Here is a 72089-nt window from a genome sequence, read left to right on the forward strand (position 1 = left end):
TGTCTCAATAAATGCCAGAGAAGCCAAAGACACATGCTTGACTCAAGAGATCACTACACTGCTCACACTTGTTGTTTTGAGAAAGAGAACAACCAGGGCTTCTTTAACATTGTCATACTGCTGGTTTAGACGTTATGGTGCACCTGCAACTGTAGCACATTTATGGATGTGGTGAGACCACCTTCAACATAAAACATACAACGTAGACTATGTGTGGAAAGACAGTGAACAGTTGGTAGGGAAAAACACACACAATACACAGATTTACTAAATGCAATTTCCAGGTGTTCATCTTCATCACGTCATGCATAAGTTTAAGTAGGAAGTAATCCACCGGCTGTACACTCATTTTTAATGCATCACCTCCCTCAGTCAGTACCACCAGCACCACCAATCACTTAGTCATGACAGGGCTATGGGATAAAAGAACAAGAGAATTGCATCGGCCTTTCCAGGCAAACCTCCAGCAACAGCACTCTCACAATGAATAAACAAGTAGCTCAGTCATCAAGTCAACCTGTCAATTAAAGGCTGTTCCTACAGAGCTCTGCCTGATGCTTTTGACTCCTAAGCGAGAGGCTATACATTTTGTTCGATGTAGTCAGAAGCGTAGTGTAGCATTTGACATGAGCATGACAGTTAACAATTGAGTATATGTTGCACAGTTCCCAACCAGGATCTCACAAAATCAATGCAAGTTTGTAAAAGCAAAGCATTTCATCAATTTCAAAGACAGTTTGATTAGGCTTTGATTTGATTTTAAGTTTGATTAGGCTTTAAAGATATGATAAACAGCTTGCATGTGACTTCAGACAAACAGTCCTTCACTGTTGTGCGATTGTTATACGAATATGTGACATTGTTATGAACAATATTATGACGAACAAGGTATCTAATGTTTGAATGACATCTATCACATAGTTTCATCATAGCGATTGTTGTTGGATTGCACAATTGTGAAGTGCCACTGTTTAGATGGAGGTTGATGCAAAGCCCTCTTGTGTCTGAGATCTGAAACGAGAGACGGTCCGATCAGGTAGGTCTGCGAGCTCTCGTAGTGAGCCGAGACGTAGATCTCCTCGATAAGATTCTTATTGTAGAAATACTTCACCAGCAGTCTGTCCATGTTGCTGCGCGGGTCATGTTTATCGTAGTATCTCCTGACCTCATATGGCAGGTCCTGGGCATGCTTGTAGTGGTGGGAGTTGAGGTTTCCCAGGCTGTAGTAGGCGTATTCGTCGTGCTTGTCCAGTTTGGGAAGCAGAGGACCACTCTTGCCGTTGTTGCGGAAGTAGTGGAAGCCATATTCCCCATCCTTGGGGTTGCAGAGGGACACCATGTTGTTGTCGACACAATTTTGCACATACCAGAGCAGGAGTACGTAGCCATGCCTGGGTGGTGGACTGCCAAAGCCTGTGTCGTTCAGCTCCTTTACTGTGTTCAGGGTCCTCAGTGAGGAGGCTGCTCCAGTGAGTGACAGCAGTACGCCGACAAGGAGAACCAACTGATTCACTGCCATCCTTTTTCAGGAGTAGAGGAATTATACATAGGGTTAGTTAAAACACGGCATCGTCTCATTTTGTGGTGTCCAAGTGACTAGACTAGGTTAGAAGATCTGTTTGGGTAGAGACAACTCAGTCTCTTCTGTCTAGAATCTACTACACCAAGGTGTCAGGACAACCTGAACAATACACTGCTTGAATTATGAGTATTTGTGATTTGTGATATTTCTGAGGGACAGAGATCATTGAAGAAAACTAAGAAAACTATGATAAGCATCATGGCCACTGTTTGAAGGCATATTTGATTTTACATGTCATGCCATTTACATACAATGGCTTAGATTCTATTGGCTATACAGTTATGTACCAAAATGAACCTCAACTAAACAAACACTTGTGTTAGTACATGTCTAAAGCATTACTTTTCATTCAGTCTGTAAAAACTGAAGTGAATAATGTATTTACAGTGTATACAGGGAACAATTATACAAAAGTCGACCAAATTCTGTCTCTCTTACCTCTCTCTTTCAGTGGAGGTCTTTCTCAGTCTTTTCTTACGGACTCTCTGAACTGATATGTAAATCTTGGCTCTGGTTTACTTTTATAGAGCCACCTCCTGTTCCACTTCACTTTTCTCCACTGTCTCACAGGATGCAAAGTTGGACTTCTCTGCATCCTCTGCATGTAACTGGTTGCTGTCATGGGTGACACCCTGCAATCTCTAACTGACAAATAACCCCCCCCTGAAACCTCTTGGTTTGTCAACACAGTCTATTTCAGCAAACAAAATGCTAATCAAAATGATGAAGATGCGCCAGAATATTATGTCCTCTTAAATGTGTCATGGGGGAGTAGGAAGAAGCATGCAATGAGAGGGGCAGGTGCAGAGCTGAGGAAGAGCCCGAATTTGCATTTTTGATCAGCTAGAAGAGATATGAACACCAGAGGACTTGATTTATGTTATATAATATTTTGAAACATGTTGGTAATACTGCACTGCCCTGGGGGAGTACAGCAAGGCTCAGATGGCAGGGTATCAGGAGGAAGCTATGTATGTGCTTAGTTGAAGAATGTACAATAACACCCCATACATGTGATATCTTTTAGTCCAGGTCTTATACTTTCATGCCATGAATAAAATATGAATGGTTCCTTTGTGTTCAGTCACTTTCATATAGACATGTGAGGGAAAGTCCACATCTGGAGAGACACATACTGTAAGTGTGTGTGTGCGTGTGTGCGTGTGTGTGTGTGTGGGGGGTGGGTGAGTGTGTGTGCGTGAGAGAGAGAGAGCTTTTTTGCTTTTCCCCCTATACAAGAATACTGAACTGTATGCTTGCACTTCTTACTGTTAGCTCACTCCCAAATCCCAATGTCATATCAAAGCCTCTCTACTATGTTATAAATAGATTATACTTTTAAATGATCCCAGTGGTGCAAACAAACGAGGCTCTTGCACGGAGGTGGAAGGGGGAGAGAAAGGCATTAGCATTTAATTTGCAAAGATTTAACACCAAATTAGGTTTCGTCTGGCTGCATATACCACCCCACCCCCTCCCATCCTCCTATCCTTCAGTAAACTCTGCTTACATAGATAGGTAATCACCAAAGCAACAAGCTGTGTGCACCCTGCTTTTGTGCCTTTGATTTGACTGCTTTGAACAGCTAGCACCAGGCAGCAGGATTGCATAGTGAAAGCCCACTCACGGTGCTCCCCTCCAGCCTTGTCTACGCCAGTATCACGGCCAGTATCACAGTGGGCGTGACCTTGAGGGAGACCTCAAGTTGCCAGGTGAGAGTCTCACTTCTGTTTTCTATTCATTGGAATAGGACCACAGAAAGTACACACAGCTGGCAGCGGTTGAACATTTGCTATGTGTATATATTCTACCTCATGGAAGGGGGGTTAGTTATGGCGAACATAAGAGCATATTGCATTGCATAGCATAGTGTATTCCAATGCTAATCTTTTAATTGTGCCCAAAGTGGTCCACAAGCAAAGCGGAGAAGCTGCTTTTATCCATTATGCACCGAAGCTATGGAACACCCTGCCCCTGTACTGTACATCAAACAGGGCAAATTCTGTAAACATCTTTTAAAAAGAACTGAACACATATGAGAGCTTTCGCTCACTTTTATCTTGCAGCCTATTTCTTCACATTATTTTACATTCTATTGCTGCTATTTACAGGGTCTTCCTATTTTCACTGCATTAATTGTATTGCATGTGTTTGTTGTATCTATCTCCTTACCATCTTGTGAATTCTAAATCTCTGATATTATTGTTTTGTTAGTTTGTTTGTATCATTACATTTTTTCTCTTGGCCCTTTTTCCCCCTCAGAACAACCATAGCTTGAAAGGAGAGTAGAGACTGTTGAAAGCTTTCAAATATACCTCAATATACCAGTAATACAATACACCTCTTTACAATTCTGGACTGTAACTCTGAAAAAAGGCCCTTGCGGTCAATACCCACACACAGGATGAGCAGCTAGGACTCGCTGAGGTGAAATGATAATGGGGTGAAAGACACAGCAAGCAAACATGGATTTTGGTGGAGAGTGCAGATTTATTTACAGTGAAAATGTAGTGTAGCCTAGAAATCTAGACAGGGCTAGTCTAGCAACTCTCCGTTGGCTTGTGAGCTCCAGAAATCGAAACTTAATCAGGGCATTGAAATCGTGTATAGAGTCGTTTGGTGGGCTTAACATAATGATTGATGGCAGAGTTGCAACGGTTTGGCTTGAATTCTCTGCTACTTGAAAACAAATATCCTATTGCGTCTGCGAACGGTGAGTGCCCAGACCCTACATTTTAATGTGGGTCTGGCTCGCCAGGCTAAATGTAGTGAGCCAACAAACAGAAAACAAAAACACTTTAGACAAAACAAAACAAAAAACAACCAACAGGTTATTCAATAATAAAAAATGCTCAATACTCAGCTTGGAGCCTCACAGCAAGCTGCCGCATCAAAATGCTCCAAGACTTCTCTTCTAGACTCTCCAGACTCAAGACCATGGGCTAAACCAATTTAGAGGGGTGACTAATGGTTTGTACAATATCCCTACACTGATAAAATCTTCCCTTGTATACAAAGACACATACATACACAAGACATAAGGAGGTCTCCTTTTTCACAAACTCTATCTGCCAATATACTTCAGGAACCCCTGATGAAGTGATATGTCTAAGAGTATCAATATTGCACACCATAACAGAATACTAATAACTTGGATATATTTCCACATACATGCAATATGTACTAGAACGCCATTTATCCCGCTTGCCTGCTTTCATATCTATGTTTCCTCGTGGCTTATAGACCTAAGCGGCTTGCAGCGGACTAAGCCACAGTGACGTATGGAAATGAGAGCACACAGCAGTATGCTATTAATGTGTCTGTGAGGGCCTAACTTTCACTCTCATTTCCTCTCTTTCTCTCTCTCTTCTCTTCTCTCACTCTCTGCCCCACAACACACACACACACACACACACACTCTCTCTCTCTCTCTCTCTCTCTCACACACACACACACACACACAGACATACACACACAAACAAACACACAGTATATCCTTCAATATGATTTTATATGAATAGTTTGGTTCCAAAACACTATATCCACCATTTTAATGAACTCATAAATATTTTTTTACATTTTTTTTCCAAGTAATTTCAGTAGACCTGTAATTACGTATTGTTATTTGATTTATCTTTACTCAATCAAAACAACACAACTGCAATTTAATTGATATTACCTGAAATACACAATTAAATAGCCTGGCTTTTAAATGTTTTTAAAAACGGAGATATAGCGTTTTGGAACAAAACTCTTCATATGTTTGTTATATATTTTGAAGTAATAGTAATCGGTGTGGTGGGTAAGGGACATTCAATTGTACAGATGGACTTACTTTTTTGTACTGTATGTGCACATTTATTTTCATGTGTGAACAACTTAACATGGGAAATTGTGAGAATTTAACCAGAACATGATTGTGCAAAATGTGCCAACATAGCTAAATCCAACTGTAAACATTTAGATATTAAAACAAGATATTAAACAAATCACAAAAATACACGTTCAAAATCCAAATAAGACTCTTAACCAGACTAGCCTGCTAACACTGACAGACTCACAACAGTTCTCTCATCCTGTGTCTCCTGCTGTGGAACTTTCTGTCCTCTTAAGAATTCTGCACTAATTGCAGTTAGCTCCTCCCTTTGACTCAAATGAGGTGTTACTACTAATTGTCGATCTGAGTTACGGTGTACATATGAGGACATCCTCAAATGTCAGAGTCAGGTGTCAGATATCAGATGAAAAGGCATCAGGTCTCAGGAAAACCTCTGTCATGTTTATGGAATTACACGTCAGGTAAGGGGGTAACACTTTTCTTGACGGGTGAGTTCATAACACATTCATAGCAGCTGTCATAAACTACACATAAAGCATTCATGACTGTTTCATGAGACATGACGTGTTATGAACTCACCTGTCAAGTAAAGTGTTACCAAAAAGGGGGTAACACTTATCGACAGTATCGACATACGAGTGACATGACACTGTCATGAAAATATGACACTGTCATGACACATGAACTCTAACCCTAATCCTAACCCTAGCTCTAACCCTAACCCTAACTTGTTATGACAAAAAACAAATTTCACTTAATAACAGAAGCGTTATGTCATAAACGTTTATGACTTGTTTATGACACATTCATGACAGTGTCATGTCACTCTTATGTTGATACTGACAAGTAAAGTGTAACCAAAAAGGGTCAAAAGGAAAATCTGTGTCAGATAAAACTGCATCAGGCATCCGGCCTCAGATGAAAAGCAGTCAGAGTCAGGTATCAGACATCAGATGGAAAGGCATTCAGATCTCAAGAAAACCTTTGTCAGAAAAAGCGAAAAGGCCTCAGATGAAAAGCTGTCAGATAGCCTACAGCAGAGCAGGTAGTTAGCTGAATAAGATGAAGTAACTTTTTTAATGCAGAGCTGTTCCTTCCAAACTAGGGATTATAGCAAACATAACACAAAATTATATTCACTTACTATGTAGTTAGGGAATATAAACAGTTTACACAACAACAAAGTCTTTCTGATATGGTTATGGTATTAATAATTGAAAATGTACGGTAACTAGCTGTGGAAGCTTGCATACCCCGGTTGGCAGTGGCTATCCAGATATACTAGCTAAAGTAGCCTATACTGTATATACTAAATGCTAGCTAGCTAACATAACACCAAACCTTTTCTCAGTTTTTCGTCTGAGGTTGTTTCGTTTGAGATTGTTTCGTATGACGCCACTTTTTCTGACAGGTTTTTCTGAGACCTGATGCCTTTCCATCTGATGTCTAATACCTGACTCTACCCTGACAGCTTTTCATCTGAGGCCGTTTTGCCTGATGCAGTTTTAAGTGACACAGATTTTCCTGACCCTCAAGGTTGAGCTATCAAGTGTGATATTGATAAATAAAATATCAGTGTCCAGTTATATCTCTTAACAAGATGAAGTGTCTGTCACTTTGTTCCTATGAAAAACAGACTACCTAGCATGACCAGCTAGCTGCTAGAGCAATAGCAGACTTTTGGTGGTATGAATTAGCCTAAAGGTAGCTTACTACTAAAATGTTCAAGCTAAGTCTGTGTGAGTCTGTACACATTTCTATAACTAACTAACAATGTGTGTTTTAATCCAAGTTGATGGCAATAGAAACGTACATATGCGATGCTACAATTAGCTGCAAGTCTCCCGCCTCACATTAAAGTGATGGTGTTGGGGGCAATTTATTTCTGACAGACAGAAATATCACACCTTCATTGATAGCAGTGGAGGTGATGAAAGTGAATTTGAATTGAAAATATTGGGGATACAACAGATAAGCAATGAAAAATAAAGCGTTAGTCCAGGAGCATCACAGAATCACATTTATCCTGTGGTATCGCAAAATGTTAGCCCAGGACCATCACAGAGTGACATTCATCCTGGACTGTTGTTTATTGTTAGTCCTGGACAATCACAGCCGTAGTTATTCTATGCTGTCATTAAGTGTTGATCCAAGACTACCAGCATTATGTTTAGCCTGGGCCCACATAGAGTGACAATCATCCTTACTTTGTCCACACCTTATTTTAATCATTCGAATTTATGTTTCAGAAAACTGGGAAACCTTTCAGGATGTCTGGTAAGTGTGAAAGACTGCGTGATAAAAAGTGTCATCATTAGTGTATTTCAAATTATGTCAAATTAAAGATATCCTTTTCCTTTTTATTAGATAACCTTGTTGGAACAGTTGGACCTCACACTATCTACGTCTCTAGTCTGAAGAATCTTTTCGAGGACGCATATTCAGATGAGGTTCCAACTAATTTTCAGCCATGTGTCTCATATGATTGTCACATATGATTTTAAGTTTTAAAACCAGATAAATTGCTACTTTTACTATTTAAAAAAATATGTAAATACAACATTAAAAGCTGGAGGGGGGGGGCATGGTAGAATTTGCCTATTAACTAGAGATGCACCGATATGGAATTTTAGGGCCGATAACGATAACTGATATTTATTGGTTTGTTGTGGCCGATACCAATACGATAACCGATAATATTACTCTTGAAAAAAAATAGTGAAAAGTGATTTGGGGAAAGCATTTAATAATAAACATAATTGTATTGCAGTAATTTTACCTACCACCAAATGATGGACAGAACTCATAATAGTCCTCAATAGTACAGCAGTCAACATAACAGTAGCCTAGCCCTACAGTATGTGTGGCTCCTTTAAGTGAACCTGATGTCAGTGAATTGCGAGTGGCTAGAGAGTATGAATCGTTTTCATTTAGGACTAAACACTCATAAACGGCTCAGCTGGGAATAAGCTACAGTATAGCGACCAAATCAGAGTTTGTGAGGGAAACTTAGGTTTAGTTTCAACTGCGGGTAACTGAATAAAGCTGCAACTCCTCAGACTGTATCTTATGTCCGTCTACTCTGTTGCGCACAACCTGCTGCAGCAGAAATGAAAGGGGTTAGCCCCGAAGGTTTTAATAACTTATTATGATGACCTGTCTGGAACTGAAGCAGGAATGGTTAGCATATTTCTAGGTAATAATACAAAACCCAAACTAAAGTAATGCAAATATAATACTAAAACACAACTTAGAACTAGGCCTACTTATGTACTCTTCCCACTAACGAGTTTGTTTATTTGTTTCCCTGAACAGCGCTGTAAAGTGCAAACACATCAGCACAAGACGACTCTAGATAGGGCTGAGCTCCGCTCTGGTAAGGTTAAATGGCGGATCATTCACGAGAGGATTTTGAGATGCACAGATTCCCAAATGAACGCATATCCACAGATTTTGTTAGAGTGGTGAAATACATTCACACCGCTGACATTATATTGAGGAAAAAGTATAGCCAACCAAGCTCAAGTAGCTCAGTGTAGCCAGATGGACCTTACGTAGGCCTAAATTAGGACTTTAAAAAATATCGGCAAAAAAAAATCGGCCAGAATTCTGTTATCGGACAGATAATAATATTTTCATTTTTTCACTTATCGGCCAATAATATATCGCCCGCCGATATATCGTGCATCCCTACTATTAACCTACTAGTGCTGTTCAGCAAACAATGTACAGCAAATTTTGGGTTCAAAGAGTAATTTTAAAGAAAATCATGCAGGAATTTGAATTGATCTAACTATGTTTCTTCAACAGGTGATCGATTCTTTCCTTTTTCTGCTCTGCAAGGTATTATTATTAATACTGAGCATTTAATTATCAGTACTCATGAGGCAGATATAGGATGTGATAATATACTTTGACTAAGTTTTTAAATGTAATCTCACTATTTTTGTGTTTTTGTTTGACACAGGACTCTCCAGGTACCATTCATGTATCAAGCCACATAATGACCAAAATCTCGGAGGGTTCTTCTAGAGCCAGAAACACCTACTTTTTGAAGGTGTGTGTGTGTATTTTCTTAATGTGCAGTAGGTCAGCAGACTTGGGCTTACTATACCTATATAAATTTGAAAGTAAGTGTGGTCATTTAAATTTTGAAGTTTTTAAACTCTTTTCTTTCTCTCCTGTTAGATGAACATCTTCCAGAAGTATGTCGTGGGAGCCATGCTGGAGAACAGCAACCATTGGACTCTTTTCGTAAGTGCTCTGCTGCTTGCTCTTTTTCACATGCTTTCCGTGCATAAAAACAGTTGAAATTTGGAATCTGTAAAACTCACAATGTTCTCTGCTCTAGTATGCAGGCATAGAACGGAGAATTGTAGTTTATATGAACTCCCTTGGAGAGTCCAAAGCCAAGGAACAGGATATCCTGAACAACTGGAGGTGATATCCGCAAACAGTGGCAACCTATTTTTTACCTGATTAACACTATACTGGGGTCCATTTCCCTAATGCATAGTTCCTAACTATGATGCACCTTCTGTGGTAGCCGAGTTACAGTTATAACTCCTTGAATCTATACAAAATAACTACCTCATTATCTTTTCTCCATTCTGACCAGCTCATTTGCTGCAGCGAGGGGCTGTGATGGGCCCTGGGAGATTGTTAATGTCCAGCATCCAATGCAGACAGATGGACACTCTTGTGGTGTCCATGTCATTCTGGTAATTTTTGTTGATATTGCATTGCATTGTTGCACTAAATCAGTGATTATTTTTGTCAACATAGCACTCACTATATTTTTTCAGTGCCCTCATCACATTCTCATACTGTACATATTCAAACCTGGAAGCTACTTATAAGTACAGTTCAATCTTCCGGAACATTTAGCATGTCTGCTGGAGCAGGTTTTGGTCACAAGCTTATTTCTCTAATCTTTAGGCCACTTTGTTCTTCATTCCCCAGTATGCACAAGCGCTCTTACATGGTGGGGCAGTTGAGCAGGGCATTGTGAAGGACTTTAGATGGGAGATGTCCGAAATACGAGCACAGCTGTGCCATGATCTTTTCAGGTCATTAGGTAAAGTATTTCAGTTATCTAACATTATACATAGTATACATAGTAAATGGGATAGATTTGTTTATGCTTTTACTTAACGTCCCACAGTGGCAAAAATCGAGTTTGTAACTGTATTCCACATGTTCATTTTTCTGTTCTATGTAGCTCTGTCGAATATTTGGGCACTGACACCTGATATTCTTAATGTGCATAAAACGATGATTCAAATGACACTAAATAAGTTTGCTATAGGCTATTTACTTCCACCTTTGACTTCCACCTTCGCTTTTAGGACTATAAAGGCCTAAAAATAACCTTTTTTTGTAATGCCCACTATGCTTTACCACCAACACATTCTGATGATGTGAGTACACACAGAATGAGGAAGAAACCCTGAATACAAATCATGTTAATTTATGGTATACAGGAAATTGGTTAACCATCAGCATGGTTTCTATGTATTAACTTTAAATTAATTTAATCTGTAGACAGGACACAAAAGTGCAGCGACTGCTGGCGGTTAATGCGATCTGAAACAAAGGTGAAGTATACCATGTAACCATTTATGGGAATAATCTTTATTGGGGCAGTTTAAAAGTGATGTTTGGGTGTAACTATCATGTGTTTGACCTATTCTCAGTCCTCACTTTGCTTCGAGTACCCATGTACACCAGGGGTATTCAATTATTTAAGCGCTCCTCAAGCAATGGCCCGGAGCATCATAATATTTGAATGATTGAATGGTTGAATAACATGCCTGTATAGGCTATCTGTCTATCTATCTATCTATCTATCTTTCTATTTATCTATCTATATCAAAATCCTTTTAGGGAAGTCCCTCCACTCGGCGGCCATATTGCAATGCTTTTTGGGGACTTATCGGGCATCTATTCCGGCAGAAATGCGCATGGCTTCACAACACCAACTTTGCTCCAGCTGCGAGATCACAACACATGATTGGCACAATGTCTTCACAACACACCACATGATTGGCTCAATGTATTCACATGTCCACGTTTTGCCGCGGAAGGGGTGGGATACTGTATGTGTAGACAGACTAACCCAATGCATTTCTATAGAGGATTTTCTGAGTGCTCTCTGTTTATATATCCGGCTATTGGGAGTAAAACAGAGTAGCCTGAGCTATTTTAAGATCTTAACGTGAACTTGAAATAAGATTTGAGCTGAGACAAGGAGGGATATTCCACAGCTGGTTCCTTGAACCCATCCATCAACAACTTTAATTGTTTTTTTGATGTTGAGCAGAAATCCTACTTTGTAACATCAGTGGTGCTTCAGATTGGCGCTTTTAATGATCACTAGGCTACTGTCTAAGAATACAAACATGTCCAAAAGACATTATTAAAAGCTCTTTCCTCACTGTCTACCTTTCTCCTCTTTGAGTAATCCATGATTTTAAAATAACTTATTTATTGCTCTTCCTCTCTCCTCTCTTTCGTTTTCCCTGTCAGACTCACTGATCTACAGTATAAAGAACAGTTCACCATAGAACTTTCACTCACTGACTCGACTTTATCAGAATGTACAGATTTAATTGGCTGAGTAGCAGCAAGCGAGATGATGATTTCTCAAGCTACTGAAGTTTATCTGTTATACTATAGCCTACGAAACATTTAGCGCAGCTATGAAAAATCTATAGTGAAAATCTCAATATGGTCCGGGTCCGGATAGGATCACGTCAGGGTCCGGACCCGGACCGCGGCACGCCAATTGAAGACCTCTGATGTACACCATGTAGGAATGACAATTAACACACCTTGATCCTAAATTTAAAAACCTTAATCCTTAAAGTGTAACTTTATTAGTATTTGACAACTTTCTTTCCATTTAAGGTCAAGTGTGATGGCTGTGCTGCCTACAGGCATGCACGCTGTGCAAAAAAAGTGTGTCCTATCTGCGTCTATTGTATAGGTGAGTACATTTTCTGACATGTCTACAACATGAGCACAGATGCTGACAACTAATTGTGTTCAACAATTTATCACTCTTATTTTACTTAGTATAAAACTTTTTTAACATTAACAGATGATTGATAATTGCATGTGAACTGATTGTGAACTTAGTTGTACTGAACATCATGAATTCATGATTCTAAAATGCTACAGAGCACTTACATTCATCTTTATACTTCAGAGATCAGAAAGAATTTAGCAGACAAGGGACAGATTTTTGGGAGTATATGGGGAGAAGACATGGAAGAAGAAGGAAGGAAAGGAAGGAGGAAGGAAGATATGTTAGAAGATGAAGGGGGAGAAGATCAGGGAAAGGGAAACCTTGAGGAAAGTCACAGCAAGGACAAAGATCAGGGAAGGGTCCAGGAAAAGGAGGAAGAAGAACAGGGACAGGTCCAGGAAAAGGAGGAAGACCAGAGACTGGCCCAGGAAAAGGAGGAGCAAGGCGTTATTGCAGTCCCTGGTCGCCTAGCGGTCACAGGGGCCAAACATTTTTTTTACAAAATGACTCCGGAGGAAATTCAGAGAAGAATTAAGGGTGAAAACATGTCAGTCAATGTCTTCAGGAGTCTTATTGGGGTAGGTTTTCATGAAATGTCTGTAGTGCCAATTTATAATCACATTAAGTATAAGTAAGTATAAGTATATATACTCTTTTGATCCCGTGAGGGAAATTTGGTCTCTGCATTTATCCCAATCCGTGAATTAGTGAAACACTCTCCGCACACAGTGAAGCACACACTAATCCCGGTGCAGTGAGCTGCCTGCAACAACAGTGGCTCGTGGAACAGTGAGGGGTTAGGTGCCTTGCTCAAGGGCACTTCAGCCGTGCCTACTGATCAGGGTTCGAACAGGCAACCCTCCGGTTCCAAGTCCGAAGCGCTAACCAGTAGGCCACGGCTGCCTCAACCCATTATACAGTTGCCACTGAAATTATTCAACCCCCTCTTGATAGTGTTTAACTATTTTTTTTCAAGAAACCTTGAAAATTTAGTACCTGACCCAATTTAGACAGCACTATATAAAACAAGATGTGGTTTAACTAAATTCAACCCAAAATGGCTCCAACAAGCTTCTTCAAATTACCACTGTGCTGCCAAATCACAGTATTATAGTCTGAAGTATCACCTCAATGCACCTGTCTGTACTGTATATCATCACATTGCACTTTTCTGCTTATTTGCACCTCTGGTTAGACGCAAACTGCATTTTGTTGTCTTTGTACTTGTACTCTTCACAATCAATGGCAATGAAGTTGAATCTAACCTAAACTAATCTTTGACAGTGAATGGAAACTTCAGTCATTTGCATTTATCATGCTAAAAATCAGATTCTAGGCACTACGCTAATGCCAAACCTGATTTACATTTACAAGGCGGGATGTGATAAAAGCATTGATAATGGTTTCCAGATTGTTGTGATATAAAAAAAAAAGGTTTGAGCTTAGCTAAAGTTCTTAGATGATAAAAGCGGCCCTTCACCAAACTGCTCACTAGTTTACTAAAATTCAAAGAACTATCAACTAGGACACCAATATTTTTAACTACATTTTGCAGATATGCAGAAAGGAGGCCTAGTGTGCTGATTGAGCTGTTAATGATGCTGGGGTAGCCAAATTAACATCACTTCTCTTCAGTCATTGAGTTGTAGAAAAGTCTATAATGTTAGTTTGGCTTTTCATTGATTCACTCGTCTGCCAAAATTGTTTTTAAAATATGTCTAAATATGTAAAATATGTAATAGCCAAAAATGGATGCATGTGATTTAGTTTATTTTTTAATCGATTCACAGCCCTAGTTTTAAACCATATGCCATACCATAGGTCTTATAATAATTTGTTGTTTTGCTGTGATTGATGTTTTTTTTTCACAGACAGACTCTGATGAAGATGATTGAAAACAGCAAAATATATGATTGCGACTCTACTTTTAGCTTAGACACATTCATTCGGACCAGCTGCACTGGGGCATGTTCTTTCCGTGCTGTGCGGGAAATTGGATCAGTTGAATTTTTAGTTCCAAATTGTAAAAAAAAAAAAAAAAAAAGAATACTAAACAGAATGTTGTCTTTATTTACTCTTTATTTACTTTGCAGACTTTTTAGTTTGTAAATAAAAACATATTCAACATTCTGAGTTTCTTTGTTTTTTTAATAATTTCATACATTTACATGTATGGGCAAATTGAACACACAACCGGTATAAGTAATTATAATGGGGTGTGATGAAATAGTGTGTGTTGGGGGGGGGGGGGGGGGGGGGGGGGGGGATGGTATAATGGTTAGGCTAGCCTACAGAAAATCTAATTAACCAAATTGTGTGATATAATGAGTTTTTAAATGTATGCCTACAATGGTTTATTAAAGAAACATATAGTTATTTATATGGTCAGTCATAATGTTTATTTTAATGAATAGTAAGGGAATTTAAACCATAGTCAATGCAGACAAAATTCCATATCTGCTGTGAGTCATGTCAGCTGGTGTTGCCACGTCGTGGACGGTCAGGCGCAATCTATTACTTAATAATGTGTGTTCTACATAGTGTCACTTTTTTCCATAGACTGAAAGGGAACAAGCCCCCCCCCCCGTATTCTCCATAAAGATTAGTCAATTATGTACCTACTTCTTCCTTCTGACATTCTCTAAATGACTTACGCCTACTGGTTGTGTGGGGTGTAATGGTGTGTGTGTTGGGGGGTGTAAAGATGACACAGAACACACAGGATAATTTGTGTTCTAGACACATGCTTTATTAGTACTCTCGCTCATGTTATACTGAATCAAACAATTTTTAATCTCATACAGAATCAGAACCAACTTCACCGTGATCACAGAGTTCATAGCTTAACCAACTCTTGTTTTATTATAATACCCCTGAGGTCAGATCAGGCCCGGATCTGGGCAACATCCGCTACAACTAACAGCGGAGACAGTCTTTCATCACATGTCATCATCAATATGCACACATGATTATACTGTAAGAGCAGGGTTTAGAATTGCCCTGACCCCCATTACTGCTTAGAGAATCTGAGGCGTTTATGTTTAAATGTTGAGCTTCTCAATCGCTTTTTGAGAGGGTAATCAGGGGTTTCCACTGTCTTCGCTAGTGTTTCAGCTTTGCAAGACAAAGTGCCTGAAACCATAGTACCTTTTCGACTTGGAAATAATGGTCTGATTTTATGGGTTCTGTCAACAATATTAATGGGATATGGGACATTGATGTGACCTTGACTCTCTGCCTGTACAACATGGCTATGTAGTCTGTCTATCATATCTTCAATGGGATTGGGAATGTTTGTCCAACAGCTAACAATCTGCGTGACATTAATTAATTTTTCAACACTTGTCAACTCAGTAGTACTGCTCCCCATGGTTGGCACAGACACTGCTGCACTGTCTGAATTGCTTTGCACCAATTTATCTGTGTGTAGATTATCCATAGTACTAGTGCTACATATGGTTGGCCCAGGGACATCTGCATTGTCTGAATGACTTTGCACTGATTTCTCTGTGATTAAATTTCCAATTGTAGTGCTTCCAGTGGTTGGCAATGGGACACATTATGCACACATAAAACAAAACACTGATTTCGGTTTACCTTGGAGGGCACAAGAACTGCTTCCTCAGTTGTGCAAGAGCTTTCTCCAGAGTGCTTTGGCATTCGTTGCTAACAATGGCATATGCCACCGGAACTCCTCGTCCATGATCATCCCTTACAAGGAGTGTGAGCAGAGGAAAGTCATACTGATTGACACAGTGAGTCCACAAACACAAGCTGCTTGCCATATTTATCTAAGTTTGACTTCATCATCGTCGTCTGAAGAAGAATAATCAGCTCCTGATATGACGTGTATGGCTGGTAAAATAACACATGCTCTTGCATTGCCCCAGTCAATAAACATTCAACACTCTGGTTGTCATTAGAATTGAAGTGTTTCCTTCTCGTGACAGTTGTTCTCACATTGTCAATATGCCGTGGTGTGACAAAGTACATTCTATCATGAACGTTACTGTGTCCTTGATTTCTGGCCCACTTGTGACACTCAAGATTATGTCTGGTTTTGTTCCAAGGTAAAGGAGCTCTTCTATTTTCATTTTCAGCTCAGGGGCCATACAGTTTGAGTGTACATCCTCAGGATCGCTGGTGCTATGGTTAGTATGGTGGTCATATACACGCTGTACAATTACTGTGTAACCTTCCCAATCAGTGTTGACTTTGAATGAGACATAAGCCTTGCAGCCTACGGATCTGTAACTTTTCGGCTTTGGATGTCCAAACCGAAGACAATTAAATTTGAAATAATTGTTTTCCTGGTCTTTCTTTGAGGTGCAATTGAATGTGCTGTATTGTCCATATGTACATCTAGTTTAGCTTTCCTGGATCCACCTTTTCGTTTCTCTTCATTGATAACTGCTTTAATAACTAGATGTACCGCATAGCGGTACAAAATATGACCGCCGCTCAGTCCTGTACATCCGTTCCGCGAAAATAAATCACACTTCAATTTGTCTCCATATTTTACTCCATCCCCCACTCTTGAAACTTTTGTGTATGCTTGTTTGGCATGCCTGAGTGTGTGTGTGCGGCTGCACAGAAAGTACCCTACTGGTGCTGAAAAGGTGAATAGATTGTAGAATAGCCAAAGAAGATGTAGAATTGTTATAAAACCTTTAAAATCTCTAAACAATCTCAAGTAGGGCAGTTCATCACAGTTCATCCATTGCAACTGGATTGATGAAAGGTCACTTACACCTGTAGGCTACATTGTATTTGGGAAAAGCAAAAGGTATCAGCATAATGTTATTTATTTATTTTTTTTATTTTTTTTTATGTATTTTTAAACAAAAACATCTCTGTCAGTTCCATGCCGTTTTCAACAGCTATCAAAAACAAAGGTCATTTTTGGATGGATGGATTTTTTGTGAATGTTTCTTCTTCTACATAAGATTTTAGTCATCTTTAGTTCATGTAATACTTTATTGTCAATGCACAAATTAAGTAACAGTAGTCTGAAACGTTATTGTTAATGCACAAATTAAGTAACAGTAGCCTAGTCTGAAACGAAATGCTGTTTTACATCTAACCAGTGGTGCAAATAACTGACATGTCCAAATGGGCCTTGATGAAATGCGTCGCTAGACTGTTCATACACATTTTAACGGGCCAAAGTTGAAGAGCTTTTGTCCGTTATTGTTAGTGCAAATATAGGCTGATTCATGTTCCCTTGCATTGTTTAACTGAGGTCCATGGCTAGTCTGGCTTTCATCAGACCAAGCTCAATCTTTTAAGAAATCAAAAAATAAATAGCGGGCAGATCAGGCTGGGTTCACCCAGCCTAGTCCATAGGCACCCGATATTGTTTAATTTTCCGATTGAGATATACACGCTCTGGCTATTCTAAATGCAAAAATGCATCAGGGAGTTATGACAAAACGGTAACTAACAAACTAGATCCTAATAGAAAGCTTCCCTAAGCTACAGGTAGGATTATAAGGTAGGCCTATTTACAACATAAATTGTCAATAGGCTATGCTGGCGACACAAATAAAATCTCCTTTGGAAACCAATGGCTTACGCCTTACAGTATCAAGCGGACTTAAACTGTCATATCGTGGCGAAAAGTTGTAATAACATTCACGCAGCTCCATGAGTCAAGGAAAGCGCGAATGAAGTAGCCACTTCTAAATGGGACCCACTACACAGTAGCTTAAAGGAGAATTCCGGTGTGATATTGACCTAAAGTGTATCGAAACATGATACCGAGTGTGAACGTATGTCTCATAGCCCATCTCGGCTTGTCCCCTGCACTCCAAAATCTGGCGCTAGTTAGCCGATGCTACCAACATCTTTTTCAATAGTGGTGCTTCGGCATCGGGCTAGCCATGCAAATAAATCACTGTTTTACACCCATTTACGAGGCTCAATGTATCTCCACACTTCATTGGTAGACTTCCGAGGGCCCTGACATTTAAAACGAGACATTGAGAACTTTGAAAAAGCACTGGTAGTTTACTTACAAGACGATTTATACAGACAGTATCTTCACGAAGTTTAACGTTTGCAGCCATCTTGAATTTAGTCACGATAAGTCAAGCAACGAGTAAGAATGAACAGGTATGATAAGGGATCAGATTCCAAAAATAATTCAGTGGAAATGCATGGATTCCAGTTTCTTCCAGTAGCAGCAACTGGAATCCATGCATTTCCACTGAATTATTTTTGGAATCTGATCCCTTATCATACCTGTTCATTCTTACTCGTTGCTCGACTTATCGTGACTAAATTCAAGATGGCTGCAAACGTTAAACTTCGTGAAGATACTGTCTGTATAAATCGTCTTGTAAGTAAACTACCAGTGCTTTTTCAAAGTTCTCAATGTCTCGTTTTAAATGTCAGGGCCCTAGGAAGTCTACCAATGAAGTGTGGAGATACATTGAGCCTCGTAAATGGGTGTAAAACAGTGATTTATTTGTATGGCTAGCCCGATGCCGAAGCACCACTACTGAAAAAGTTGTTGGTAGCATCGGCTAACTAGCGCCAGATTTTGGAGTGCAGGGGACAAGTCGAGATGGGCTATGAGACATACGTTCACACTCGGTATCATGTTTCAATACACTTTAGGTCAATATCACACCGGAATTCTCCTTTAAGGTGTTTTGCTAAAGCAGCCATAATGAAATGAAGGTGTCATTGTTTGGATACTTCACACACACGTGCTTTTTAATTTCACAGACTACAACTACCAAGCTGTAATCAAAGCACATCGATTCCCCTCTCACACCCTGCACGCACTTAAAACAAAATAAACAGGCGTCTCAGTCTCACACATGTATAGGCAAAACTGTATCAGACCGGTGTAACGTTGGTAAATCTTCCATTGCACAGAATGATTTTGTAGCACGTGCAATAAATGACAGTCGAAAGATACAAACAGTGCTGCTATACATTTGCTTGGTATAACCGCATGTATAGTTTTCTACAAATGCAATAAATCAAATGCCTCCATCACTCAACCAACGCTAACGGTAACATTACCTAGGTCCTTATTGATATTACAAGATTAACGTACCTGCAGTAAAAACCAAGCATGTCCGATAAACATCCTCAGATTTATTTCGGCTTCAAGAAGAAATGGGAATTACACTTCATGTGAACATCGTCCTATCCTTATTAGATGTTCGCTGCGGTAAATTACAGTCCTTGTATGAAGCGTCCATTGTTTTTTCCAACCCACTTTTAACTTCCAACAAAATTACGTCTGCAACGATGCGCCATCTAGTGGACAAACGACTACTTCTCGCCAATACTGAAAATGCAGCCATGATGATGATGATGATGAATATTTATTTTGGCTTTCTTTTAATCCTACTGATTTTCATTTTTTACCGGGGGGGGGGGGGGGCAAATCACAAATGAGTGATTATGAGCCAGGTTGATGTGGACCCTTGAGACCAACATACCATAAAAGATTCACAGAGAACTGTGTCTGCCCTACCCTCCTTTTGGGGGGTCCAGTCCAGCGGGGGGGCTGCAGATGAAAACGAAAAATGACGGTTCCATGCTATCCATGTGGGGGTACATGCCCACCAAGTTTTGTGTACCCCGGTCTTTCAGTGTCCCGGGAATCCTTGTTGGTGTACGTCACTAAATGTACACATAAATTATTTTATTGTAAGGCCCCCCATGAACGAAAGTACACAAAACTTGGCATGCATTCAGAGGGTGTCATAATGATCCTACACTTTTAATTTCGTGCAGTTTTGACCTTGTCAGCCAGAGATATTGAGATGAAAACACCACATTTTTTGCTTTTTAATTTTTAACTAGGTGGCGCTATACATGAAATAAGTGGTAATGGGATGGGTTGACATGCCCCCTTAAGACCAACATACATAAAAAAAGGTGGACCTCCTAGGCCCTACGGTTCTCGAGATATTCACAGAAAACTGTCTCCGGCCACCTACAGGCCAGTTGGTGTATAGTAACATAAATTAATTTATTGTGTGGCCCCCCATGAACGGAATTCCACGAAACTTGGCGTGCATACAGAGGGTGTCATAATGATCCTACAATTCCAATTTCGTGCAGTTTTGACTATGTTAGGTCACAGATACCTTCAATTACAACACCTCATTTTTACTTTTTTGTGTTTAACTAGGTGGCGCTATACATGAAATGAGTGGTTATGGAATGGGTTGACATGGCCCCTTGAGATCAACATACAAAAAAAAAATGGTCCTCCTAAACCCTACGGTTTTCGAGATATTCACAGAAAACTGTGTCTGCCCTACCCTCCTTTCGGGGGGTCCAGTCCAGCGGGGGGGCTACAGATCAAAACGAAAAACGATGGTTCCATGCTATCCATGTGGGGTTACATGCCCACCAAGTTTCGTGTACCCCGGTCTTTCAGTGTCCCGGGACTCATTGACGGAAATTTGGGCATGCGAAAAAGAAAAAAAAAAAAAAAAGAAAAAAAAAAAAAAAAGAAAAAAAAAAAAAAAATCTGACTAAACCTATATGACCGCCGCTTCGCTGCGCGGCGGTCATAATAACATTTTAAAATTTTAATAATATCCTCCATCTCTGAAAGAAAATAACACATGGTTTTAACCTCCACAGACTTTACTCACAATACTTTCCATTATACAGTTAATAAATAACCCAGCAGCTAAAACTAACCTAACTGGGCATTTGAAATTAAACCAAACTTAAGCCAAGTGCCCTGATAGGTTAGCTTTAGGTGCTGGAAAAATTTAGTTTTTGCTATATAGACAGCACTTGTGACTTTGAACAACAGGGCTATAGATCGCTTAATGACTGTACAAACGCTCTATGACAGTCCAGGATAAATGTAATGCTGGTGGTCCTGGATCAACACTTAATGACAGCATAGAATAACTGTGGCTGTGATTGTCCAGGACTAACAATAAACAACAGTCCAGGATGAATGTCATTCTGTGATGGTCCTGGGCTAACATTTTGCGATACCACAGGATAAATGTGATTCTGTGATGCCCCTGGACTAACGATTTATTTTTAATTGCTTATCTGTTGTATCCCCGATATTTTCAATTCAAATTCACTTTCATCACCTCCACTGCGATCAATGAAGGTGTGATATTTCTGTCTGTCAGAAATAAATTGCCCCCCAACACCACCACTTTCATGTGAGGCAGGAGACTTGCAGCTATTGTAGCATTGCATTGCTTGAACATTTTAGTAGTAAGCTACCTTTAGGCTAGTTCATACCACCACAAGTCTGCTATTGCACTAGCTGGTCATGCTAGGTAGCCTGTTTTTCATAGGATCAAAGTGCTTAGCCTACAGCCTAATGACAGACATTCCATCATGTTAAGAGATATAACTGGGCACTAATATTTTTTTTCTTATCAATATCAGACTTGGTAGCTCAACCTTTTCCAATTTTATAACAGCTAGCACACTACCTAGTTATGCTAGTGTGGCAAGAGGGAGGTGAGAATTTTCGTAGCGACTACGCCACCTAGGGGGAGGGGGTAACCTACACCTAGGAACTATTCCAAATTAACCAGAACAATTGACTTTAATACAGGTTCGTACACACACCAGGCAGAGACGGGAATCCCATAAATAGTTATACTTTATTGATACAAAATTAAAAGGTAGATAATGATAAGGCCAGAGGTCAATCAGACCATAAGTCCCCTGACCCAACACCACACTCCGCTGCGGGTGGAACTCCGAGGAGGGAGAAGGAGAGAGAGAGAGAGAGAGACAGACAAAGGTACAGGAGACAGGGCCTGGGGCTTACCACAGCGAGGTGAGGACAGCTACCAGACGAGGAGGATCCAACGTTACACACGCACAGGTTAACCACGGTCCTCCAGCCTGGGGGCTCCAATGGGCTCACAGGTAACATTCAATATACTATAGTATGAGTGATGGCTACTTATCTTTTGGCATTACACCGGTACGCTGGAGCTCACAGCCACCGGACTGTAGGCCCGCTACCACCACGGGGTTCCACCTCCACTAAAGGATGTAATCACAAACACACACATATACACATAAACCCACTCCGAGACACACAAGGAGGCAAGGGAAGGAAAGGAAGCTTAGCAACCCCACGCTACTACCCCAACAAGCATAGCAAAGGGATAAATAAAAAAACAAAAGACACTACAAACCACACATTCACAAGAGTTAAGGCATTAACATGGAGTAAGCACAGCCACCGAGACCTTTTCACCACAGCACATCAAACAAACAGACAATACAAAATAATTAGACAAACAAGCAGACATACAGTAAATAGCAGGCAAGGTGGAATAGCATAACAACCGCAGCCGTAGCAAACATGCACCAAGCCAAGCAAAGCGGAGCAGACAAACAAAAGTTCAAAATAACCATAAACAAGATCAACCCAAAGAGTAACCATAGGTCATAAGAAGGCAAAACAGCAGCCGGGCTGAGGCGTGGGTACACTGCACCTGTTGATAGCCAATTGCCCTGAGGACCGCTGGACATGAATCTACAAATATAGAAAAATTACCATTAATAGTCTACTAGCAAATGAGTGGTAATTTAATGAAAACAGCGTGCATACATACATACCCAATACTACGTTCGCCGCTCCCAAACCAAAGCACACAGAGGCCCACTGCCCCTATTAGGGCCGACACTGGTTCCAGGCTAGCTGGCTGGAGACGCAGGGATATTAAGTAATTAACTAACTGCACAACAAATGGGGTGACAATTTACACTGTGGACGCATCAACTTACCCTGAGCTAAACTGCAGTCTTGCTCAAAGCGAATTTGTCAGAAAACTGACTATACAGTGGAGGCGAGCCAAGACCACTACAGAGAGAGACAACGCTATGACCTCTGGAATTATACAAAGATATTTGCTAACAGAAGAAAACAGCCAAGGCTTACCGTTGTCTTTCTCATCCACGATCTCTCAGTGGCTAACAACATCGCCTGCACTCACGCCAAACAATCAAGTCGGGTTCCGGGTGACAGAGGAACGTGAGTTCAGGAAGCTGCTGCCCGACGATATATATCCTGAGTTAAACCCCCCCACTGAGGCCAATCAAATCAGTCAACGTGTAGGCAGAGTCAACTTGCCACACTAGATATCATTTTTAGATTGTTTTTAGACACATTAACTCTATAATGGTTTTGAAAACGTTCAAGAGGCAAATAATCGTTTTGACATCATATAACCTAATGTCAGACATTACACTTCCCCCCATTACAAATGCAACCCATGCCCCCCAAAATAGTGCTTAAAACTCTTGGAAATAGGCTATCTTACCTGTAAGGCACGATTGTAAAGAATCACACAGTGAAGAATTCACTTGTCTGCGATGGCTAGTAGCTCTGAAATTTGAAATTGGCGGGAGCCTTTTTTTTCACCTTCACGTCTCACTTTTAATGACATCACAATCCAAACTTGCCACTGATTGGTTGGTTGTAATGTTAATCCAGGGCAAATAACTTCTATTGCTTTCTGTGCCTCGTACTGTTCCTATGCATGTTTCTGTGGGCCTCTCAGAGGCAACAGCCTCAGCCCAGCCCAGCCCAACCAGCGAAAAAGGAAGAAAGCAACATGATGGATGTTCATTACCCCACAACCTGTAATGTGACAGCAGAGGAATCAAACGCTTTGCTTTTTCACGGCCAGTTGCGCTCTCTGAATACACTGATGATAAATGACATCATCAGCACGACTAAATTGTCATTTTATTTCCCATTTAACAAAAGGGTTTATGGAAATGGATTGCAAGACAGGAAAAGGGTACTGCATAAAAAATAATGTGTTTTGGTGTGTGTGTGTGTGTGGAGCATAAGGGTATGCATCTTTCTCCATCTTTTCCTTTTGTACAAGAATACATTCTAAAACATACTTTAATAGAATTTTGAAATATTACACAACTATTTTTTTGGTTTTATGAAATAAATATATGATATAATATATATCCCATCGCTGCATTAAATATATTGCTGGTGGACAGTACTGATGGTCCTCTGTCTGTTTTTGTCCCATTTGGACATGAGCAGTATGAGGGGTGTGGGCTGTGAACACAAGCCTCCACCCACCACCATCTTGTACCAAGTCTCAGTAAGCATGTGGGAGAAAAAATCACAAACATAATATGTTTGAAAAATGTTGTGCTTAATTTGGTTATTACATTTTTAATTCTCTCAAAATTACTGGCGACACAGCAAGTGGGCTTACTTCCTGAAATTATTAACAAACAAACTCAAAAAATTCAAAGCCAAATAAAAACTTGATAAAAGGCCATAACTCTTGCAACAGTATGTGCAGATTATTGTACACAATACAAATATTCCATCAGCAATCAACAGACAGTCTAGTTGTCTCTCTAGATGCTGAGAAGGCATTTGACCGTGTTGAATGGCCTTATCTTTTTTATACCTTAAAGGAGAATTCCGATGTGATATTGACCTAAAGTGTGTTGAAACATGATACCGAGTGTGAATGTATGTCTCATAGCTCATCTCGGCTTGTCCCCTGCACTTAGAAATCTGGCGCTAGTTAGCCTGTGCATGGATTCCGGTTGCTTCCAGTAGCAGCTACTGGAATCCATGCATTTCCACGGAATTATTTTTGGAATCTGATCCCTTATCATACCTGTTCATTCGTACTCGTTGCTCGACTTATCGTGACTAAATTCAAGATGGCGGCGAACGGTAAACTTCATGAAGGCTGAAAAAAATGGGCTGTTAAATTAACATAAAAAAATCTTGTACATCGGTTGCATCAATTAAATCATGTCCACGAAGTCCAATTAATTCATGTTAAAAGTGGCAAATTGTATTCTGTTAAATTAACATGATTTTTTCATGTGTATGTGAAGAAATTGTTTCTTATCAGTCAAACATGATTTGTTTTGCATTTATCAACAATTTTTACATGTGAAACTGATGTATAATATTATTGTCAGTCAAACATGATTTATTTTGCTTTGATGAACATAATTTTTATATGTGCCACTGATATATAGGATTGTCATAAGTCCAACATGATTTTTTTCTTGTTTGATGGACATAATTTTTTTGATGCAACCGATGTACAAGATTTTTTTCATGTCATATTTTAAAAACTATTGCATGTCAAATTAACATGTTATTTTAAAAAGCCTCTTCAATAACCTCAAGCAATCAACCACAACTAGAATTTGTGTACACATTTACAACATTTATTTCACATTTCCAGACATTGCAGACAAATGAAATTAAGGTCAAAGACAGTGGTCAAAGACAGTGCAGTGCCTTTAGATGTTGAACAACGCAAACGAGGGAAAAGACTTAGAAAGGCTGCAGCTTCTGTAGTTTCCTCCAAATCTGAACAAAAATACAAAAAATCATGACAGCAGCAGCTACATGAACACATTTTCCTGACCCTATAGTCAGATTAAAAAAATAAAAAAATTCAAAGCCAAATAAAAACTTGATGCATTTCCCAATTACAAAAATAAAATGTTCTTGGGCATTATTCGGTGCATTTCAAAATGGCTAGTCCCTTGAACTTTCAACATTGCAAGTCATAACTTCAAAAAGTACAGCCAGTGAACATGCAAGATACAACTTTTTCCATTTCCAACATTTTTCCTCAGATGTGTGTTGACATGAATGAAATACTCCCTTTTCGTTTGGCAAATTGGAACAGGTACATAGATGACACAAGAAGGTGGTTAACTGATCTAAGGTCTGACCTAATTGTGTGCCGTGCACTCTACTCTGGTGAACAATAAGAGCGTTCCATGTTTTAAAAGTACAGGGACAATCTGTATATGTGCATAGTGGGGTAGTTTGTGGTGCGGCCAAAGTGGGGATGGTGGAGTTTGTAATGAGCAAGTAGATCAGACCTACTTTGAACCGCTGATTCACATCCCTTGCACTGCCACATTTACTGTGAAAGAGAACACAGAAAGGGAGGTTAATATACCAATACAGAATATGAATACAGACACACAACATTATGATCACAACACACATTTAAAAATGTATAACACTTCATGAATCAAATTTACCATGTATTGTCCTGTGTACAGCTTTACAAACTCAGCATTACTCGTCTTAAAAAAGTACAAAAGCACATTAAGTGCACCCAGATTTATGACCATGTAGCATTGAACAGTTATAAAAGGTTCAGTTTGATGGAGAAGAAATAGAGGGAAGTACAACACAATAACAAAAAGAAGGAGGGAGAGAAAGTGGAAGAGTTAGAAAAAAAAGTAAGAAACCGATGGAGAAGAAAAGAAGAGGGAAGTAGGAATACAAGATTAACCTGAGAAAGGATGTATAGAAAGTATGAGGGAGGGAGACAAAAGAAAGAAGGGAGTGACCTAGAGAACAGGGCTGTGTGTGTGTGTAAAAAAAAAATCATCAATTGCTGTAACTTACCTGGCACATGCACCAAATGTTCCAATTTCAGTAATGCTGCAGCAAGCTCCTTCTGAAGTGTATTTGGAACTGGACTGTGAGGGACCGTTTGCTCTACAGGTGGTAAATCCTCTTCTACACGCTCTGCAACACCCAAATCACATGATACAAACTCAGCATTACTCGTCTTAAAAAGTACAAAAGCACATTAAGTGCACCAAGATTTATGACCATGTAGCATTGAACAGTGAAAGGTTCAGTTATCTAAATGTATTGTCCATATGCAATGCTAACCAGTGACTGGCAGATAAACAAAATGCTCCTTTGGCTGTTTGAAGCAGGATTTCACAAGACCGTTTTTCAAATATCATCATCAAAAAGCTTCAGCATTTATTCACCAGTTGTCGATGGGTTTCAATGCACGCACGCGTTAACCTTTAGTAGCCAGTCATGCCTTGGCGCCATCAAAACCTAGCTAGCTTAGCTTGATGTACACTTTCTAGGTTCTAAATCCGCACAGCAATTGACGTACAGCAGTGACCACAACAGGTTCCCGAAAATGAAATTAATTCGCTATGAAAGATGTGTCGAAATAGTAAAACACACACCACTTGAATACGACGACAACGCCACAACAATAACCCCATTCTCGACTGTTACATTGGGCTGACGCCACAGTACAGTAATCCATTGTATAAATTGTCTTGTAAATAAACTACCAGTGCTTTTTCAAAGTTCTCAATGTCTCGTTTTAAATGTCAAGGCCCTCGGAGGTCTACCAATGAAGTATGGAGCTACTGTGAGCCTCGTAAATGGTGTAAAACAGTGATTTATTTGCATGGCTAGGCCGATGCCTGAGGCACGGGATGGTCCGGAAAGCAGTGGCGGGAGAGCTGGTGGTGCTGGTCAGGAGTAAAAGCCTGTGTAGGATGAAGGTGGTGGCAGGTAAGTTGGCATCCAAGTGGATAGGCTCTGTGTACAGATGCAGAGATACAGGATTATGGTTGATAAGGTTTAGGCGATAGCGCTTGGTAAAGTTTAGAGTTTCTATGGAGAAGCAGCGAACAAACAACGCCAGCGTCCTCTCACATGTGGGCATTTGATCTGGGCAGTAATAATAAGAATAGTATTTAATTGGGGCAGCCATGGCCTACTGGTTAGCACTTCGGACCTGTAACCGGAGGGTTGCCGGTTCGAACCCCAACCATTAGGCACGGCTGAAGTGCCCTTGAGCAAGGCACCTAACTCCTCACTGCTCCCCGAGCGCTGCTGTTGATGCAGGCAGCTCACTGCGCCGGGATTAGTGTGTGCTTCACCTCACTGTGTGTACACTGTGTGCTGTGTGTGTTTCACTAATTCACGGATTGGGATAAATGCAGAGACCAAATTTCCCTCACGGGATCAAAAGACTATATATACTTACTTATACTTAGTAGTAATAGGAAACTCAATTTCAAGTATGAGACCTGTAGTATCATCATACATTACACTTCAGTGGAGTTTCTGGAATTCTATTATCCCAGCGCTTGAGGAAATGTCTGAGGAGATGGTGTTTATATGTTTATGATTTCATATGGCATTCAAATATGGAGGTTGCATGGTGTTGTTATATGGCCAACTGGTTAGAGAGCTGGATTGTAAATTATTTTCATTAATATGCATACATACTGTATATAGAGTATACTGTATGGCAGTGGTCCCCAAAAACGGCCCCCCAAAACATGTCCAAGGTAAATAGCATCTGCCCCGCATGGGAGTATGACATCGTCAAACTATAACCTCCGTAATTCCCCCATTCATTCTCTATAGCGAGTCTTAACAGTACACATGTAATACTCTTTTTGTCCACTGGTGGTTGTTTTGGCGCTGTTTCGCGTTTGCCATCGAAAACGGAATGAAATGTAGGCCTACTTGCAAACAATGTAAGAGGCCTATGCTGACTGTATCAGTGCTCAAAGTATTCTAAAAGTTTATCAATTAATTGCTAATAACTAACTAACTTCTATTCAAATCATATTTCTGGGACTTTCTGGGATAATTATTTATATTTTGTATCCACTCGTTCAAATGTTCATACAAATTCACAATTCACAAAGTTCTCATCAGGTGAGTGAAAGTGGTCATTTCAGATGTTTTTGCCAGCACTTCATTTCATTCACTTCATAGTTTGAGAACTTTAAATTATTTGTAGGATATTGCTTGTTCACAATTTGAGCTGTGTATGCAAAGAGTTCAGAGTTCACACATTTTGAATATTTCATTTGAGCTACATTTTACACTGATATGGCATGATGGAAATATAAACACAGCTAGCAATGATATTAAATTACAGTATGATTAAATGTAATGGAATATTCAACTAAGGTAGACTGTTCACAGCACTAAGCTATTTATGGTTACTGATATACTTCGAGTCTCTGGCCCTCTCTTAGAGCCAGGCATTTTGAGCTGGCCCTCGAAAGAAAAAGTTTGGGGACCACTGCTGTATGGTGTATGTGCATTAGTGTAGGAGTACCCTCCAGAATTATTGGCACCTCTGCTGAAGTTGACTAAAAAACGGTCTAAAAAATAATCTGTTGGAGATTAAAGGAAAAAGGAAAATCTCATAAAGAAATAAATATTTTTAATGAAAATACGTTGCTCACAATTATTGGCACCCCTGAAAAATCTTATATACAAAACCTAACAGAAGCATTTTCCTATCTCATTTCAATTTATTTAAGTTAATCAGAGTGTCTGTGAACTTTCAGAAGTAGTTCATGACTTTCTTTTTCACTATGGTATGCTAATAAAGTCACACAGAGGCTAAATCCTCTTCAACATCGGAAAGACAAGAGAATACACTAAATTTAAATAACAAGAAAGTGTGCTGACATTCGTAAGTCAGAGAATGGCTATGAAAACTAGGTACTTTGTTGAAAATGCCTATATTTACAGTTAATACAATGATTAAAAGGTTCTAATCATCTGGAAATGTGACAAACAATCTTGGACAAAGACCCATGGTTATTATGCCCCCACGTACAGTATGGAAGATGGTAAGATGGCAAAAATTCCATAGGAACCACTGTTGGATAGTTAAAGACAAAGGTATCATCTTCCCCACCAAGTCCCCCAAAAAATCTTCAAAACTGACCTCACTGCTAATAGATTATTTAGAAGGCATGCCAGGTAAAAGCCTGTCCAGTCATTTAATTACCAATGTAAATGGCATGGAGTTACTGAATGGTACAGTGACTTTGTCTGGAAGTGTGGTTTATTGTCAGATGAAATGAAAATTGTGCTCTTTGGCTAGAAACATGTTAGGTGTGTTTGGGATTACACAGAAGAATTACTATACTGAAAAGAACCCCATGCCTAATGAGAATTATGGTGGAGGCGCTGTGCTATTGTGGGGCTGTTTTTATTCCCAAAGGCCTTGGGAACCTAATTAAGGTGCATGGTATCATGAACACCAAGACAAACCTGAACATTTTCAAAAGAAATCTGTCAATCTCTGCCAAGACACTAAAAGTTAGTAATGATTGGATCATTCATCAGGTCAATGAACCAAAACAAACGTCAAAACAAATTTTGCTGAACACAAAAACAAGCTTCGGACATTTCCATATCAGTCCCCTGATCTAAACTCCATAGAAAAACAGTAGGGTGAGTCAAAGAGGAGAATGCACAAGTGTGGAATCTGGACGATCTAGGAAGATTTTGTAAAGACAAACGGTCTTACATCCCTTGCTTTGTATTCTCCAACTTTATGGGGTGTCACAGGAGAATATTACAAGGTGTTTTATTGTAATGAGGCTTAAGAAGGTATTACAAGCAGGGGTGCCAATAATTGTGAGCAACGTGTATTTGTTAAAAATATGTTTTTCTTTATGAGATTTTCCTTTTTCTCAAAATAAATTTGCTTTCCTTCAAGGTTGGATTTTTCCTATTTTTTTCATTGTGAGATTACAATAAATCACCAACAGATTATTTTTATACCGGTTTTTAGTCAACTTTAGCAGAGGTGCCAATCATTCTGGAGGGTACTGTATACTGTATATGCATTAAAGTGCATTCATTTGTGTTAATTGTGTGTGTGTGTGTGTGTGTGTGTATGAGAGAGATGTCTTAAAATGTCACAACTTGAGGGACATGTTTTACGTAAACCTGTCCTTGTGTTAACAGAGAGAGTGAGAGACGTATACACATGTACACACAGGAATACACACATGGAGGCAAATACACCCACCCACTCACTGACACACGTGTACACAGGCACACAGACATACACCTGCATGGCGGCAAAAACACAACACACACACACACAATCCCCTAGCCAGGCTGTGTGGAGCCAGCAGTGACTGAGTGGCAGTAAAACCTTACCCATAAGCGTGTTTGACACTTCCATTGAGGTGCTGCCAGAGGCTGTGAGCTGCGCTCCATACTTCATCCCCTTACTGCAATGTCAGCCCGTTCAGGTAGGCACTTTTTAAATTGCCCCTCATGCTCGATTTACACACTGTTTTCTCCCAATGAAATGGCCACACATTAAGGCCGCCACGGACGCCACATTCAATAATGAACGGCCGGCGTGTATCCCATCACCGGCCGCTGTGCTTCTCTATAGTGGTGCATTGTCTGCTTTTCTGTTGTTTTGCAGGGACATTAATGTATTTTGGTGTGAGATATTATAGAGATTGTGTGTGTGTTTGTGTGTGTATGTATGAAAGGGAGACACTGAGAGAAAGGGCACACCAAGTGATTTAGTGAGATATTTAATGTGTATGCTTGGGTTTACCTGTACTTGTATTTTTATTGAAAGAGACTGCACTTGTCTGCTACTGTGTGTGTCTGTGCCAAGACAGAGAAAGAGAGAGAGCGAGAGAGAGCAAGCATATTTTGTTTTTCACAATGGATTTAGTGAGATATTTAATGTATGCTTGGGTTTACCTGTACTTGTTTTTTTTATTGAAAGAGACTGCACTTGTCTGCTACTGTGTGTGTCTGTGCCAAGAGAGAGAGAGAGAGAGAGAGAGAGAAAGAGAGAACAAGCATATTTTGTTTTTCACAATGGACCTTATCCAGATAGTGTGAGTAATATTGCTGTGAGACCTTTAATCAATCTCCCATATTATCGAGGCTGAACCAATTTCATGATACTTGGTAGCATTTGTTCATCGGCACAGTAAAAGTTCATCTGGCTAAGTGATCTGCTTCACATCTAGCAGGTCATTTTGGTATGAGGGCTGCTTCTCGATGACCCAAACTCTCCTGCAGCAGATTGCCATGCCACTACCTATTTATTCTGAGATGCTTAAAACTCTTCAGAATGCAAATGGGATACATGTAGAGTAACAAAACACATAAAACCCATCTGAATGCTGTAATTGCAACTTGGAAAACAAGCATCGCTGTAATGAGGTACTTTGAGAGAGAAAAAGTGAAAGCAACACAGCTCCCACACAAGCAATAAGTGCCATTTACACTTGTAACCTCTCGTCTGTCTGGGACGTATAAATATGAGCTTAAAGAAAAATACAATCTCAATTTAAGAACCAATTTACCTTCTGTTGCTGTTTTTGCCCCTTGTCTGTGTGAGAAGTGTGTGACATTCTGAGACAGAAATGAGTATGCGTGTCAGGACCGCTGCTAGCCATAGGAGTACCCTCTTCGGAGTTGGTGCCCCAATCTATCAACCAGTCAATCAATCAAGCCTTTATGTTATCATCATATGAAAAAAAAACACAGGGCGAGAGGAGTGTATAGAGTGGAGATCTTGGTTTAACAGTGTAGTAGTCTGGAAAGTGGATGATCTATCTATCTGAAATTATGTTTATGGTATTATTTCTTTGGCGGGGACACTACCACTGTGCCACCACAGTCATAGCTAGACCAAACCTCTACTCATTGGTTGTTCAGTTTGTACACAAACAGGGGCAGAAGTAGTTCCGTTTCTTCCATGATAATCTGTAAATTGGACATATACGATGACATACTATGTTTTAAGATTTATTGGCATAATTGGTATTGCAAATGTCTACAGCCTTTTTCTTGAAAATAGTTAATCTTTTTTTCTAATTATGTTCTTACAATTGAAGTTTCATTGAAAACTAGATGTACCGCAGAGCGGTACAAAATATGAACAGTCCAGCACATGTTTTCCACAAAAATAAGTCACGCTGAAAGGCATATATGATTCTAACTGTCTTACTGAATTGCATTATGCACACTCAATTCTCACTGGTATCTGCTAGACAACAAGGACCAAAACATGATTAGTTCATAGATTTCACATGTAAAATACATTTTATACAATCTCACCCCCATCTTGCCTGTTCATAATTCTGAGAAATTCTTGAATTGTGTGCATGTGTGCGTGTACATGTTTATGTTTATGTGTGTGTGTGTGGGTGTGTGTGTGTGTGTGTGTGCGTGCATGTGCATGTGCTTGTGTGTTTGCCTGTTTATGTGCCTGTGTGTGTGCATGTGCATGCATGCGTATATATGTCTACTGTGTGAGTATGTGTCATACGTAGGATTACTGTGAATGTATGTGTGTGCGTGTGTATCTGTTTATGCACATGTGTGCATATGGAATGGGTTTACATGACCCCAGGAGGCAAACATACGCAAAAAATTGGTCATCCTAGGCCCTACGGTTCTCAAGATATTCACAGAAAACTGTGTCTGCCCTACCCTCCTTTCGGGGGGTCCAGTCCAGCGGGGGGGCTACAGATCAAAACGAAAAACGATGGTTCCATGCTATCCATGTGGGGTTCCATGCCCACCAAGTTTCGTGTACCCCGGTCTTTCAATGTCCCGGGAATCCTTGTTGGTGTACGGTCACTAAATGTACACATAAATTATTTTATTGTAAGGCTCCCCATGAACGAAAGTCCACGAAACTTGGCATGCATTCGGAGGGTGTCATAATGATCCTACACTTTCAATTTCGTGCAGTTTTGACCATGTCAGCCAGAGATATTGTGATGAAAACACCTAATGTTTTGCTTTTTAATTTTTAACTAGGTGGCGCTATACATGAAATAAGTGGTAATGGGATAGGTTGACATGCCCCCTTAAGACCAACATACAAAAAAAAGGTGGACCTCCTAGGCCCTACGGTTCTCGAGATATTCACAGAAAACTGTCTCCGGCCACCTACAGGCCAGTTGGTGTATAGTAACATAAATTAATTTATTGTGTGGCCCCCCATGAACGGAATTCCACGAAACTTGGCGTGCATTCAGAGGGTGTCATAATGATCCTACACTTCCAATTTCGTGCAGTTTTGACTATGTTAGGTCACAGATACCTGCGATTACAACACCTCATTTTTACTTTTTTTGTGTTTAACTAGGTGGCGCTATACATGAAATGAGTGGTTATGGAATGGGTTGACATGGCCCTTTGAGATCAACATACAAAAAAAAATGGTCCTCCTAAACCCTACGGTTCTCGAGATATTCACAGAAAACTGTGTCTGCCCTACCCTCCTTTCGGTGGTCCAGTCCAGCGGGGGGGCTACAGATCAAAACGAAGGTTCCATGCTATCCATGTGGGGTTACATGCCCACCAAGTTTCGTGTACCCCTGTCTTACAGTGTCCCGGGAATCCTTGACGTAAATTTGGACATGCGAAAAAGGAAAAAAAAATAAAAATCTGACTAAACCTATACAGTATGACCGCCGCTTTACTGCGCGGCGGTCATAATAATGTTGAATCAGCCTCTACACTACTATTAGGGCTCCAACTCATTACATAAAAGGTTTAATGTGTGTGTGTGTGTGTGTGTGTGTGTGTGTGTGTGTGTTGTGTTTATATTATATGTATTCAAATTACCAGTATCTTTGCCTGGAGTAATACACATTTTGTGTTTGTGTTTAGGGTTCTCATAAGCAAACATGCCTTTTTCTTTCTGTGTATGTGTGTATCTCTGTATGTCTTGGTCTGTGTCTTGTGTTTATGGTTTGTAGTTTTTGTGTGTGTGAGAGAGAGAGAGTGTGTGTATGTGAGAGAGAGATAGGGAGAGTGAGATGCTTAGAGAGATGCCTAGTGTGTGTGTGTGTGAGAGAGAGAGAGAGAGAGAGACAGCAAGAGCTGCTTAGAGAGAGACAGAGTGAGATAGCTTAGGGACACTGGATCATTAATTGATAGGCTGTGCTGTGCTGGAGGCCTGCCAGGCATGTCGATCCTGTAGATAAAGGCAATGAGTGGCAAGCTCCTCCGGTCCCGGACCCACATAGCCATAAAGAAAGCAATGAAGACTAATGGCGTTATGATTGGCTTGGGAGACAGTGTACAAATGAGAGGTCAGACACACACACACACAAATACACACGCAATAGCGGTGAGGGTGACTGAGGGGAACGGGGGGGGGGGGGGTGTGGGGTGTTAAACATGCAGAGGATGCTTTGACATTTGATAGTGGTTGGTGAATGTGTGAGGGGGAGGTAGAAGTGATGAAGCACACAAGTTAACACACCCACACACACCCAATGTTTTGGTGATTAGAGTCCAACTGTCTACCTAGCAGGCAAGTAAGTCAGGCGGTTGGCTTCCTGACCTCCCCGTGCATGTCTTCGGACATTGGGTAAGACAGATTCCAGCTAATACCATGGAAAAGGACATGGCAGACACCAGCTGGCATCATAAAGATAAAGTTGAAAGTTGTAACTCAGTCTGACATTTAGTATAGCCTAGCATAATTCATTGAGGTGGGCAGAACCAATTAGCCAATAGCTCCCAAAAGTGACAAAAGAACTCCAACATTTACATGTTGTGACTTGTATAGTTACAACATATAAGCTACAAATAATAATGTAAAATGAGACAAAGCTATTTTCTTAGCATATTTTGTAACTATGTTCTCATTCAGGCAAAGCACTGCTACTTGGGTGTAGTGATTGGCACACAGCACCGGAAAAGCTCCGGTGTTACTTCTGCAAATCCCAAGTAGCAGTGCTTTGCCTGACAGCGTAGCTCCAAGCATGTACAGCTTAAGAAAATCTCTGCCTCTCAGTTTACATTGAAATGTGTACATATTGTAATTATACTAGGCCCAACTTGTAATAGGACAATGTTGTATCTTTTGTCACTTTTGGGAGAGTTTTTAGGCTTTTAGACTAGTTAGTCTAGTTTTAGACTTTTAGTCTAGTTTTAGGCTGCCCACCTCAATGATCTGATCTAAGCTAGGGTAACGGTGGGTGTGTCAGACTGAGGTATTGCACACACTGAGACTGGAATGTATAGAAGGGTATGTATAATCTTATCTAACTGTGGAGGAGATGGTAAACAAGCTAATTTCTCAAAATGTTGGTGTGTTCCTTTACTGGAGTCTTGGGAGTGACATAGAATAGCCTGCAGTGCTTCTCATAACTTGTTCTGATAACTAGTGCTGATTTTCAGTGGTAATGTGATTTTTTTATGTTGGCAATTGGTGGTACTATATTAGAAAAACAAAATATTTCAGAGATTGATTTCAGCTCTATTAAGTTGAAGTGGCTCTTGTCTACATTCATGTCTTTTTTTCATTAGTAATACCGATCACAAAATCTGATATTTCTCCTCAATTGCGGAAGTTGTAGACCAACCCAGAATCCATTAAAACACTTTGACTTAGCTGCTTCCCAAGTACATTTTGTCTGCCAGATAAAATCACTGCAATATGTGACATGGAAAAAGCAGTACCAGCTCCCATCGTCTGCTGAATGCAGGGTTCCCACGGGTCATGGAAGTTCTGGAATATCATGGAAATTTGATAGTCTATTCCAGACATGGAAAGTAATTTTATCATTTGTGGGGCAAGGTCATGGAATATCAGGGAATTTTGTAGCAACGGGTTAAAATGTACTTAATGTACCAAAATACATTAATGCAAATGTATGTCCTTATAACTTTGCTTATTCAATGCCCATTTATTCAGCTCCAAAAAAAAGTCTAAGATTCTTGAATGCTACGCAGCTACTCTTAAATCTTTAGTCGGTATATTGTAGGCCTACGATTCATTCTAAGTAGGTCATGGAAATTCAGGATTTTTGTCAGGGAAAGTCGGGGAAAAGTCATGGAATTTTACATCTGACTTAGAGTGGGAACCTTGTGAATGACATGGTTGACATGTCACATATCAAGAGTCTTGATGAGACAAGAGCTCTTAGTTGTGGATTTTCTAGGTCACAACAATTCCACCAACTAGTTTCCATAATCTTCCATTACCATCATGAAAACAAGAATCTTCATCATAAAACATTTATCTAAAGGTCTCTGATGTTGGTGAAGAAGGCTTTCCAAAATGAAATCTGTTTATTAAAAGCATATATACAGTATGTTATTCTCACCGACACAAAAGCATGTGGCTAGAGTCATGGGCCTGCCTGTCAGTCTCAGTATCACTCTGGCAGTCTGCAGTTGAGGTGGACAAACAACTCCTCTGCAGGATAAATGTTTTTTATTCAGTCATTCAAACATTATTGGGGTAAGTGTTAGCCTGGAGATCCAGACCCTGGTAATCATTGGCGGAGCGAGGGGGTGGCTTCGGGGGCTCAGATCACGAAGATGATGGATTATGGAAACTCAAGCCCCGAATCTTTTTTCAAAAGCCCCCGAATCTTTTTTTTTTGTAGTGTTTTCAATCTCCAACGATTCTAATTTCTAATTTAACTTCCCGTCGGTTTCTCTATAAATGTTACAAAATGTAGGCTACTATTACTTAGCAAATATCCCTTATTTTCAAAGCCCAATATTGACAGATAATCTGATTTCCCACACGATGAGTTTAGGCAATACCAGAGCCGAGATGTAGGCTAATGGTTTACGTCAGGAAAGTTCAGAGCGGTGCAGTCAGTTTAAACAGCAAGCCGGTAAGAAAAACTATTGTCAAGACATTAGGCAATTATGCTACTGTACCCCGGAATACAAAAATAAACTTCAGAAAGACAGAAAGTTTGTTGTAGGCTACTGTATTCATAGAGTCTCAATGACCTAATCAGTAGATGTACCTGTTGTCAGTTGAGTTCGTTCAATTCATTTAGGCAAATATGAAATGGAGATGTAACGTGGCTACCGGCGGGATTTTGAACTTGCATGTTTCATGTATTTTAGAGCAAAAAATACCATGGGATTGTGTTCTCCATTTGAGGGACGTAATCAATTGCGGACGTGCACAGACAGCTCAGACACAGAGCGCATATAGGCCTAGGTTAGGCTACTTTCACTTTCTAGAGTGCGCATTCATTACGTAAAAGATGCTTCATACTAAAACAATGATATAGTAGGCCGACATAGTAGGCCTAGGTTAGGCTACTTTCACTTTCTAGAGTGCACATTCATTACGTAAAAGATGCGAAAACAATGATCAAACATTATCAAATGTATCATGACGTGTTGTCACAATGACTTACTCCAATTAGAAAATCGAAACCAAAATCATGTAGGCTAGGCCTAAGTGTAAGTGTTCTCTCATTGACGCCTAGGCCTATAAGGAAGATGTGATTTCAGTTTGTAAAATGTACCCCCCCCCCCCCCCCCAACTCCCCCCAACTGAATAAGTCCCCCTATGTGAAGCACTGAAGGGGGGAATTCCCCGCCATTTTGAAAAATGAATGTTAAGCCCTGGATTAAACTTAGCTTCATGTGTTCCACTGAACATTATAATAAGTGGGTTCACAATGTGTGGGGCTGTGCTAAACCTGACCATAAGGCTACTTTGGCCAGAGTTCAAAGTAAAAATGTATTGAGACAAGGTAGCACCCCATCAGGGTTATCTCAGCATAGTATAGGCCCACTAGCCTATAATATACAAACCATAACTCATAAAAACGCTTAATTAACTAAGTGCATGCTGATCAGATAGGCTATGCCTATAGACCCCTCTCGAAAGACCCAAAGTGCCTGTCAGATATACCTTGAGTATCACATTTTTAAAGTCTCAATGTGTCCATTAGTTTACACAGAATTAACTAGAAGTAATTATCTAAGGGGTTATTTTTCAAAATGTTCTGCCGGGGGGGCATGCCCCCGGACCCTACAGCCTCCTTAGCCAGTGTGACACTGGGCTAAGCCCCCAATGTTTCAAATGTCTGGCTCCGCCCCTGCTGGTAATCTAGAAAGATTAAGGGTCTGGACACAAATAATGTAATGGCCCAACTCGAGGGGCAGCACCAAGTGTGCATTTGAAAATCTCACTGCACGCAATTGGATACGACAAATGTTTACTGACTGATTCCGGACTTCGACGCAATTGGATAACACTACAACTGTCATCTGTTTAGCTCGCTTCTGGCCCGCCTATATCAGATACACCGATGTGATTGGCTCCCCGTGATACAAGTGGCAAAAGTAACGTGCATCATTACTCATTGCCAGAATGTCTCGCAGAGACAATTCAAATTGTGCTCTTGCGAGAACTCGTTAAGTGTTGCTTTTTCCAGGTTTTCGATGATAACCCATTGTCAGTCAATAGTGAAAGTAATTAAATGTGTATAACTATTTTGTGATTGACTGACACCACAGTGAAGCTACTTTTACTTTGCCTATGAGTTCAAATAATAGACAAGTGCAAATGTGTGTAGGCTATACTCTATATAACTGTTCCATACGGTCAGATTCCTTCAAAAATGTGCCGCTGACTATCAAAATACCGAAGTGCTGTTTGAAGTTGCGCTGCTTGCTGTTAAAGGAAATGACAGATGTCATTATCATGATGTTACGCCCAAAACACACCCATGACTGATTAAGAAACTTAGAAACTCCTTGTTGCGCCATCCGCCTGACGCTAGCCCCCCCACTGGCCCCTGCAGTAAAATTGGTCCAGAACAGCCACTGTGATAAAATAACAGAAAAGAGCAGGAAAGGAAAGGAAAGGAAAAAGAGATACAATTAAGATAGATAGATAGACGAGATTGCACCACTCCAAACACAGGGCTGCTGTCTGTTCTTCTGTGTCCAGTGCATCGTTAAGCTCAGCGTTCCGAGTGCCTGCAGATGAGACTAAAGTGGAGGAGACGGCAGTGAGAGTGGTGCTCCGGCGTCTCAGCTCTGTGGTGAGAGACGGGCGGAAACGGCATAGCACAGCCTGCCTGCGGCGTTTCTGTCTCTGTCACATTAGTGCATCTCTGCTGCATCACCATCTCCAAACGTGAGCTGGCGCCGAACACAGTTTTATGGAAACTGACCCAATTGCAGAGGCGCGGGCCTCTAGAGCAAAGTGGAGGCACTTTTCATGGCCTTTTTATTTATGTTGCACAGCCTCCTCATGTGATGCAATTACTACGCCCTAAATCCTTGTTACACATCTCTCTGTATAACCATTAAGTTATTTAATTGCAATCTACACTGATGGATTCTTAACAAGCTGTACAACAGCAAAGATCACATGATCCATGAGGATAAGATGCCATTCAGGCTACTGATGGGGGGGTATAACTAATTTATGTATATGGCTCAGTTTTAAAATTAAAGGATGTATGAAATGAGAATCTGATCACAGTAGAAAAGCAAACTCTCAACACCCCTTCAATCAAACTGGAGCAGGCTTAATGATCTAGGAATTCCATCAGGACTTAATGCCTTTCTGCGACCATCCACTCATTCCCTGCCCATCAAACCCCTGCCTCCTCTTACACCAGCATATTTAATTTCCCACTATTTTAATCTATGATTAAGTGATTGCTTTCCCAACTGAATCTGATGTTAACATTGTAACATCTAAACCAAGGAATCGGATCTATTAGGTCCCGCTATTGTCGGCCAACCGAATTTATTCAAACAGGAGACTGCAAAGAGGCAGGGAGAGGGAGGGAGGGAGGGAGGGAGAGAGAAATATGAAAGAATGCGAGTGCGCCGACTTTGGATGTTAAATCTGGTCTATCAGAGCGTGGTGCTAAGTGCAGGGGTGAGAGACGCCGTCTGCACACTCAAGGTTAAATGCAGATAAGGGGAGGGATGGGCCCTCATGAACACTGGGAGCGAGAGTAGTCCATCTGTATTGTGGAAACAAACTTAACATGGTGGAAATTCACCTCTCACTGCACTTTCTTCTCACAGTGTACTTGCCTTCAGGCTAGGATGACCTCACATATCATGCAGTGGAGAGGACCTGAAGCCATCCGTCACTGAAATAAAAAAATAAAAATCTAAATATACAGTATGAAGCAAACAAGAAGCTGGTTAGGTGAAACGAAGAAGGTCATAGACACTACATTTACCATCACTGTTGCTGAAGGGAATGCGGGCATTTTGATGTCAATTTTGATGTCAATCAAACATTGACGTCAAAATTACGTCAAAAAACAGGTCTAGAATGAAAGTTGTATTGACATCAATGTATTGATATCAATATGACATCAAGCCAAAATTATATCAAAAACTTTAGTGACAACAAATCAGTATCAATTATTTTTATTTCTTTATAAACATCACAAATGTCACAATACAAAATTGAGTCTTCTGTCAATGATTCAAGAATGTGTCACATACAGACATATTGTTGTAAAATACATAGAGAAATGCCATTTAGCTGCTCAACTTTCCTGTGCAGAGGTGTAAAGGATAAAGATTAAAAAAAAAATTACAAAAAATAATTTAACAAATAGAGAGAAGGGTGGTCATGTCCATTCATTTTATAGGGGCCTAGATATGGAACAAAGTGCAAAACTGGTGAAACTATGGGTCTTGTAAACTCATTTTTTGTATCCACATGGCCTCAATCATTATTTTGTCTGCAAATACAATACTTCATTAATGTTGATGTGATATTTAAGGGTCTCTGCAACAAATGCATTTCAAGATAAAATAAGGTTAAAACAAGGTATGACTGCATTTTTTCATTTCATTTTCATAGGACTGAAATGGTATTTTGAGTAGCTAATAGGAACATGACAATGAATATGGGAATAGTTCCATTTGTAATAATTTCATGTATAAAGCGCCAATGATGTACCATGTTTCATTCATAAATACACTTACTTGATTCCACTGTATACCTATGTGTTTTCATTCTTGTCCCTGTGGTGAAACAATGATTTTGACTCTATTTACTTATCTATGGTACAACATTGGCACCTTGTACACTAAATGCCCATACTACATTCATATAGATGTTCAACTGCCTGCTAGCGATCCCACATAGCATTTTAATCCAATGAAAATGACCGAAAAACACAACCTTCCTTTGTTCTTCAAGCCCATTATATGTGGAGAGCTCAAATATTGGCACAACATTAATAACACATAGTACGTAAATATGTGGGTACGTTGATACCCTTAATGACACTGTTTTTTGCACTTTTTCCCAAATCTAGGAGAAACCTTGTAGAAAATGAGTATGCCATACAAACTTAATCATATGAAGACATTTCTGAACAGAAATATTTTACAGGCCTTGGTTTTGGGATCCATTCTTGATATAGACCGGGTTTGAACAAAACCTGTGAAAGTGCAGCAACAACCTTATCTGATTTGACACAGAATGACCCAGGGGGTAAAAAATCCAGTCTGTGTAAGTGCAGTACAAGTCCATGTAATGCAGTTTATGTGTTCAGGATGTGGATGGCTTGAGGAAAGAAACTCCTTCTCAGTTTGTTTTAGCCATGTGGGAACAGAGATTTCTGCTTGATCTCAGTGGTTTAAACAGTCCATGGTCACGGTGAGAAATGTCCTTTAAAATATTTTGGGCCCTCGTCCATACTCTTCTGGTATAGATGTCCTGCAGGGTAGGGAGAGGTGCTCTGATGGTACCTTCAGCAATACAAATCAACTGTCTGTAAAAGAGAAAGAAAGCATATATTACAATTGCCCCTCGGCATTGTGCAGTGTTCTAATAGCCCTTGGACTTCACCACTACATATGGTTCAGAAACCTGGCAGTTGCTGGCGTCCATGCGGTGACTACCGTCGCTTGAATGAGGCCACTACACCTGACTGCTACCCTGTTCCCCATATTCCTCCGCATGCCATTTGGATTAAAAAACACCGCCCAGACGTTCCAGCGACTCATGGACAGTGTTCTGCGTGACTTGCTGTTAGTTTTTGTGTACTTGGACGACATCCTCGTAGCTAGTACTTCCAAAGTTGAACACCTGGCGCACCTCAGGGTTCTGTTTCAGCGTCTGGACGATCACGGACTGATCCTCAATACAGCGAAGTGCCATTTCGGTTTGTCTGCCATTGACTTCCTTGGCCACCATGTCACGACCGAGGGGGCGGCTCTGATAGCAGCTAAGGTGGAGGCCATTGGCCAGCAACCAGCCACGGTCAGGGCCCTACAGGAATTTTTAGGCATGGTGACTTTCTACCACCGCTTCGTTCCACGTGCAGCTCACCTCATGCGTCCCCTCTACGAGCGCTTAAGGGTAAGGCTGCTAAACACACCATCGACTGGACAGGGGAAAGGACTCAGGCGTTCATGGACACCAAAGCGGCCTTGGCCAATGCCACCATGCTTGCCCATCCATCCTCAGATGCACCTATCGCCATCACAACTGACGCCTCTGACTATGCGGTAGGTGCCGTCCACGAGCAGCCGGTTGATGGTGCTTGGCAGCCGCTGGCCTTTTTCAGCCAGCAGTTGCGTCCAACGGAGAGGAAGTACAGCATGTTTGACCGGGAACTGCTAGGCCTTTTCCTGGCCATACGACACTTCTGTTTCCTGCTGGAAGGCCGATCATTCACTGCCTTTGTGGACCACAAGCCTTTAACCTTTGCCATGGCCAAGGTTTCGGAGCCATGGTCTGCCCGGCAGCAGCGTCAGCTTTCTTTTATTTCAGAGTTCACAACGGATATTCGTCATGATGCAGGAAAGGACAATCATGTGGCAGACTGTCTTTCTCGTCATTTTGCGGGAGCAGTGCATCTTTGGAGTGGATTATGCACGTATGGCGGCGGACCAGGTCCATGACGCTGACGTTCAGGCGTACAGGACTGCCATCAGTGGACTGCGTTTGGCGGACGTTCCTTTCAGCAGCGCGGGTGTCTCTCTGCTGTGTGATGTTTCCACAGGTCAGGCCCGACCCATTGTCCCTAGCAGTTGGTGCAAGCAGGTCTTTGATGCTGTTCATGGCCTTTCTCACCCCGGCAGGAGAGTGTCACAGAAGCTGGTGGCCTCAAAAAGGATGTCCGTGACTGGGCTGCCGCCTGCCTTGAATGTCAGCGGGCCAAGGTGCACCGTCACTCCATAGCCCCTCTGGAAACTTTTCACGTCCCTGAGAAACGTTTCGACCACGTGCATGTGGACCTAGTGGGACCTTTGCCGCCCTCCCACGGTTTCACTTACCTGCTCACCGTGGTTGACCGCACCACTCATTGGCCTGAGGCCATTCGACTGCAGATGTCGCGCGGGCATTCCTAGGCATGTGGGTCGCCCGTTTCTGCGTCCCTTCTGACATCACAGCGGACCGCGGCTCGCAGTTCACATCAGAATTATGGATGGCTGTCGCCAACAGCCTTGGAGCGCGAGTGCACCGCACCACAGCCGCAAGCCAATGGACTGTGTGAGCGTTTTCACCGCTCACTGAAAGCCGCGTTGCGGGCGAGCCTCCGTGACGTCAGCTGGGTGGATCATTTGCCTTGGGTGATGTTAAGTCTGCGTGCTGCTCCCAAAGATGATCTCTTTTCATCCGTGGCCGAGCTGGTCTATGGACAGCCTCTGCAGGTGCCTGGTGATTTCTTGCCTGATGTTACCCACCCATGGTCTGCTGGTGAGCAGCGGCAGGCGCACCTCCATGGTGCCCAGGTTTTTGCGCCAGTGCCCACCTCTCAGCACGGCATGCCACGTTCACAGCTCTTGCCAGGATTGCAGGACGCAGCATATGTGTTTATTCGTCATGATGCTCACCGCAGCCCCTTGCGTCCACCCTATGATGGCCCGGGTGCTGGAAACGGGGGACAAATGTTTTGTCCTCGACATTGGGGGCAAGCGAGACCGGGTGTCAGTTGACCGCCTTAAACCCGCTCACTTGGACTTGGACTCTCCGGTGGTGGTTGCCCGGCCCCCACGGCTGGGCCGTCCCCCATCTACCACGCTTCCACAGTCAACGAACCCTGAACTTCCTGTTCCTGCGGCCCCAGTGCCTGATGACCAGAGCAAGTTTGGCCGAGCACTGCGCCCACCTCACCGGATGAACTTGTCTGTCTTTGTGAATTCTGGGGGGGCACGTGTAGGGGCACCACATTGTACATAATTCACAGCCAGCCATTACATGTTGTTCACTTGTATGATATTGTTGCAGTCACAGCCTGCGCTTTTATCTGTTGAGTTGTTGTGTACTGTTTACGGTGTTGTGTTCTGATGACGTTCAGAGGCGCGACTTGTGTGTATCTTTAAACTGACATGCGAGCTAAGTTTACGGTGATTAAAGTTTCCCCGTGTTCGGGCTTTAAAACCTATTCGCTGCGTCCGTGTCTCCCCATAGTGTCGACTCCTTTACAACAGCAGAGTTTGTACAGCTTACACATTCAGTCAGAGGCATGACAGAAAAGTGACGGTTGAAGTCACTGGTGACTGGAGTTGAAAAGGGGCAAAGATTCTAGAGTGCTACGCGAATTTGAATTTGATCAGGGGTGGGGGATGGGAATTGCTGTGTGTGAGCATGCGCTTATCAAATGGCGATAAGCATCCGTTAAAAACAATCGTGAAAATGATTACTGTTGGCATTTTAATCTGTTATATTGAAATGGCTACCAAACTGATTGGTAGAAGGGTCAAAACAATAGTAACATTAGCCTAGTGGGCTATTATTACTACTATTATGATTATTAACATTATTGGTTCTCATATGGTCTCAATTCAATGACGTCAATTCCATATAATTTTGACTCCTTTTTTTTTTTATATCAAATCAACATTGATTTAACATCAATCATATTGACCCAAGTTTTATAGACCAGTGATTACATGCCAGATTGATCCCTTGTTGGACCTCTTTACAACCACAAGCAAGCCATAGCTTGTAATGCTAAAATAGTATGAAATTATAGATGCTCAACATGGTGGTCAAAACCTTGACTAATTCTTGACATCAAATTGACATCACGGTGCCCACTGGTTGCCTATTATTATTAATATTCATACTAGAATACTGAACTCTAAAATTCTGACGCTGAAGACATATGAACATTGAGAAAACACATAAGCACTGAACAAGTTACTATAGCCAACTGCACGATCTGATATCACCATATTGGTTTGGGTCCTCCTGGGCCATTATATGAAAGTCAGTCCAGGACCATCTTTGCAATTCACCTGTTACTAAGCCCCTCCCCCAATGTTACTAAGCCAGGGCTCTCAAGTTTTGAGGACAGGCAAGAGTGACATTCCCCGTCGACAATTCCCCCCCTGTCCGGGGGTTAAAGGGGTGGCTGGTCAGACGGGTTGCGAGAATGGGGGTGTTTCATTAATAATACTACAACTTTTTGTTGCTGTTTAATAATATGCCTTCAGATGTTCCAGAGGTTGTTTCGTCCACCGCTCACGGCCCTCGAACCCGCCACCTCAACACACCGGCATGGGAGTCGAGCGCTCTAACCACTGAGCTAAAAGCCCAAGCTTCCAACTCAGCGGTTAGAGCCGTTCTTAAGGTTAGGGGTGTGAGGATTTACACACGCAACTAGCATCACCAGCTAGCATACACCAGCCCCAGGTCGGTCAACAGTTGATCCAATATTAGTTGTGCAGAAATATAGCCCATCTTATACACACCAATTGAATTGAAATAGAAATTGTAAAGATTTGTATTTTTTGTAATTATTCAATATTTAGTGTAGTTATATCAGAACCTGAAGTAGCCTACAATCCAAATGCAAGCATGAAACTTTAGAGTTTTACCTTTCATTTGAGGCCAAGATTATGCTTATAAGGGGTTCATATGCAGTAGGCATTTGATTGCCAGTAGCCTACTGTATGCATTTTGGATAACCCAAAGTCCTATGGGGAGTTTTCATAGGGCATTTTACAAAATGCATGATCTTGGCAATAACTTGGCAAATAATGGTCTAAAGTACTCATGTTGTCATTCTATATTGATCTACTTTTGCACACAGCATGACAAGACCTAATGCTAGGACTCAAGTCATATCAAGTCAAGACCTAGAGGGCTGAAATGTGGTCAGTTCAAAGATGCTTGTTAGTAGAAAAATAAAATAATAATCTAGCCTTTGTAACTTTGTGTCAGTAGGCTACATCACACAGTTATTCTAATTGTTTTCCAACAGTGTCTCAGCTTTACAAAAGAGAGCAGGCATTTGATTATTGGTTACAGTATGTAGGAGCAATGTCCTCCTAAGTCAAAATGGGGCAAAAGTATAATTTATAATTGCTCAGATTTGCAAAAGAAAAGATTTGACACATGGCACTGACAATTCAATAATGGGCTTTTTCCCCACCTCTGAGCATCCACTAACCTGGACCTTTTAGGGGGCTTTCCTCTTAGGGTGAATGAGAGGATGCTTAATTGCTTTTTACCTGACATTTTTGAATACAGATGCAATGATTAATGCATCCATGGCCAGGATATACTTATACGATGATTTTAAAAGTGACCTATAACAATAGGCTATGCAATACACTTTATTTTGTTTAGTGCTAATAAAATGATTAAGCCTATTTGGAGTTAGAGATGTTTAGAATGTGACAATATGTCAGTCATCGTGTGAACGAAAGTAGGCTATGACTAGGCATAGGCTGAGCAAGTGTTGTCAATGAACAGGCTGTGAAACTGTTGGCTAAGTTACAGACAGTCATGAACAACTGATGCTAATTGTCTGGGAAACATTCTCTAGCAGTCACGTTGTCATTGTTTGTGTCAAACAAGTTGTGGATTTGTTGTAACATTAAAAGATGACTTACTCTGTGCTGAAACCATGAACTGATGCTCGAAGCTTCAAGGTGAAAGAAACAGGTTCGCGTTCAATAATTCACGTTCAACAATTCCAGGATACGCGTTTTTTCATTGGTTGTTGCGTTAAATCTTACCCAGATACAATAGTGCTATTTTCTGATTGGCTATTGTGTAGCCCCTCTCGTTATTTTTGATTGGCTGATAAGTGACAGGCTCAACTCCAGGGGAGACGCGCTTGATTCCTGCCGGGTGAGAGCGGCGCGGCCAGAGACATTTTGGGCGCTGAGGCAGCATACTAAATATATAAATAGTTTTTCTGCGTGAGAAATACAATGTGTGGCGGGAGAGCGTGACAAAAGACTGAAATGAGTGACTGTCACGCTCAATGCATGACACTTGAGAGCCCTGCTAAGCCCTGCCCCCATTGTTACCTTGAGAAACTTGTAGGCCTACAAAACAAGGGGGCAGGCGAATTCCCGGAAGTAGAAGAATCGACGTAGGCTGGAGGGACCACCTCTCTGCTAACTCCCATAGAAGCCCATTCATTCTAGGATTTTTTTGAAATACCATAACTTCATATAACATATATCCTGTGCCGATATTGTAGCTTCTGTGTAATCCACATAAACACTACAAAGGCAAAACAGACTCCACTACCTCGTCCGTAACGTTGGTTACCCGTAAGAAGAATGGTTAGCTTGTTCGGTTGGAGGGAAGCTAGCTTTGACGTAATCTCTCTTTCGCGCCGTATGGAGATAACCGTATTGTTTGGATAAGATGCTCAGTCCACCTGTCTATGACGGTAACTCATAAGCAAAACCTAGCATACACGACCATATGTTAAGGTAAAGCATTACACAGAGGCAACCTAATAATAATAAAAAAGTAAACCTAATTTAAAAAAAAAAACGGCACTAATCATTTCAGAGGTTTTCGATGGATTGACCGTAGGTCGGAAAAATGGAAAGAAGATTAGCTTCAAGGCTATAACTTTTTCGTTTTGTTTTAGCATGAATGTTTTTGAAGATGATTGTGCATGGTAGCTTCAACATTAACACGACTTGGTGAGGATGATATTAATAATAATACATAAATAAATGTTTAACTTTGATGACTTTGAAGGCAAAGGAAGTGTGAGAAGAATTTCTGTGTATCATATGAGTTACAAGATTCAGTTCTATGGCTAACGTCACGAAGTTAAGTGTGAGTCTGCGCAGTACTGGGGGGACCAACTGAAAAATCGTTCTATTTGACTCAGTGCCCTCCCATTGAAAACGACGGAGTCTGTTCATCCATTTCTTTTACTGTCTATGGTACAAACAAACCAGACTTGATTAGAAATACATATGGAAAATGGCAGCTGACAGTATATCAAAGCAGGTTTTGAAGACGTTTTGGTCAATAAAGGATTTCATTTCCTCCAGAAGCAATCAGAAATCCGTCCGATTTTTACATGGATATTGATCACTACACGTTCCCGAGTACTGTCGATAGGAATAATAACGACCAAAGTCGGTGCTACCAAACTGGAGTAGCTGCAGCTAATGGCCAGTACTCCCATTGAGCTACAATGCTAGGTTTGGGGGCATTATCTAAACGTGCCTTTTTTGCCTCTTAACAGACTGAAAATGTCATTAAAATATCTATACCAGGGTTTCTCAAACTATATCAACAATATTCTGAAACGAAGGACCACTTAACCAATAAAAAAGAAATGCACGGACCACCTAGCTAAAAAGCTATTAGCCTACACAATAGGCCTACTCACTAAACCACCTTGCTTAATTGTCTTTGCACTTTGGTTATTGTGTCAGAGAACTCATATGATTTAAACTGGCATATCTTACATAGACAGTGTTGCAGAACTGTTTGGATTTAGATACAAGTTGGTTCAATATTGCAAACAACTCATCTATATTATATTTTACCATGTGTGCTCGCGGACCACTTGGGATAGCTTGCGGACCATGTCACCGCCATGACACTAAAAATGAGGACACTTGTGCCCAAAAGTTAGGACAAAGGTCCCAAAGTGAGGACACATACGGAATCAGAGTAACATATGGGGAATAACATTAGAAAATAAACCATTTCTATAGAAGGCACCTATTTATTATAACATAATTTATTATAATAACATTTGTTGTCATGCTAGTAAGAGAACTAGCAGCCTGAGCTTTTGGCTCGATTACTAGCATGCTTGACTCCCCTTGACACTCATCTGAGGTGCTGCGTGTATGTGGGTTTGAGTCCGGTCAAGTGCAGGGCTGAGCCACACGTTCATCTGAACAGAGGTTACACAGCAGGGTCAGGCGTATAGCTTGTTTAAAGGAACACCCTTGAGCCTGATGCGCTCTCATGTCTCATGTTTTAGGAATTGATGGAAACGTTTCACGCCGCTGTTTACCTGGGGGGTGATATAGAGCTGTGCAGATATTTCGGATTCCTCTGCTCTCCAAGTAAGACGTGAATTCCGCAGACACGAGCTGTGGACCACTGTCTGTGGTAATGGTCTGTGGGAGGCCCCATTGTTAAAAGAGTGAAGAAAGGATGGTAAGTCGATCGTGCTAGCAATTGAGCTAAAAGCCCAGGCTGCTAGCTCTCTCACTAGCACGACATACACAACATTGATACTGCTCAGCTATGAACCAGCTGCACTACTGGGCTACCCAGCATTCTCTCACACTAGGTAGGTTGATTAAGCTGCCACTCGACAGGCTCCGCCCCACTGCAATCCAGAACACCATACATATTCACACCTTTAGTGACCTGTCAACACAAGCGGATGAAGCAGTGGTTTGACAAGAAAAAGAGGGTCAGGGTGCCAGACATAGCTGTGGCAGACTGGGTGAGAGCTCGCCGACCACACAGGGAGAATAAAATGGCATCATTTTGGTCCAATTTGCACCAAGTTGTTCTCCGGGTGGGCCCACATATCTTCTTGATGATGGCACCTGCTGACATGCCACCTGCCTCCGGAAGGCCTGTGCCTCCTGCAGCATCAACCCAAGTGGCGGGGACATGCTTCACACCACACCCAGAGTCTGGCAGGAGGACTCTATACCAATGGCATCGGAGCAGCCCTCAGATGCTCCCTCATCATCACACCCAGTCCCCCCATCACCATCAGTACTGCCCCCATCTCTAGCCTCCCCACCACTCTTGGCATCACCCTCAGCTGTGGGCTCTCCTAGCCCAGTGCGCTCAAGGGCATGGCCTGATCCATTCAAGGACTTTGCTTCTACCCCTCATGTTTGAAACCACGGCAGAAAGAGTAAAATGTTATGCCCTTCCTGGACAATTCAATCTGTGTTTGTTTTGTAATGCCTGACTGCGTGTATGGTGTGCAGCTATTTTTGTTTACTAGTTTGATTTGGGTTTAGAGAGAGTTTGAAATTACTTTTTTGCTAAGCGACCTATCTTCAAAGGCACTATATAAAACTAAGTTATAACATGTAATGGCATCCTTACACCAGAAGACTTTGAAAAGATTTTTGAATGACTACAATCTCACATCTAAAGACAAGTCAAAGAGTTTTTTAGTCACAGACTGCAACTAGATTCCTTTACATTATTTCCCATCATGCACTAGATATCAACAGGAACTACTCATATCAAAGTCATATTTTTGTGTTTCTGCAGTATTGTTTCATGCGTGACATCTCTAACCAATAAAGAGTTGTTCTGTCACGTGGAATAGCCTACTAATAATTTATAAGAAACTAAATAACAAATAATCATATAGGCTACATCTGTAGCCTACTTTGCCCCTTCCTGTTTCGTGCTGGAGGGAGCTTACTATTTGCACTATTGCAATAATAGCAAATTTTTTTTGATAGTTTGATATTAATATAATGCCAAGACTAGAAAAAGACTGACTCTGACTGACTTAAACCCGCTAAGATTGGCACCTTATACTAAACGATCTAGTTGACGGGAGCATTATTTAATTCTGACTTTCCGAAATTTAATCTCTTAATCTCAAAAATGTTATGGTGTAATGCTGCCATTAGTCGAATGAACAACATTTCTGAGATACATAGCATAATATTTACCTCCTCTGGTTGTAAAATAGGAAGATCTCACCACATCTTATCTTCACTGCTAGTCACTGGTAAATTTCCTATACAAAGCTGTCAGTGAAGTAAATTCTCTTGAGAAAAACATAATGAAAAACATTAAATCATGGGCTAGTCAATATACAGTGGGCATCGCTTTCAAATGGCCACTTCAGTCGCGCATTACGAGGCGTGAAGCTGCGTGAAGCTTTAGTACCACTTTCAGCCACTGTGCGTCGCTCTGCCACTGTACATCGCTCTGTCAGTAGCCTGACTGCCGCCCCTTCTGAAAAAGCAGGAGGCTAGGCTACCTTTAAACGTACAGTAGAAGAAACATCATCAATACAATTCCTCCTCTATTTCTTTCTAGTTAGTAGACATACAGTAGGTTGTCACAGCAGCTACAAACGAGATGGTCATCCTGCCAGATAAACTAAACTAAAGAAGACATACAAAATTAATGTACACTCTTCAAAGACACACATACAATATGGAAACATAAATGACATTACATGCACATACCTCATTGGTCACATACTGTAACAGAAGGGAGTAAACCCTACTAGCTGTTAACTATGGCAAGCCGATTGAGCATTTATTCTGATATCTTGATATCAGGCATAATTGTCATGTACATGTAAGCCATTTTTGTCAACTAGTTAACTAGTGAGCCATGTTTCTGTGAACTAGTTAAAGGAACCATATGTAAGATTGTGGCCAAAACTGGTACTGCAATCACTTTCAAAATACTGAAGAGAGAGACCTGACTCGAGGTTGCCAACCCGGATGGCGAAACACTACTGACTTCGTGATTAGTAGATAGGTGGAGGGTGGCGCATCAGGCCAAAACACAACATGACAATTACAAAACACAACATCAACATCAGTTGAGGGCTGCAACTTCACTTTTTAAATGACAATATCCTGGCCGGACTACTGTTGTCAGTGATATAAGTATTTGAAATGAACATGATTTCTTAATGTCTAGTGACATATCAGGGCCATTTTATGATTAATTGAAATATTTTTCTTACATACGGTTCCTTTAACTAGTGAGAGCCAGAAATGTCCACTAGTTAACTAGTAAAGGCCAAAATGCATACCAGTCAGCTAGTTGAAGGCTTTTGGGTGTCACTAGTTAACTAGTGGCAGCCAAAAATGTGCACATGTTTACTAGTGAAGTATAAATGAATAAATGCTCAAGCGGCTGGCCAAATTACATATAAGTTAACAAGTGGGCATTTGACATTCAGTTGTCAGCTAGTAAACAATTTTGTACCTTACTAGTTGACTAGTAAAATATAGAAGTCTTTAAACTACTTAACTAGTGCACATTTCAATGTCCACTAGTTAACTAGTAAACATGCTGAGCATTACTAGTTAACTAGTAAGATATAAAACATATGAACTAGTTAACTAGAGAGAATTTGGGCCTTACTAGTTAACTAGTGGGCAGTTTGGCTGTCACTAGTTAACTAGTTCACACATAAATGGCTCACTAGTTAACTAGTGAACAGAAATGGCTTGCATGTATATGACAATTATGCCTGATATCAAGATATCTGAATAAATGCTCAATCGGCTTGCCATAGTTAACTTTCTTACAAACTTTCTTACTTAAATCTTAAATTTAAAGATTTTGCTGCATGAACTTCTCATGAGTGGTGTGACTGCCATTCCCAATGTCTCACTAATACAACTCCCCCTGGCAACAAATACCAAGTTCCCACTACATTTACCCTGGGTTAATGGGAAGTGTAATAATAAAAATAAATAAATGAGCACATATAAAATGTATTAAAATGTGCAAATACAAAATAAAAGAACACAAAACTATGTCAGTTACACAGTGTACACCAGGCTTTATGGCGGGCAGGTTGAAAGTAACATAATGAAAAGTAGAAATGATACAAAAATAGAGTTTTGTTTTTGGGGATGCAGACATGTGTATGTTGTGGGGTGTAGGAAGCGGGGAGAGAGGGCTATTTCAGTGGTAACCTGTGTTAGTATTTTATAATTTGCCAGTCCAAAAATCAATTTGGGCATTGTTCCAGAGTTTGTTTGAAATCCTGAGACTGAGGAGTACTTTAGGCAGTGAGTGATGATCGAGTACAACGGGCCAATTCTCAGATTGGGATACTTTCCAAAGCCAACCTAATGTAACCTAAATTCCCCTTCCCCTTTGCAGTGGTCTGATAATGTTTTTTTTTTTTCAATTCAGCAGTGCTTTTTCGTTTGATTAAAAGCCACTCCAAGCTACATTGCTGTCAATCTAATGTGGGGGTAACACAATGGTGTGTTTATACCTCTAATATTGGACTATCATTTCATTCTAGGTTTTAAAGTCTGCAGGGTCTTCCTTTCAGAGGAATACACACACACAGATACACTCACACACACACACTCAATTTCTATCGCACACTCCATTCAATCAGTACTGCTCTTAGTAGTCAAGGAGACACCACCATCATATTGCCGTTTGTGTGGACAAAATGGACTGTCCATGACTTTTACTGCAAACAATTTTACCTGAGATGGAAAGTGCCTTTCAAGGAGCAGGTTTATACCTGAAAAGTTGCCAGACAATTTGGTACAGAATTGCATCTGTGTCTGAGTGCAATCTTTCGTAAGTATGCCCTCTTCACTAAATTGCATCACACATATGGATGACTCAAGAGAGGACTACAGTGAAGGAAGAGATCTGTCACTCTGCCAGTCACCCCACTGGTATGACAGGTCCATGCACAAAGGTCCTTTATGTCTCACCATGTGTTTTCAACCCTGTATTTCTTTTTTCTTGTTTAGTTTGTTTGTTCACAGTATTATACAATGTGCCAAGAACGAAGCCGTGAAATTGTCATGCTGATTGAAGTTGCAACACACTTTTAAATGATTGATGCCTCGGACATAGTCGAACTGGGGTCATAGCCAACACATAGTTGAAACGTGTATTAGAAATGTGTATATGGGATGAAATGAGCAGGGGTGTCCCTCTCTACCTTCAAAAAACTCCTGAAGACCCAGCTCTACAGAGAGTATCTCCTCTCCTAGCACCACCAACAACTACTGTAGACATGCTAAATCTAGCACTTACTGTATCACTTGACTATCCCCCTTCTAGAACTGACACTTGACTGCGTGTGAGTAGTAATTATTGCTGCACTAACATGTTCTTGTCACTGTACATTGATTGTTTCCCTTTTTTTAAGTTGCTTTGGATAAAAGCGTCAGCTAAATGAATGTAATGTAATGTAATTTGACATTCCTTTGCATATTCTGATTCCATTAATTACATGACACCAATTCAATTATTAAATGTGGCTTGTAGATACCCTGCACAGAGTAACTAGCCAAAAGGGATTGGGTGTCTTTAACTTTACCATATGGGAAGACTCTCCTCAAAAACCCTTCTGTGGATCTGCATTTCTGTGTGATTGGCAAGCGCACCTGTTTCTGAGATAAACATGAGAGAAGAGAGATGGAGAGACACCTTTAGGTTCTCCCATACCATCTGTCAGCACATCTATCAGGGCTAGCATACTTGGAATGGCAGGATACAGGCAGTTTCTCAGGAGAGCAGCAACGGGCAGTTTCTCAGGAGAGCAGCTAAGCCTTTCACACCTTATACCCTCTGGCCCCACCATCTACTGTTTAAGCATGTATTGATTAGCCACAACACATGATTAAATCAGCACAAAAAGAGAATGCTTCTCATTGATGCATGCAAAGCTGCCTTAAATTGTCTCGGTGAGCATGAGCAAAACACCAGCTCACAATGCAAACAGCTCCACAGAGCTCCTGTAGTGTATCATTTTATAAAATCGGTTGGCTGAATGAGAGGCAATTAACAGGTTTTTGTGTCTTGCAATCCAGCGCTGACCTTTTGATAGCCCATTTTTACAAGACCTTCGGTTGCACATTATACAGGAACAGGCAATGAAAGGTCCTGCACGTTGGGGACCTGCATCAGACTTAAAGGCAGCTGGTTAGGCTCTAGGCACAGGAGATAATCTATGTGTGGTCACTGAGGAGCTGCACAGCTGATGATGCAACTAGTGATCAGGTGATCTCACTGACCATTGGAGAACTACTGAGATAGATATGAACTCTTACGTCAAACAGCTATTGATTAATAACACACACACACACACACAGTTGACTAATAACCAGTTATTTCTCAGGAAAAGAGACGGCTGTTTCAGTGACCTTTCTAAATCCTTGGTGACTCTCATTAAGAGTGCTTTGGAGACACTATCAACACCTCGCAGTGTGCAGAATCTGGCTGAACAGCCCTTCCACAGTGCCGAAAGGAGAGGCATTTGTACACAATGCCAAGGACTAAAGGTCCACACGTCATTCAAAGGTCCTTTGCTTCTCCCTCTTAATGAGTGAATTTAAATGACTTCTCATAAAGTCTTTCATGACGTGTCGTAGGCGAGTGCTCCTCTGTGAATTCATCTTGTGAAAATAAGCCATCTATACTCCTAGAAACATTCTTTTAAGGTGAAGTATCAAATACAACCATCCGAGTCTATCTATCTAATACTGTATTATATGTGTGGTCATCAAAAGTCACCTGAGAGCATCCTCCTCACAACACCTCACAAGAGATACACAAATGATTCTGCTTCACCATCTGAGGGCATTTGACCTTTGTTTGAGTTACTCATTTTACAGTGTGTTTACATGTAAGGTCACCTAGCGTTTTCAACATGCTTTGCATGGTGAGGAGAATCTCTTTACAGGCAGGGGATGCAGAAATGATACAGAACCAGTGTGTGGTTGTGTGTGTGTGTGTGTGTGTGTGTGTGTGTGTGTGTGTGTGTGTGTGTGTGTGTGTGTGTGTGTGAAAGAGGGAGGATGTTTACAAATTCAAAGGCAGATTGATTCCATTGTACGTCTCCCCTGACTCTGCCGTAGCTGGCGAGGTCAGACAGATGGCCTGGGCCACTGGATTCGTCCGGTGCCAGTAATGGCCTGTTAGGAGCTTGAGTGAAGACATTTAAGGGAGACCTCACACGGCTTCTCCCAGAAACACTCACTCAACTCGCTCTTAGTGAGCCCTCTGCTGTCACTGGGACACCAGGGGGTGTGGCTGCGCCGATGAGAGAGAGATGTGAGCTCACAAGGAGAGCGGAGGAGAAACATTGTTAAGCAGAGGTCTTCCAGTGGACTAATTTCCTGTCTTTCTTCTGATGTCTTCAGAGGTCAGATAGATGGGGGAAAGCACAATAAGCTGTCATCATTTATTCATGCACTGCACATGGGCATCTTTAGTAGTTTGACTGAACTTGAGGATGTGAACATGTGAGAACATGCTGAGTCTAGTGGCCACAAAGAAAGCACTATGTACCAATGTGTGTGTGTGTATTGTAACATAGAACACATAAGGTGCCAAAAATAATGTAATAGAATGTGATAGTGATAGGATTCCTCTAGGTTACAGGAGAATTACGGCATTTTAACATAGATCTGTTTCTCGATGTCACCGAGGAGGCCTACTGTCGGTACGAAAAAAACTAAACCAATCGGTTCTACCTAGCTCTAGTTGCTGCAGCCCCCAGAGTGTAGCACTATACTGTAGCTGCCTGCTTTTGCTGTTGGCTGCAGCACCTCAAGCTAGGATCGTTTCTTTTGTACCGACAGTAGTAGGCTACTCAGTGACCTTGAGAAGCAGAGGGCTATACAGTATAAACAAAATTGCCGTAAATGTCCTTTAAATAAATAAAATCAAAATATAAAAAAGTAATGGCACATCACGGTTGTTCTGGAGTTTGCTTTCTCCACATTCAGTAGAGTTTGAATAAAACTACAGTGTTGTACACGTCAGGCACATATCACTGGAGGGTTCTTTTCTTAAGAGACATAAAAAAATGTCCCCTTCCTCCTGTTCACTCCACATCAGTTTACTACACGTAAACATTTTTTTATAGTGCAACAGGACTCTAAATAGTCACTTGCGTTGCCTGGTGCGACAGGCGATTTCACAGGAGAGATGAAAACATTTCCTTTTCAGGAGCTTTACTAAGTCATGTGTCACAGCCGAGATTTAAAAGGACAACTCAGGAACATTTCAGGGGATTAGGAACGCTGTCAAAACTGATGGTCATGACAGAAGATCCTGCCTGTGTGGAAACAAACGGTGTCTTCCGGAAGAAAGCAAGGTGCGCTCTGACGGGAAAAGGCACAAGAGGAACGTCAGAATGGCTGGGAGACAGATGCGGAACAGCGCGCGGGCTCTTTGTGTGTGGTGCACTGAGTTTGTCAGAAGAAGACAGCTCCCGTCGAGTAAGTCCTTCTCCCTTCACTCCTCTCCTCTCAGGGGAAGTAGCAGCCCCGCTGACTGTCTGTGTGACAAAAGACCAGGATCACATATCAAAGGCCCAACATAAGACCTGGTTTCCTACAGTGGCTACTGGTTTAATGCTATCAAAACTATATATTCTGCCAAATTCCATAACCATAACCATATAGTGTAGATGTGTTTGTATAGTGTGGGCTGTACTGATCTCAAATTTATGGTAAGATTTGCAATGTGATGTGAATCTCAAATTAACGGTAAGATTTGCAATGTGATTTGAATTATGTTTTTGCAGATATGTGCTAATGTCAATCATGATAACTGATCATTGTCCCTGGAGCAATTTGGGGTTAAGCGCGTTGCTCAACAAGGGCACAACAGTGGAAGCCAGGAATTTAACTCACAACTTTCAGAATACTAGCCCAGCTCCTTAACCACTACACTACCACCGCCCATCATTACACATGGAAAAGTGCCTTTCACCCAAAGATACTTCAAAACACTCATATGGTGAGGTGAAAAACAATCAATGAGCTTTACAATTCATTAACCAAATCTATGTCAGATTTCTGCCTTTGACCACCAGAAGACCGATTCCTCTCCTCTTCTGTTCTCTCCTATCTCTGCCTCTCCTCTTCTTCTCTATCCCTCTGTTCTCCCTTTTCCCTCCTTGCTCTCCTTCTCCAGCTCTCCTTCCTCTCTTCTCATCCTCTCCAGGGTCTGCTTGTTGACAGATCAGCCGTGTGTTTTGAAGGTGGTGGTTGTGTTGGGGGGGGGGTGGGGGGGTGTGACACCACTGCAGGGGAGCAGTGGCCGCCTCGTGTAAGCAGGTTAGGGGACACTTCCTCCCGGCTGAGAGAGGGGAGGGGTGGGAAAGGTATATTAGATCAGAAAGCGGTGTGGGCGGACCATGATTAGATTTCCTGCCTGCGTTGAAGGTCCTTCTAGGAGAGGAGCGCCTCTGCACTGGCTTTGTGTGCTGGCACACACAACGACCTCCAGTGAATGGCAGCATAAACCAAGACTTCTCCAGCAATCACCTCCTGAATTCGTTTCCAGTGAACGGCCAATTTTCTTTGCATTGTGGCGAAGAAGAGAGGGTTTAGAGGGGGTAAATGGTCTAAAATATGCACACCTACTTTATTATCGCTCTCGCAAAAGAGATTGGAAAAACTCAGCAGGGACTCTCCTCAGGGGCGCATTTTTTGAGGGGTATGCAATAACAAATTGGCGCCCCCCCCCCAAAAAAAACAAAACAAAAACAAAAGTAAAAATATGTAAATTATTATTTTTTAAGAAATTCTGCCAATTTGAATTTGAAGTATTGTTAAATGGTGCATTGTCACTTTAAGAGAGTCTAAACGGTTCTCATAACGTCCTTTTGCCAGCTGTTGCTCACAAAGGGTAAGGCTGATCCAACTCTAGCCTTTGTTTGCCACATTATCATCACAATATTAAGCTATTAATATTAGGATTGTTAGGAAATGGAAACATGTAATGAGTTGTTGCTAGCGTGACATTTCTGTTTGCAGTTTGCCATTAAAAGTTCAGTATGAGCATGGTAGCCACCTTGCTATCTTAATGGAATAGGTTATGTTTCAATCTGCATATGCTTAGCAAACGCTAGTTAGTCTGTTAACATGAATATTTGCAAGCCTCCAAGCACAGACGTCACACTTTAAATCCAGAGGCGGACAGAGTACACAGCTTCATTACTTGAGTAAAAGTACAGATACCCTTTGCTAAATTTTACTCAAGTACAAGTAAAAGTACAACAGTCAGATGTCTACTTAAGTAAAAGTACTGAAGTACTTGTTTTTAAAAGTACTTGAGTATCAAGAGTACAAGAGTAGCCTACATTTTCTAAATATTGCATTACTACTGCCACAGTGCTTACTGTACATTTACAGTATGTACAGAAATGTTCTACATGGAGTTATGAAAAATGTTAATGTTAATACCTTGGAGAATGTAAAAGGAATTGAAAGTAAAATCAAGTCATTTTCAGCTTTTTACCATGTTGCCAGGGATGGGCAGTATTTCTAATATATGTATTTAAAATATGTATTTCAAATACAAAATACTATTTTGTTATTGAAACACTTGAAGCGAAAACTATCATTAACTTGTATAGAAAATTGAAATAGTCTGGCGAGGTGGGGCCACAGGTTGGCACATTCCCGGGATGGACCTGCTGCGTCTTCATCCATTGTTTCGTCCATGGTTTCGTCTCTTATCTAAATCTGACCATGGAGTTGACTTTGGCGGAAAGCTGAAGGTGATTGCTGATAGGCTGTCCCAATCAGTGGCACCTGCACAATCCAATCACGTTTGAGAGGGAAACAACAAATTGAGGGTTTCCGAGATTTTTCTTTTTTTCAGAAGAAGTAACAGGTTATGGATAGAAATGTAGTGCAGTAAAGAGTACAATATTTGCCTCTCAAATGTACTTGAGTAAAGTCATGAGTACTCCCCAAAAATGATACTCAAGTAAAGTACAGATCCCTCAAAATTGTACTCAAGTACTGTAGCCTACTCAAGTAAATGTACTCTGTTACTGTCCGGCTCTGTTTAAATCCTACCTGTTGCTTTTCACCATCCACTTATTTAACTACTGTTGCATCCCTTGACATGCCATCTCATTTTCCCTCTTTCTTTTTCTATGTTTAGCCCCCGACAGCTTTTTTTGCTGTATCCATCTTTTTCCATAGACGAAAACTCACTACTCGTACCTGCTCACTCAGCGCTCACGGCGCCCCCACTCCCTTTTCTATGTTAAAATTCTATGATGGAATCTTATGAGATAGGGCGCCTACTCTAGCCTGTTAATCCTCTAAAATGTTATTTAACATTGAGGAAATGCAGAAATTATTTAGAAACGTACAACAGTAGCTACATATAGAATATACCAAATATATTATTATTATTATTATTATTTTACCATCGCTTTGGCGCCCCCACGGTGCTGCGCCCCTATGCGCCGCATATAGCGCATACCCACTTTTTGCACCACTGACTCTCCTACCTTAATAGATGCTGAGACCGCCTTCTCAGGGAGTTAGGGATTTCTGCAATTAAGGCAATGTAAAACTCAAGTGTGTATGTACAGTAGTATAGGGTACTTAATGGTGTATATACGATGATGGTTATCTGTGTCTGATGTTTACTGTATTTGCCATAACTGCACTCCCCCCCCCCCCCATAAATGCACAAATAGGGTGACACCAGACATTATTTCACTGCATTTCTTACATCCAGCAACTATATGCATGTGACAATAAACTTCCTTGTATCCTTGTATCCTGTATGAGTGTGTGTGTATATATTCCTTCAAATGAATTGTTGTTTACTCCACATTTTTGGGGTCATCACCTGATGAAGTTGTGCAGCAGGGTGACAATGCTGGCAGCTGACAGCCAGCCCTGTGCAGGATGCCACCTCTCCTCCCCCCTAAAGGTCACAGGCCTGGCTTGTCACCCTCTTTTTCTCTCCCCTCTGAATAATATGGAGGCCGGAAAAGAGCTGTCTCTCAGCAACAAAGAGACACAGGAGTATGAAGGTCACCCGGTGGAGAGAGTCATTTACCCACAGCACCATACCCCCTAGCCCCCCGTGGAAAACCTGAAGACACCAGGGCCATAATGGCCACATGGTTGAATTATAAAGCTATAGCACTTTAATGAATCATGTGCTGTGTCTATTTTAAGAGTCCATGTAACAGCTTTCAATTGTTGTTATACTGTAGGGTTGTGCCTTTCATTCTGCCAAGAGTAATTAACCATGAAGATTTCCCTCAGCTGAAACATTTAAAACACACATAGCTTTTATGATGACTATTGGAATAGTGTTTAATTAAGGACCATTTTCATTCACTGCAGCTATATTTCTTGTCAGTTGGATTCTTTTGGTTTATAGATTGGTAAATTGGACAGTGTTCTAAAATGTTCACAAGTGCATGGTATACAGTACCCTCCAGAATTATTGGCACCTCTGCTAAAGTTGACTAAAGAGAAATATAAAATCATCTTTTGGAAATTGATCTTAATGCCTTAAGTACAAAAATGAGGAAATATCCAACCTTTAAGGACACCAATTTTCTTTGTGAATGAATAATGTTCTTCCTTAAAATACAGGGGTCATAAGTATTGGCACCCCTATGTTAAATTCCCATAGAGGCAGGCATATTTTTTATTTTTAAAGGTCAGTTATTTCATGGATCCAGGATACAATGCATCCTGATAAAGCATGTGCTACAAAAATCATTCTTTGTGATTGCTAGCCCCACATTATCACATACCCTTCATCATTCCTAGAGATTGGCATGGTTTTATTATGACCGTCATAATAAAACCATGCCAATCTCTAGGAATGATGAAGGATATGTGATGATGTGGGGCTATTTTAATTCCAAAGGAATTAAAAGTCTAACAAGCTAAGTACATGTTTACTGATGTTTTTGAATGTATGTTCATTTTTTCCTTTACTTGGTTAGGATAGTGAAGAGTGAGGAGAGAGAAAGATGGAGTGGGAACAGGAAATGACTGCAGGTTGGATTCAAACCTGTGTCCCTGTGGGCACTTGGACCCACATGGTATGGGCACCGTTGTAGCCTGTTGTGCCACAGCGCCCCGGAATGAAGATATGTTTTATAACATTCTCAGATTATTTAATAAAAAAATTTTTTTATGGTAAGCAGTTATCTGAAGGGCAGTGGTTGAACCTGTCGAACACACTAACTACCCATGCTACTCATGATATGGTTCAGGCACAAAGCCCTACAAAGATGTAAGAATAGCATATGTTTTGTAAAATCACTAAATATAACCAGAAGTATATCGGTTAGCAAGTGAGTAGTCAGCTTTTTCAGTGCCAGCTATGCTGTATGTCTTGGCTATTAGCTAGTTAGCACTCCCTACTGTATCTTTCGTCTATACATAGACCTTTATAGATATTCACAATTTCAGGATTATCACTGCAATGGATAGTACTGCCAAATACACACACAGGAGTTTAAAGTTCAAATGACATTTCATGTCGCAAGCTTAGGGTTGAAACTATTTTTATCTGAGGTTTAATCAGCCTATTTATCTATGTTTTGGAGCCCCTCCATTTCACAGAATCATAGTGATTTAGATAAAGTTGTAAATTATCTTGTCTGTTTAGTATTTGCCCTCAGGCTTGCTGAGAGCTTGCTGGTTTTATTTCAGAAAGACTGTGCAGGATGATCTCATTTCATTTCTGGAATTAATAGCCATCTGCCCCGGGATATATTGAGCCAAGCAAGAATATTTATTTTAACAATAGAACACCTCTCGTGTGTGTATGCACGTGTGTGTGTCAACATTTTGGAAATAGGTTTTCTGTCAAAAATCAAAGAAAGGGGAAAAGCAAAACCCGATTGTGTCCTTGTTTGTCAATTTCTTTTTCTTTGTTCTCATCTAAAAACGTTCCATCTGGATGGGAGGGAAAGAGGGAGATAGAAACTACTTGATTCCCTTCTTCTGACTGTCTCACACCCACTCTCACTTTCTTTCTCTCTCTGTCTGTCTCTATCTATCTACATTTCGCTCTCATGCTTGTGTGCATTTCTTGCTTGTTAGTAGTTCTCTGTGGGATAACAGTGGGCTTATTAGAGCTTTGTGCAGCCAGCAGGTCAAGTCAAGTCAACTTTATATCTCTAGTATAAGTATAAGTATATATACTTTTTTGATCCCGTGAGGGAAATTTGGTCTCTGCATTTAACCCAATCGGTGAATTAGTGAAACACAAACAGCACACAGTGAACACACAGTGAGGTGAAGCACACACTAATCCCGGCGCAGTGAGCTGCCTGCTTCAACGGCGGCGCTCGAGGAGCAGTGAGGGGTTAGGTGCCTTGCTCAAGGGCACTTCAGCCGCGGCCCACTGGTCGGGGCTCGAACCGGCAACCCTCCGGTTACAAGTCCAGAGTGCTAACCAGTGGGCCACGGCTGCCCCAATGTACATATGTACATATGTACATATCATAACAACAGGAGTTGTATGAAAGAGCTATAGGTAAATAGATTAACAATAAAGTTAGACAGGAATTAAAGGAAATAAAAGGAAGCAGGTTAGAATTATACTAGAGTCAAACCATTTTTTACAACTGTTTACACACATTTTCATTTTAACTATGTGTCTATTTTTCAAAACTCCACACACAAAACCCACAATTTATCACACAAAATAACTCAAATCTCCAGCAAAATGACCCACAGCATTCAAAATGCCATAAACGCATCTCCCCCCTAACCCTCCCAAATAATTTGCTGTTGTGAATACAGTATTTTATAGTCAAGAAAAAAAGAAGCAAAGAAGCATGACCACCAGATGTACATGGAGTTTTGAAAAAGCTGATTTTGCCAAAAGCAGAAATGATTGTATTTCCAAAGAAAGAAATGACTGGGAGGGGGGCGGGGGCAGTTGGGCAAGTATAGAGTCTAATATAGACTGTAATTCTATATTCTATATATATATATACACACAGTATATAGTATGGTACCTACCTTTTGACTTTACGCTAAAGTATCTGCATTGTTATGAACATTTCAACCGTAAATCCTCTAGGGACAGATTGAAAGGGTCTATTCTAGTATATCTATTCATAGGCCTATACTAAGGCAATGATTGGATGGTGTTCAGTAAAGTAATGAGTAATTGAGGAATAAATGTGAATAAGTGGCAAATAAGTGTGAACCGAAATCAAGTTACTTCCTGTTAGATTTTTGTGTGTTAGGTAGAAAATTGTGTGTGGTGTTTTGCAAAATGTGTTTTAGGAAATTGAAAACTGAGTCAAACACTGAGAATTAGTGTATGGTTTTGCAGATTTGGTGTGGGGCTATGGTTTTTGGAAGACCTGTTTAGAAAATTGTGTGACAAGCAAAGATTTAGTGTGTAAGCAACTAAAAGGCAAACGGGCAAAGCACCGAATTAAAATGTATGTCATGCAAATGTGCAAAAACACATTTTGGTCTAATTTTCAAAGTGTCCATGCAAGGAGCAGCATATTAGACACTTGACGGTAGATTAGTCCATAATTTCTGACAAACAACAGTAAAAGCTCAGGTATTCTTTTACCCAGATTTAGATTTTTAATAGAAGATCAGGTGATTTTTTACTATAGGCTGAAGCAAGACTTTTCACAGGCTTAAAATAGGCCTATACACATTGTGCCCTCAACTCCCCTTGGTTCAGTACACTTCCCTTTCAGGTAAATATAAACAGGCAGCTGAGTATTTGAGTACTTCATTTGTTATACTATGTGTGTGTGTGTTTTTTTTTTTTGATTGAGCAGTTTCCACATGATGAGGACTCATTATTTGCCCGTGTCTCTGTGCCTTTTTCACAGCAGAGTGCTGTGATGCCTCTGTGTCGTAACAGAGGACTGGCACTTAGAGGGCAGTGCCCTAATGCTCTGCCCCAGTGCCTCACCAAAAACTGGGTCATCTATTTGTGCCGGGCCACTCAAGCGAGCGCTTCAATTTTTTATCATCTTACAAGAGCTTATGTACAACTGTGTGGGACTGTCTTACATTTTCCCCATGGGACTGTCGCTTTATATAAATGTGTGTGTGTATGTGTGTGTGTGTGTGTGTGTTCAAAAACATCTGACTGCATTTATATGTTTGTGTGTGGACTTCCGTACAGTCTGCTTTCATTCGCACTTCCTTTTCTCAGAATGGATCATTCTTTCTGGGGAGAGCACACATGTCAGGAGCGCTTTGGTGGCGTAAACATGAGTTGGCATAAAGAGAAGAAGCTGTACTGGAGCACATTCTTCACACATCAAAGCTGTCAGCATGTGAGACAGGTTCAGTTTACATCTTACATACAAACTGCTGGGGGTTCACATTCTGTTGTTTTGCACAGTTTGCTTTTCTCTCCATCACTCTCTATCTGTCTTTGAAAAAAAAAACACTAAACTGTACATCTAGATTTTAAAAATACAAATGAAAATGGAATAAAGTCAAACATAATGATCTTATAATATTTCTGTCCTCTCATATTATTATGACCGCCGCGCAGCGAAGCGCGCGTTTTAGCATGTCCAAATTTCCGTCAAGGATTCCCAGGACACTGTAAAACCGGGTACACGAAACTTGGTGGGCATGTAACCCCACATGGATAGCATGGAACCTCCTGTTTTCGTTTTGATCTGTAGCCCCCCCGTTGAACTGGACTGAATCTGTGAATATCTCGAGAACCGTAGGGTTTAGGAGGACCATTTTTTTTTTGTATGTTGATCTCAAAGGGCCATGTCAACCCATTCCATAACCACTCATTTCATGTATAGCGCCACCTAGTTAAACACAAAAAAGTAAAAATGAGGTGTTGTAATCGCAGGTATCTGTGACCTAACATAGTCAAAACTGCACGAAATTGGAAGTGTAGGATCATTATGACACCCTCTGAGTGCACGCCAAGTTTCGTGGAATTCCGTTCATGGGGGGCCACACAATAAATTAATTTATGTTACTATACACCAACTGGCCTGTAGGTGGCCGGAGACAGTTTTCTGTGAATATCTCGAGAACCGTAGGGCCTAGGAGGTCCACCTTTTTTTTTGTATGTTGGTCTTAAGGGGGCATATCAACCTATCCCATTACCACTTATTACCACTTTTACTGGGCTTATGTATAGCGCCACCTAGTTAAAAATTAAAAAGCAAAACATTAGGTGTTTTCATCACAATATCTCTGGCTGACATGGTCAAAACTGCAGGAAATTGACAGTGTAGGATCATTATGACACCCTCCGAATGCATGCCAAGTTTCGTGGACTTTCGTTCATGGGGGGCCTTACAATAAAATCATTTATGTGTACATTTAGTGACCGTACACCAACAAGGATTCCCGGGACACTGAAAGACCAGGGTACACGAAACTTGGTGGGCATGTAACCCCACATAGATAGCATGGAACCATCGCTTTTCGTTTTGATCTGTAGCCCCCCCCGCTGGACTGGGCCCCCCGAAAGGAGGGTAGGGCAGACACAGTTTTCTGTGAATATCTTGAGAACCGTAGGGTCTAGGATGACCAATTTTTTGCGTATGTTTGCCTCCAGGGGTCATGTAAACCCATTCCATATGCACACATGTGCATAAACAGATACACACGCACACACAAACATTCACAGTAATCCTACGTATGACACATACTCACACAGTAGACATATATACGCATGCATGCACATGCACACACACAGGCACATAAACAGGCAAACACACAAGCACATGCACATGCACGCACACACACCCACCCACACACACATAAACATAAACATGTACATGCACACAATTCAAGAATTTCTCAGAATTATGAACAGGCAAGATGGGGGTGGGGTTGTATAAAATGTATATTACATGTGAAATCTATGAACTAATCATGTTTTGGTACTTGTTGTCTAGCAGATACCAGTGAGAATTTAGTGTGCATAATGCAATTCAGTGAGACAGTTAGAATCATATATGCCTTTCAGCGTGACTTATTTTTGTGGAAAACATGTGCTGGACTGGGCGGCGGTCATATTTTGTACCGTTCTGTGGTACATCTAGTTATAATATCATATTATTAGAATATTTCTGTTATCGTCTCACAAAGTAGCTTGGTTCACTTTTGCACCTCAATATTATCTGCATGTTTTGGTGGGTATCTTTGAAGACCCAACTGCAGCTTGGCTGAGATGGAGGAACGCAGATGTGTTGTTGTGTGTGTGAGCTAGCACACAGCAGCTTTAGCAGCTGTTTGATTGCTCTCAACTTCTGGAGTGGCATTCCAACCTGCCAGTACGTGTGAGACAGAGAAGGGAGAAGGAGAGATAAAGATGGAAAGAGGGAGTCTTTCTAATCAGGAGACAGCACACAAAATCCTCCATAGAAATGCAAGGTTTAGTTCGTAATGCCAATATAGCAGTTGTCTACACATATCCTGCCCCTTCCGTGGATGAATACATTGTGGCAATCATGTGGTGTGTTGTGAATACATCGTACCAATCATGTGTTGAGATCTCGCCACATGAGCGAGTGTCGTGAAACCTTGCCTGCGCGCACAGCTCTGCCCAAAATAGATGCCCAATAAATGCCCAGAGTGCGTTGCAATATTACAGCCCAGTGAAGGGTCTTGCCTAAAAGGACTTTGGTGATACCAGCTGATGTTCATTAGGTTTCTGAAGGTGATTCTCATTGTGTTTTGCCCTCAAGGACCTTCTGCTTAGGACCCCAAAAGGGCTTGGGCCGACACTGCTAGAGTTCTTTCACAGAATCTTTGAAAGAAACTGATTCTGTGACAAATTCTTCACAAAAGCCCAGCATGCCAAACAAAGAAATGCAGCCACGGTGATAAGAGAACTTTGAAACCCACAATGAGCCCCAGGAACTTGTTGCCTGAGATGGTGGAGGCAAAGAGGATGAGTGAACTCCTTGTTGGGAGCACCTGGTGAGACATCAATGAAATCTTTTTGACAACCCTTTCCCCATTTGTGGCATAAGTCAATGTGCATAGTTTTAAAAAGAACTTGTCATTCTCTGAGATGAGGATCAATATGCCCCCCCCCCCCGGCACTTTCTTTTTTCAGACAAGAAATGGCCAAGGACTCCTGAGATATCCTGGTTTCCTCCTGGGCATCTTTGAAAGTGAATATGCACTGCAATGACAGGTAGACTGTCTCGACTGGTTAAAGACCTGCTGAGTTCTGGTTTTCACCCTCAAAAGACGTCAGCCTCCTGTGGCTTGACATTTTTTTTCCGACCTTCAAATTCAAACAGATCTTATCTGTTTGCCTCAAAATGTACCTCAAAGTGGTAGAAAACGTTGTCAGTGAGTAACCGTGACTCAGATACCAGTTCAGAGATTTTAAGATATTCATTCTTGATTTCTATCTCTACTGTGTGACATATGACAATTTTGCAGAGTTGTATTCAAATCTACATCTAAACAGGAAAGTGTAAGTCTATGAAGGTAAAATGAAATGATGTATATGAGGAGAGTTCAAACTCATATAAAGTTTCTAAAGTAACAGCGGTGAGCTCATGCAGTGCAATATGTGGATGTGTATTTGTTAACCAACACAATTAACTTGGTGTCGTGCCTGGTAGTGGTGTCAGCCGTTATCTTACATGCTTCAGGTTTTAGACAGGAGCTGAATTTAATTCACTGACAGGCTCCTTGGCTTAAATACCAACAATGTCGGAGAAAATCCAGGCAACTCTCTCTCTCTCCTTGCATACTGTGGAGCTCACAGAGCTGTAGCTCAGTGTAAACAGCATTAGGGTTAATTCTCTCCTGTTTCGTGGATGAGTGCCCACACGATTAGTGCAAGGCACGGGGGCAGGCTGCCCATCGAGAGGAACTAAAGACTCACTGGCACCTAATCGTTAAAGGTAATGCAATTATTCTCTCTAGATGATCAGCAGGGGTACTTATGTTTTTTTTCTCTTTTTGTTTAGGAATGTTCCCCTTTCATGGTTTTAAGTTAATGAGGTTATACTGGGTGAAGGGTTAGGACTGTTCGTTATTTATTTAAGGGGCTACCGGAGGAGTTTTGGGAGCATTAGTCAAAAAAGACGTGACCCTCCCTCGCCAGCAAGAAATTTTTCTATGACCCTCCAAAGTGATTATGAAAAAACGCATGACCCTCCCCTTCAATTTATTGATGCCTTCTGTAGGCTACTGGGTCAATTTGGGAGCTTGCATGCTACCACTCCTTCCTTAAAATGCCTTGAAAAGGCTGTCGTTTGCACAATTTCATAAATAATCACCGGGACCGAAACATAGCCTACCTGTCACCTTTTCCGGGTTTATCACGTACTGTATTTTAACTTTTTTCCCCGTTTTAGGAGGAGCTGCAGGGCCGTCGCAAGGGGGTGCGAGGCCCTGTGCGAACTTGACAGGTGCGAGGCCCTTTTCACTCTTTTCTTGCATGAAATCATGCGATAGCCTATTGACGGTGCATTTTAATAGTAGGCTAAAGGCTACACCAGCTTGTCTTTAAGAGGGGAAATTTTATAGCCTATAACATTAGCTGAGTCACATATTTGGCCATAAGCCGTTTATCATAGGCTATCACGAAACCAAACTACAAAGGCGAACATTTAACAGGGGGAATTAATTGGGCATGAATCATGCTGAACGCTATTTGTCAATGAGTTTAAACACACATGACATTCAAACTATTGCATACCTGTCAACATTTAGCTTTCCAAAAACTGGAGATTTTTTTTCGTGGCGGGGCGGGGGTGGGGATCAGTATACCGGATCTGTGTTTGCATATTTAATACGTTTCATACACATGTTTTAACACTGCATTTCGGTCGTTGCTTTTTTAGAATGTATCCGCCAGCTGCCTGCCTGCAGTCTACTTCCAAAACTCCAAAGCTGCTTGCTTTCAGATTTGGTTCCGAGGGCACAAGTTCAGTGTATCAACAACACTCAATAACAGTTTATGTGATGTGTTAATCAATTAAATTCCCAACAATTTCACAACAGCTAGTTCTGGAGTAGGCCATCCAACTAGCCCGCTTGCTTACGACAAGACTCAGGCTGCGCAGTCGGCACCCGCTTCCTTGTTTGGGTTTTGGGTTGCCAGGTTTTAGCCTATGACAAAACGGTTGAAATTGAAACTAAGTGATCGCGTATGTGTAGGGTGTATTTCATACACAATCTGGCAACCTGAATGGATTAATGATTTTAAAATGAAGTTTGATGGCCATGCAAATTACGGGAGTTTTCCGGGAGAAATAACAAAACGGGAGGGTGCTGAGAAATGACCTTGAAATACGGGAGAAACCCGGGAAAAACGGGAGTGTTGACAGGTATGAACTATTGATACATTGTACACTATGGACACTGGTCTGTAGGCTACCATTGGACAAATAAATGACATTGACTCGCCATATCCTGACTCAGAAAAAAAACATCTTCTTGCTTTTTGCCTCAAACTCAGTAATGAAATCATAGGCCAGCTTGCAGGTAGCCTACGTCTTTTTCATTTCATAGAAGGGCGAGCCCACTAGTCTCTCCTGTGACATGGAGGTGCGCAAATAGTTTTTAATAGCCTATTAGAAAAGCTTCGTTCACCCGATGCCAGTTACTGATCGCAATTTCAAAGTTCGGGAAGGTTCGTTCAATCTTTTTACGTTTTAAGTGTAGTATCCCCTTTGGAATTATTGGTCCAGTGCGTAGCCTAGGCTATGTCTTGGGATTTGGACGTGCTCAAAAAGAAAAAAAACTTCGGGCTAGATTTTTATAGATGGTTAAGAGGAGCAATTAGATAATTTGGAGGAATTTGATCATTGATCGTTGTTTTGGGACGTTAAGCCTTTTCTATAGCCTCAGCCAAGGAGATTGCAGAAACATCCTGTCACGTCAGCCTAAAGTTCATAGGCTGAATATGACTTCATGCTAAATTTTTTGAAGGTTCTTAGTGATTATGAGGAACAATATGAGAGACATTTGGTGATTATTGATTGTTGTTTTAGGACAGTAAGCTACGTTAAACTTTTTGCTTAGGCTAGGCGTTAATGAAGAATTAAACACTTAATGTCATCTTTGACCAGGTGCAAGATCCATCAGTGGCCCTGGGCGACGGCCCAAATTTTGCTGTTTTCATGAATACAAAAGTTGGGTAACCCTCCCTCCTAGACTAAAAAAAGTTGGGTGACCCTCCCCTCAACAAAGAATAAAAAGATATGACCCTCCTCTATTCTGGTGGCCCATTCCATAAATACCGAACGGTCCCTTAGTTGTGTTGACATACCGGTATATATATGAGTGTTTCTATTTTACCTTGAAAGTGTGAATAGAATAATAAGTTAAGTGTTAAAGGTACACTATTTAACTATCGTGAAAGTGCACAAAAACATGTTTCGTCTGTAACTGCAACAACAGCTACTGAAAATAGCAAAAAATGTGCCAAGGCTCAAATGAGGTGTCCAGGCTCATCCAACAGGATGGCAAACTATGCTGAACATGGCTTAAAATATGTTGGGTACTAAATCCCATTATCAAAGCACAAGGAGAAAATAACTAGGGAAAAAAACACATATCTGAGGACCAAGTC

The 72089-nt window shown here is 41.1% G+C and overlaps 2 protein-coding genes and 1 pseudogene across 2 annotated transcripts; 2 read left to right on the forward strand and 1 right to left on the reverse strand.

Annotated features, from left to right (window-relative positions):
* Positions 1–335: 335 nt before the first annotated feature.
* si:ch211-198c19.1 (uncharacterized protein LOC100151013 homolog) lies at positions 336–2072 on the reverse strand. Its single transcript, XM_042108026.1, has 2 exons — positions 2021–2072; positions 336–1520 (listed from the first exon to the last, which is right to left on the reverse strand). Exon 2 carries the CDS (start codon positions 1517–1519, stop codon positions 914–916), a length of 606 nt encoding a protein of 201 aa, XP_041963960.1. The 5' UTR covers position 1520; positions 2021–2072; the 3' UTR covers positions 336–913.
* Positions 2073–6285: 4213 nt separating this feature from the next.
* Positions 6286–14345, forward strand: LOC121720948. Its single transcript, XM_042107469.1, has 13 exons — positions 6286–6465; positions 7670–7697; positions 7788–7870; positions 9231–9263; positions 9388–9477; positions 9609–9674; positions 9772–9860; positions 10039–10141; positions 10383–10497; positions 10965–11017; positions 12330–12408; positions 12631–13028; positions 14322–14345. The coding sequence occupies exons 2-13, from the start codon at positions 7691–7693 to the stop codon at positions 14343–14345; spliced, it is 1140 nt and encodes a 379-aa protein (XP_041963403.1). The 5' UTR covers positions 6286–6465; positions 7670–7690.
* A 13363-nt stretch (positions 14346–27708) lies between these two features.
* On the forward strand, positions 27709–50848 carry LOC121720949 (annotated as a pseudogene).
* The last annotated feature ends 21241 nt before the right edge of the window (positions 50849–72089 follow it).

The sequence above is a fragment of the Alosa sapidissima genome, chromosome 10, assembly GCF_018492685.1.
Source record: "Alosa sapidissima isolate fAloSap1 chromosome 10, fAloSap1.pri, whole genome shotgun sequence".
NCBI classification, from domain to species: domain Eukaryota; kingdom Metazoa; phylum Chordata; class Actinopteri; order Clupeiformes; family Clupeidae; genus Alosa; species Alosa sapidissima.

What these genes read in the sequence shown, in the direction of transcription:
- si:ch211-198c19.1 (XM_042108026.1), bottom strand. Translation starts at nt 1,519, where the DNA reads ATGGCAGTGAATCAGTTGGTTCTCCTTGTCGGCGTACTGCTGTCACTC.
- LOC121720948 (XM_042107469.1), top strand. An exon ending in GCAACCATTGGACTCTTTTC is followed by an intron (nt 9,675 to 9,771) that starts GTAAGTGCTCTG and finishes TCTCTGCTCTAG; the next exon opens with TATGCAGGCATAGAACGGAG. An exon ending in TATCTGCGTCTATTGTATAG is followed by an intron (nt 12,409 to 12,630) that starts GTGAGTACATTT and finishes TTTATACTTCAG; the next exon opens with AGATCAGAAAGAATTTAGCA.